We start from the raw sequence: 71306 nt of genomic DNA, 5'->3' as shown, positions 1-71306 counted from the left end.
TATACCTTTGCTTTGAGCCTTTTGTTTTTCTCTTTCTTCTTTTCAAGTTCAAGCATTTGATCATCACCATGCCATCAACATCATCATGATCTTCGCCATTGCTTCATCACTTGGAGTAGTGCTACCTATCTCATAATCACTTTGATAAACTAGGTTAGCACTTAGGGTTTCATCAATTAACCAAAACCAAACTAGAGCTTTTAATCTCCTCCTTTTTGGTAATTGATGACAACCCTTATACAAAGATATGAATTAAGATTTAATTGAATCCACATTGCTTGCCCAAGCATATTTACCATGTGTAAAAGAATATGGACAAGTTTCATGAACTCTAAATGGTAGCAATTTCCCCCCCTACATATGTGCTAAGAGTTTGGTTTGTAGCTTGCCATATGCTTAGATAGGAAATATAGGAGACAATTTCTACCGTATGATGCTAAGGTATAAGAGATGGACCTTTGAAGCGTGATACCAATCGGAGTGCACCAATATACTATCCTTAGCACCATTAGTAACTATACATACACAAAAACTAGAATACCCTATGAGATCAACATTACAAGCAAGGGTCTAGTTTCCATAAAATGAACATAAGTCTAGTTACTTTAGCCTATACATGCTAGTTTTTCATTTCACCATTCAAGTATATAACTAGCATACACCACACAAGCATGGATATTGAAATTTAGAACTTGTGCCATGCAAGCAAATATATGAAATAAATATTTAAATGCAACATACAAGTTTATGAGCTTACTCCCCCTACTTGTGTGCATTTTTTTATGATCCCCTTACAATGTCAATGTTTCATTTGTTTGCTCCTTCTATCTTACTATCTTTGTGAATTTCTCCCCCTTTGTCAACAATTAGCACAAAAGGTGAGCTCAAATTATAGATAGGTTGGGGTGAAACCATGTAAAATGAGGATCATTTTCTTAATTTAGTTCAATCTAGATTACTTGCAAAAGATATTTAACTCGGTTTGATCTAAGGACAAGCTTCTTCACATCTCCAAATAAGGGTTATCTTGTACCATGTTGAGTTAAACACTTGTAGCTTATTTTCTAGATCAAATACTAGGTTTACATGCCCATAAACATGTCATATGCTACCACTAGATCATTTCAAACATACAAGCAATAGTGGTACCATACAGGCATCAAATTCATTTGATTTTAATGAATGAGCCTAGGACATGATAGGAATGACTAGATGCACTAAACAAGTCCTTAGCAATGGATGGATGACATGTCAATCAACTTTACCTTGCTTTGCTCAAAGGAGAGGCATGTCATATAATGGGGGGTGCATCAACACATATTGGAGAAGTCAAGTATGTTCAATTCATTCCTTAGATTGCAAAACATCTTTTCATCAAGTAGCTTGGTGAAGACATCGGCAAGTTAATCTTCAGTGCCCACTCTCTCAATGCAAATGTCCCCTTTTTGTTGGTGATCTCTTATGAAATGATAGCGGACATCAATATGCTTTGTTCTTGAATGTTGAACCGGGTTGTTGGTGAGCTTTATGGCACTCTCATTGTCATATAGCAATGGCACTTGCTTGAATTTAATTCCAAAGTCACTCAAAGTAGCCTTTATCCAAAGTAATTGAGCACAACAACTACCGGCCGAAATGTACTCTGCTTTGGCGGTTGAAAGTGCTACACTATTTTGCTTCTTTGATGACCAAGACATAAGTGATCTTCCCAATAGTTAACATGTGCCCGATGTTTTCTTTCTCTCAACTTTGCATCCTGCATAATCAGAGTCCGAATATCCAATCAACTTAAACCTTGCTCCTTTGGGATACCACAATCCAATATTTTGTGTATGCTTCAAGTACCTTAATATTCTTTTTGTTGCTTTTGAATGACTTTCTCTTGGTGAGGCTTGGAATCTAGCACACATGCATACACTAAATATCACATCCGGCCTTGATGCGGTCACATAGAGTAGGCTTTCAATTATAGACTGATACATCTTTTGATCCACCATGTTGCCACTAGCATCACTATCCAAGCTTCCACTTGTCCCCATTGGTGTACTAATAGCTTTACTATCATCCATTTCAAACTTCTTGAGCATGTCCTTGATATACTTGCCTTGACTCACAAATGTGCCATTCTTCATTTGCTTGATTTGAAGACCAAGAAAGTAGCGAAGCTCTCTAATCATGGACATCTCAAACTCACTTGCCATCATCTTGCCAAACTCCTCACAAAAATCTTGATTTATTGACCCAAAAATGATATCATCAACATAGATTTGCATTACAAACAAGTCATTTCCAAGCTTCTTGGTGAAAAGAGTGGTGTCAACCTTTCCCATCTTGAATCCCTTAGAGAGTAGAAAATCTCTCAATCTCTCATACCATGCTCTAGGTGCTTGTTTTAATCCATACAAAGCCTTTCTCAACTTGTAAACATGGCTAGGTTTCTTCTCATCTTCAAAACCGGGAGGTTGCTCAACATACACAAGCTCATTGATGTACCCATTGAGAAATGCACTCTTTATATCCATTTGGTATAACTTGATGTTGTGGGCACAAGCATAGGCTAACAAGATCCTAATTGCTTCCAATCTTGCAATCGGGGTATATGTTTCTCTAAAGTCAAGACCTTCAACTTGAGCGTAACCTTAAGCTGCTAATCTTGCTTTGTTCCTTATTACTATCCCATCTTGATCTTGCTTGTTTCAAAAGACCCACTTGGTTCTAATCACATTAAGATCCTTAGGCCTCTCAACTAACTCCCATACTTGGTTTCTTGTGAAGTTGTTTAGCTCTTTATGCATAGCATTGATCCAATCAACATTCTTCAAAGCTTCATTTATCTTCTTAGGTTTAATGGATGACACAAATAAGAAATGCTCACAAAATGAAGCCAATCTTGATCTAGTTTGCACACCTCTTAAAATATCATCAATGATAGTGTCCAAGGGATAATCTCTTGTAACATTGGTTGGTTGAAGCACTTACACTTGATTGCTTGCATTTGATAGATCACTTGGTTGAGATGATAAACTAGCCACTTGTTGTTGATCTCGCACTTTGTCATCACTAGTTCTTGCTTGAACTTGATTATGAGAACCACTAGCTTGCACATTTAAGTTAGAGAGCACTTGATTCTTGTCATCTTCAACATCAATAACCTCTCTAGGCCTTATATCACCAATGTCCATGTTCTTCATTGCATTGACCAATTGAGTGCCTCTTACATCATTTAGATTCTCATCTTCCTCTTGGGAACCATTTGTTTCATCAAACTCCACATCATGAACCTCCTCAAGAGTACCACTAGCCAAATTTCAAACTCTATAAGCCTTGCTAGTAGTGGAATAACCAAGCAAGAAACCTTCATCACATTTCTTTTCAAACTTGCTCAATCTAGTGCCTTTCTTCAATATATAGCATTTACAACCAAAAACCCGAAAATATGCTATGTTGGGCTTTCTTCCATTCAAAAGCTCATAAGGTGTCTTCTCTATCATGGGATGACAATAGAGTCGGTTGCTATAATAGCAAGCCATGTTGATTGCTTCGGCCCAAAATGAATGACTCACATTGTACTCACTCAACATTGATCTTGCCATGTCAATCAAAGTTCTATTCTTCCTTTCAACTAAGCCATTTGATTGAGGAGTGTACTTGGCCAAGAATTGATGTCTAATTCTAAATTCATCACACAACTTATCAATTCTAGTGTTCTTGAATTCACTACTATTATCACTTCTAACTTTCTTGATGGTTGTTTTAAACTCATTGTGAATGCCCTTGACAAATGATTTGAATGTTGCAAACACATCACTCTTGTCAACATGAAAAAATACCCATGTGTATCTAGTGAAATCATCCATAATCACAAATCCATATTTGTTTCCACTAATGCTTATGTATGTGGTTGGTCCAAACAAGTCCATGTGCATCAACTCAAATGCCTTAGATGTGCTCATCATGCTCTTCTTAGGATGTGTGTTACCAACTTGTTTTCCGGCTTGACATGCACTACATAGCTTATCCTTCTCAAATGTGACATCTTTCAAACCTTTAACTAAGTCATGCTTAATCAACTTATTTAATTATTTCATTCCAATATGACCAAGCTTTCTATGCCATAACCAACCCATGCTAGACTTAGTGATCAAACATGTTGTCAATTGAGCTTCTCTAGCATTGAAATCAACCAAGTATAGATTTTCATATCTAAATCCTTTGAATATCAAGTTAGAGCCATCTACACTTATAATCTCTACATCATCCACACCAAATATGCACTTGAAACCAAGATCACACAATTGAGCTACCGACAAAATGTTGAAGTTCAAGCTTTCTACTAGTAGCACATTGGAAATGCTCAAGTCATTAGATATTGCAATCTTACCAAGCCCTTTGACCTTGCCTTTGCCATTGTCACCAAATGTGACACTATCAATCCCATTGCTCTTGTTTTCATTGATTGAATTGAACATTCTTTGATCACCGGTTATGTATTGTGTGCACCCACTATCAAGCACCCAATGCCTTCCTCTGACTTTGTAATTGACCTACAAAAGAGGATCAATTCTTTTTAGGTACCCAAACTTGCTTGGGTCCTTAAAGGTTAGTTACCAAAGTCTTTAGTACCCAAATAGCCTTCTTCTTTGGGCCCACAATTGGTGTACCAATGAACTTAGCCTTTACACCATTGGCACCCTTAACAAGCATGTAACAAGAATCAATTTTAATTGAGGATACAATAGGTAGCTTGTTCTTGTTAATTTTGCAATATTGCTCTACATGCCCAACTTGCTTGCATCTATTACAAAACCAACCATTGACCTTCACAAAGTTAACTTTGAGAGTGACAAAGGCCGCCTTGCCTTTCTTGAGGGTATAGCCTAATCCCTCTTTGTTGAGAGAAAACCTTTGGCTACCCAAGCACTTTAGCAAGCGAGCATCTCCACCATAGGCATTGCCTAAGGCACGAGTGAGCTCATTCATGACCTTCTTGAGGGTATCATTTTCCATCATTAGTGAGGCATCACAAGTGAGACCATCACTCAAAGGTGAAGTAGAAGTAGCAGTGCTACAAGAAGTGTTAGCGGGAGCAACTACAATGGGCTTATAAAAAGATTCATCAATAAGATCACATGTTAGTCTCACATCCTATGATACAATCACTTGCTCCTTCTTGGCTTCCTCTTTGACTTGCTCAATGAGAGAGGAGTGAGCTTTCTCGAGCTTAAAATGAGCTTTACCAAGCTTCTCATGGGCTTCCATTAGCCTCTCATGAGTGACATTGAGCTCATCAAGGGATTGCTCAAGAAATTTGACTTTCTTATTCAATTCCTTGCACTCCTTTCTCTTCATCTTAAAGCAAGTATGCACTTACTCACACATGTCCATAAGCTCCTCCTTGGAGTACTCCTCATCATCATCATCACTCCTGCAAGCATCACTTTCACATTCATCATCATCACTTACATCATATTTTACCTTGGTGGGTTTAGCCATGAGGCATGTCAAAGGAGTGTCGAAGATGGAGGGCTTGTTGTTGATGGCGATGCTTGCTAGTGCTTTCTTGATAGATTTCTTGCCATCATTACTAGAGTCATCACTATCCGAAGAGCCATCACTATCCCAAGTGACCACATAGCCTCCACCCTTCTTCTTCTTTTGAAAGGTCATTCTCTTCTCCTTCTTCTCCTTCTTTTCTTTCTTATCCTTCTTGTGCTTCTTCTTCTCATCCTCATTATTATCACTATTGTAGGGACAATTTGCTACAACGTGATCAGGACTCTTGCAATTGTAGCATCTTCTCATATATTCTTTGCTTTTGGTGTGATCTCTTCTCTTTGTTGCATCATAGCCCTTCTTCTTCATGAATTTTCCCATCTTGCGTACAAAGAGGGCCATAGCTTCATCATCAATATCACTAAGAACATCATCATCACTTGATTCTTTCTTGGACTTGCCCTTGTTCTTGGATGATGATGAGCTAGCCTTGAATGCTATACTCTTCTTCTTCTTTTCTTCTTCTTCCTTCTTGTCATCCTTGTCATCCCCCTCCCTTTCCACATAGTATGTCTCTTGGGTGATAACATCACCTAGTATTAGTTAGGGGTAATCTCCTTCAATCCTCCTCTTATGATAAGCAATCTCAACATCTCAAATCTTAGAGGTAAGCACATCAAGAACCGATGAGAGACATCATCATCCTTGATCTTCTCTCCCAAGGCCTTCAAGTCATTTACAATCACTTGCAACCGATGGAATATTTCTAGAATGCTCTCATCTTCCTTCATCTTGAAGCTTGTCAACTTATCCTTGAGAATGTACAACTTAGCACTCTTCACCACCGGTGTGCCCTCATATGTTTCCTCCAATCTCCTTCACACCTTATTTGCTCTTTCACAATCCTTTATTTGCTCAAACACCTTGAAATCAATGACATTGTATATGGTGTTGAGAGCCATTTTATTGCATTGCTTGTTGGTCTTGTCTTGGTTGGTGAGGTCATTGGGATCAATGATAGCATAGTCATTCTCGATCACCTCCCATACTTGATCATTGATTGAACCAAGATACATCCTCATCTTTCTCTTCCAATAATCATAGCATGTGCCATCAAAGAACGATGATTTGCCCCCCACATGGTTGAACACAACTTGAGTCATAATTTGACACCTAGGTTGTTAAGCCTTCAATCAAATGGTGACCATGGCTCTAATACCACTTGAAAGGTCCTAATATGGCTAGAAGGGGGGGGGTGAATAGCCTATTTAAAAATCTACAAATCAACTAGAGCAATTTGATTAGTATGACAAATAGCGAAATACAAACTTGCTCTAGCTCTACAAGGGTTGCAAGCCACCTATCCAACAATTCTAGTTGTAATGAGTACTAGGCACACAACTTGCAATGTTATTACTCACTAAGAGCTCTCAATCTTGCTACTCTAAAGACCTCCACTAGATAAACTTAAAATAACAAAGCAAGCTCTCAATTCTAATTATACTAAAGAGCTTGCCACAACTAGTTTGCAAGAATATAAATGAGTGAGTAGGGTGATTATACCACCGTGTAGAGGAGTGAACCAATCACAAGATGAACACTAAATCAATGACCAGGAGAATACCAAAGGGCTAATTTTTCTCCTGAGGTTCATGTGCTTGCCGGCACGCAAGTCCCCATTGTGTCGACCAACACTTGGTGGTTCGACAGCTAAGAGGTGTTGCATGAACCTCATCCACACAATTGGACATCGTAAGAACCTACCCACAAGTGAGGTAACTTAATAACACGAGCAATCCACTAGAGTTACCTTTCGGCTCTCTGTTGGGGAAGGCACAAGACCCTCACAATCACCACGATCGGAGCTGAAGACAATCACCAACCTCCACTCAACGATCCTCGCTGCTCCAAGCCATCTAGGTGGCAGCAACCACCAAGAGTAACAAGTGAATCCCATAGCAAAACATGAATACCAAGTGCCTCTAGATGCAATTACTCAAGCAATGCACTTGGATTCTCTCTCAATCTCACAATGATGATGAAACAATGATGGAGATGAGTGGGAGGGCTTTGGCTAAGCTCACAAGGTTGATATGTCAATACAAATGGCCAAGAGAGTGAGCTTGAGCCAGCCATGGGGTTTAAATAGAAGCCCCCACGAAATAGAGTCGTTGTACCTCTTCACTGGGCACAACACGGGGTGACCGGATGCTCCGATTAGTTCGATCGGACGTAGGACCCCAGCATCCGATCGCTCGATGCTTGCCACGTGTCATCGGCTTCAAACGCCGATCGCCCGATCTCAACGGTCAAGTGATGACCGGACGCGTCAGTTAGAAAGTGATCGGACACAGGACCCCAGCGTTCGGTCATTTTTAGTAAGGTTCCAAACACGAAATTTCACGACCGGACGCGTCCGGTCATGCTCGACCGGACTCACCTAGCGTCCGGTCACTCAACATTTCCTCTGTGCGCCTCATGTCAGCGTACGTCAGCACTTACCAGACGCACCCTGCCAGCATCCGGTCAGTTTATACGCCAGAATGTACAACTTAGCACTCTTCACCACCGGTGTGCCCTCATATGTTTCCTCCAATCTCCTTCACACCTCATTTGCTCTTTCACAATCCTTGATTTGCTCAAACACCTTGAAATCAATGACATTGTATATGGTGTTGAGAGCCATTGTATTGCATTGCTTGTTGGTCTTGTCTTGGTTGGTGGGGTCATTGGGATCAATGATAGCATAGTCATTCTCGATCACCTCCCATACTTGATCATTGATTGAACCAAGATACATCCTCATCTTTCTCTTCCAATAATCATAGCATGTGCCATCAAAGAACGATGGTTTGCCCCCCACATGGTTGAACACAACTTGAGTCATAATTTGACACCTAGGTTGTTAAGCCTTCAATCAAACGGTGACCATGGCTCTAATACCACTTGAAAGGTCCTAATATGGCTAGAAGGGGGGGTGAATAGCCTATTTAAAAATCTACAAATCAACTAGAGCAATTTGATTAGTATGACAAATAGCGAAATACAAACTTGCTCTAGCTCTACAAGGGTTGCAAGCCACCTATCCAACAATTCTAGTTGTAATGAGTACTAGGCACACAACTTGCAATGTTATTACTCACTAAGAGCTCTCAATCTTGCTACTCTAAAGAGCTCCACTAGATAAACTTAAAATAACAAAGCAAGCTCTCAATTCTAATTATACTAAAGAGCTTGCCACAACTAGTTTGCAAGAATATAAATGAGTGAGTAGGGTGATTATACCACCATGTAGAGGAGTGAACCAATCACAAGATGAACACTAAATCAATGACCAGGAGAATACCAAAGGGCTAATTTTTCTCCCGAGGTTCACGTGCTTGCCGGCACGCTAGTCCCCATTGTGTTGACCAACACTTGGTGGTTCGACGGCTAAGAGGTGTTGCATGAACCTCATCCACACAATTGGACACCGCAAGAACCTACCCACAAGTGAGGTAACTTAATAACACGAGCAATCCACTAGAGTTACCTTTTGGCTCTCTGTTGGGGAAGGCACAAGACCCTCACAATCACCACGATCGGAGCCGGAGACAATCACCAACCTCCACTCAACGATCCTCGCTACTCCAAGCCATCTAGGTGGCGGCAACCACCAAGAGTAACAAGTGAATCCCGCAGCAAAACATGAATACCAAGTGCCTCTAGATGCAATTACTCAAGCAATGCACTTGGATTCTCTCTCAATCTCACAATGATGATGAAACAATGATGGAGATGAGTGGGAGGGCTTTGGCTAAGCTCACAAGGTTGATATGTCAATACAAATGGCCAAGAGAGTGAGCTTGAGCCAGCCATGGGGCTTAAATAGAAGCCCCCACGAAATAGAGTCATTGTACCTCTTCACTGGGCACAACACGGGGTGACCGGATGCTCCGATTAGTTCGACCGGACGTAGGACCCCAGCATCCGATCGCTCGATGCTTGCCACGTGTCATCGGCTTCAAACACCGATCGCCCGATCTCAACGGTCAAGTGATGACCGGACGCGTCAGTTAGAAAGTGATCGGACGTAGGACCCCAGCGTTTGGTCATTTTTAGTAAGGTTCCAAACATGAAATTTCATGACCGGACGCGTCCGGTCATGCTCGACCGGACTCACCTGGCGTCCGGTCACTCAACATTTCCTCTGTGCGCCTCACGTCAGCGTACGTCAGCACTTACCGGACGCACCCTGCCAGCATCCGGTCAGTTTATATGCCAGCGTCCAATCACAAGACTGAGACCATGTGCTTACTGTTGTCACTGACCGAACTCTAAACCCAGCGTCTGATCATTGCACCACCAGCGTCCGGTCACTCCGTGAACCCCTATCTTTTTTGTATAGGGCGCCGGTGAAGTTTCTAACCCTTGCTCAAATGTGACAACCACCAAGTATATCACCTTGTGCACATGTGTTAGCATATTTTCACAAGCATTTTCAAGGGTGTTAGCACTCCACTAGATCCTAAATGCATATGCAATGAGTTAGAGCATCTAGTGGCACTTTGATAACCGCATTTCAATACGAGTTTCACCCCTCTTAATAGTATGGCTATCTAACCTAAATGTGATCACACTCGCTAAGTGTCTTGATCACTAAAATAAAATGGCTCCAACTATTTATACCTTTGCCTTGAGCCTTTTGTTTTTCTCTTTCTTCTTTTCAAGTTCAAGCATTTGATCATCACCATGCCATCAACATCATCATGATCTTCGTCATTGCTTTATCACTTGGAGTAGTGCTACCTATCTCATAATCACTTTGATAAACTAGGTTAGCACTTAGGGTTTCATCAATTAACCAAAACCAAACTAGAGCTTTCAACATTCTTATGTATTCAATGACTAAAATCGGTTTCATTTTTTGTGATGGAGTCACTCCGTTCGGGGAAGCTTGTCCCTTTCGTTCCTTAGTTTTACCTTAGCATAATTTTGTTTTTATTCTTTCTTTTTATACATGCCCGTTTATCTCATAGGCTGCAACCTTAGGAGCCCGGGTGTGGCCCACGAGGCTCAGCTGCTCGTAACCGTAGGTAGAGGTAGGGTGCAATTGGTGGGAATATTTTAAAGCAAAGCTATGTAAGGCAATCTAAAGAAATGAACTACCCTTTTAGTTAGGTAGGAAGGAGTTTCACCATATGATAATAAATGAAAAAGAGAGGTAGTAGTGCACCCTCATGGAGCTCCTGAGCGACCCGGGCCGAAAATGTTTGGGTCGAGGCGCTTTTATAGGAGCAAATGTTAAGTAAACAATGGTAAGACTAAATTTTAGGGGAAGAAACAACATAGCTGTTCCAAGCACTGGTGAGAACATTATCGTTGTCGTCCTTCAGTCGGTAGGCATTTGGTCGAATAACCTCGTCCTTTAGTCGTCTGGATCCTTGCCCGCAACGCCCCCTTTCTTGGCCGCTGCTTCTTCGCTTTTTTTCTTCCTTTGGCCCACTGACCTATCGTAGAAGGCAGTTGAGGAGCTCATAGTCCTTGTAGAGGTGTTTGATAGGGTAGACGTAGTTGGTGCATGAGCTCTCCATGAGCTCGTGGAAGTGGCCCGGAAGGTCCTGCTAGGGCTACTTGCTCGTGTGATCAGCCATGGTGACCAACATGGAGTTGGCTAGTTAGCGACGATCTTTTCTATTCTTTTTCTCCCTCTACGTAGAGGGGCCCTTGTCCTGATCCTGGCGCTTGGCCTTGCCTTTGCCTTGGCCTCCGTTGGAGCGCTGTGGGAGCGGTGCTCTCTAGATGCGTCAGACAAAGACCCATGGTCCTAGGCCACCCGGGCTGGGACTCCGGGTGCTGATGACGCTGTGAGCAAATTGGTTTAGCCCAAGCCGCTCATGTATAGGTGGTCGGTGCGAAGCGGTCGCTAAGTCAAGATGAGGTAGAGGCGTGGCCTCCTGTGCCGTGCTTGGCGGCTATAGCGGTGAGCGGGTGAAGTGATTTGTCTGGTGCGTCCCCACTCCCCTAGTGGGGAGAGAGTCCATGAGTCGGTGTCGCGATATGGAGCTCTCTGCCTATTGAACAGTTGCGGTCTCTACTAGTGCCTGGAGGTTTCGGTGGATCGCCTATTCCTAGAGGTCATTTGGCTTGGGAAGGCCGCGCAGAAGCATTGCCACCACGACGATGTTCTGATTGGCCCGAGCAAACTATGGGGGATTGTTCCCCCTGTCCATGGTGTTGCACTGGACTCGACGGGCGTGACCCCAGGCGCCGCTCGTCGGTTTATGCGCATGGGGCATAGTGTGGTGCACCGAGCGAGCTGGCGCAGTCAGCGGCTAGTTCAGCCACTATTGTCATAGCTCCTTACCGTGCTCCTATACGAGCTCAGGGGTCTTTGTACGAGGGTCCAAAGGGGTGTGAGTCTGCAAGGACTCTGTTACCACCGGCGACTGTCTTGGAGCGTTCACCATAGCGCACTCCTAGGACGGACGGTGGCTAGGCGACATGTCGCCGATGCTAGAGCCGTCACTCTCAACATCGTCCTCCATGAGGTTGAGAAAATAGGTGGGAGCATAGCTCACCATCCCCACAAATTCAGATGTGAGAAGGGGCGGCGACAGCATCCTTCGGAGCCCCTAGGCGTACGCATCCGCGGGAGACGCAAGGCCATAGGGGAACCGGACGTATGGCGGTCGCGACGGGGACAATGGGGTCCCTCCAGATAATCAGTGGAAGATAGAGAATAGTAAGTAAATAACAACATGTACATTACTCACAACGGGTTTGAGCAGAGAGTTTGCTCGAAATAAAGCGTAGATGCCTCATCGTTGAAGTCCTAGAGCTGATGGAGGGTGCCCCTCCGACGGGCGCCAGAACGAGTGCCTTCTCACGGAGGTGTAGTACGCCGAGCCGGTCGGCGATGAAGTCTAGGCTTCCAAAGAGGAAGGCCTAGGACGGCTCAAAGACAGGTGGAACCCACATCCCAATAGGTGGGAGTGCGGAAAACTCTAGTGAGCCAAAGCGAGTCGTATCGCTTGAGCCCGCCATGGCGAAGGTGGCAAAAAGGTGGGCCATCCGATGGCCAAAAAGTGTTGAACGTACAGCGTCTTCCCCACGGACGGCGCCAACTGTCGATGCAGAAAGTGACGAACAAGTAAATATTTATAGTTTTGCCGTATGTTGTGATCAGAGATGGCCTAGCACTCAATGACATAGGGTTTATACTGGTTCAGGCAACGTGCCCTACATCTAGTTTGAGTCAGTCGGTGACTTTATTCCTGAGCCTAGGTGCTCGAAGTTTGCAGTGGGGTTACGGACGAGAAGGAAAAAGATGGGGGGTACAAGAGGTCCGGTCGGACTCCAGTCGAAAAGGCCAAGAGTGACAGGAGCCCCGCTATGAGCTAAATGTTCAAGCGTGTGCTTGTGGTTTGAACCTGGTGGTTCTGTGGTTGTGTACTAGTGAACTTGATCGATCTAAATGAATCTAAATCAACCCTCCCTGTTGGAAGAGAGCGCATCCCCTTTTATAGATGAAGGGGATAGCCTTACAAGTGAGTGGGAAGGAGTACGTTTGTTGCTAAGTCTTGCTTCTCACGCCGACGGGTACAAGATGATGGTAGGTGCCCACAACATTGTTAGATGTCAGATGCATGTGGGAGGTTGTGTTGTCTTCTTCGGGTATGGCAGACGTCGGTGCCTGTCACACTGTTGATACCTAGAGGCATGTAAGGGGTTTTACCATGTTCGCCTGGTACGGTAAATGCCGGCACCCACAACACTGTCGATGCCCAGAGGCATGTGGGGGAAGCCTTACCGTATGGGAGTTAATGGCGCCCACAATACTGTAGGAGAAAATATCGGTGCCTACAACACTGCTTGGGTTCTAACGTGCCAGGAAGGTCGCAGAGTACTGTTTCCGTAGGTGTATAGGGTATGGACCCTGGTATTGCGGTTTGACTTGTGTGCCCTGCCTTACTTTCTCCATCCGTTCCCTGGTCCTTACCGAGCGGGCATCCCCGGTCGGTTAGTCCTAGTTGGCTCTGAATGGGCCAATTGGAAAAGAGCAATGAGCAGGGGTTTGGTGCATCCCCAGTCGGAGACGTGGGTCGAAGTCAGAAGTGATGCTTTGGCCAGGCCTTCCGGTCGGAGAGGCTGTCCGGAGGTGAGCTGGAGACCGAAGTGAGCACTCCGGTCGGAGAGGTGGGCTGAAGTCAGAAAACGGGCGTCGTTCCTCCTCGGCCAGACCTTCCGGTCGGCGATCGGATCGCCCTTCTGGCCTGTTATTTAGATACTTGGGCTGGCCCATGAGTTGTGCGTTGTCTGCTTAGGCCAAGCCTTTGTTGGGAAGCCGGTCCGCGAGGGACCATGGATTTATGAACCCGATAGAGCCGGACAGGGTTATCTCAACCTTCTCGTTCGATCCTGACCTTAAGCCGTTCCCATAGAATCTTCATCGAGGGGAGGCCATCGGGCCACCTGAGTTGCTCTCCGGAACGACTCAGGCATTTGCCAGGAGGCGGGTTAAGGAAAAGTAGAGTGCCACATGAGGGCTATGCCGACCCCGTCACGAACGACAGATCCGGATTCCATTCGGACATACCCGTTAGCAAGCTCACCGAAGCTCGTTACTCGAGCCATCGAGGCAAGTGGCATCAGCTCAACCCCTCTGGTTGCGGAAACCACGGATGGGGTGATGCAGGAAATCATGCGACCGACCCCTAGTGGCTCGGGGGCTCGAGCCGGCAGGTCCCGACTTAGGAACCCGACTTACCGCACAGGTTGCGGTCGGAACGGACACGGGCGAACACCCCGACCGGAAGAGACACAAGAGTCCGTAGCCCTAAAAACGAGTACCAAGATGCTCAGCCTCCGACCGACGCCCCAGTCGGCCGTAGGCTCGGGGGCTACACCCACCGGGTGCGCTCGCGCGCACCCGACGAAAAATGGATTACCAGCGAGTCTCCTCCTCAAGGCTGGGCGCCAATATCCCTCTGGCACACCTCCACGGCCTTCGTCAGTCCTCCCCATGGAGGTTGGGCGCCCGTATTCACTTAGCCCGCCTCCACGGCACAATGGGCTTAGGAATAAAGCCACCAACCGACCTCAACTGGACGTAGGGCCTATTGCCTGAACCATTATAAATCATGTGTCATTAAGTGTTAGGTCACATCCGATCACAACGCACGGTAAAACTATAAATATTTACTTATTGACTGAACCAGTATAAATCCTGTGTCGTTGGCTGTATTCGAACTCATATTTGACTAAGAAAATGTACTCAAACTTTAAAGTGTTCACTCTGTTATTGTTCTCCTATGTGGCTATGTATAAGATACATTTTCGATGTTGGCATTAGAGTTTGTTGTTAAGCAAAAATTGGAGAATGTGGTCTGCCAATATGTCAAAGTCAACCTCACTTTCAGAGTTAGTTCAGTAGTCTAAGTGATGATTTTTTTTATTCAAAATTTGAAACCCTTTTGGACCAAAATTTGTTTCGAACTTTTTGTTCCCCTAAGAAGTAAATAACTTGTCCATCACTAAAACCAAAATTTTAAGTTTGTTTTGGACGTTTTTAAATCCGATTTCACGTTAGAACCTAATTTTGAGCATGTGCTTTGTTAAGGAACTTTGGATTTCACTTGAGCATATATGCTAGGAAATTACATGAAAAAATCCATTATCTAAACCAAGAACTTATATGGATTTTTTGAATTAGCTTTGGTGCTAAATAACTTAACCGCAAACTCAAATATAATACCGAGAAAATTTTGATCAAAACTACAAACACTATGATGCTAGATAGAAGCAAAATGAGTCACACTTGATGTTTTAGTATCTACTCAAAAGATCACAAGATTTCGAGATCTTTAGGTTCTTTATTTTGGATCGATAGGAAAAATAGCTTAAGTGAAACCTTAAATATAACATTTTATGAAGAATTTTAATTTTAGAACTATAAAATACCAATTCCAAACAAAATAGGTTGTCTTTAATTTTTTATAGTATCTATATAAATAAAAAATTATAGAATCTTCGGAGGTCTTTAGTTTCTTTATTTTTGATCGACAAGAAAAGGTGTAAAATATCGAGTGATTCACACCAGAGATAACGTGACTCCAGCTCCATGCTGGTGGGCTACATGGAAAGTTCTGTGACGATGTGCGTGTGTGCAATGAATCATACCAATACATGTGGCGTGACCGTAATCGCGAGTCGATTTGATGGACTAAAATGGCTAGTGGACATGTTATATATTATTAAATATTAGTATTTCTTGGTTGAAATATAAGTTAATTCCTTGTTAACCCTTGCGTTTAGATACAATGGCCCTGTTCGGCTTACCCCATATTCGGCTGGTTCGGCTTCTTTTTTCAGTCGGAACAGTATTTTTCTCTCACAACAATTCAGCCGAAACAGTATTTTTCAGCCAATTTCAGCCAAGTTTCAGACCAGCCAATGTAAGACTAATTTTAAGTGGCTAATTAGCCCCTCATTAAACAAGTTCTTATCCTGAATTTCTATCCGGTAGTTCAAATCCGACGTCATTTCCCAAGACTGGCCCTACCCTGCCGACACTGGACGAATGGCACGAACGTGTTCTCTCTGCATGATTCAAGGGAGGTAGACAGCGAGGCCCAGTTATTTGTCTCGCATGAAGCGATGCGGACACGCTAAGCATCCGATGCGGACGCCACGCAGCGGGCAGAGGTGATCAACAAGGAGAGCGTTAATTCCGTTGGGAAGGAAAACCTCAAGACTCTTCTTCGTCCACGACAACCCACGTTGTCCCTGTCCCTGCTGCGCGAGGCGGCGAGACGAGTGGCCAACTGGCCATGCGTTGTCAGCGTGCTGTGTGTAGAGGCCAGTGCGCGACGGAGTAACGCCTTGATTTGACTGGCAGATGAACGATGGATGCGTTACGGTCCATGGGAACGGGAAATGCAAGCAGAGCAGAGGCAGACACAGCAACGGTCCAAGGGAACGGGAAATCACACCACAGGTACCCCTGGCCCGCACGTCAGCGTCACGAACCACGCGTGAACGGGCCAGTGCGCGCTAGTTTAGTGACCTTAATTATAGCATTTGCGCCCCACGGATTATTGTTAACCCCACCTTGGATCGCGGCCGCCGTGCGCGTGAGTAGCGACGTGCCGACAGGCGAAGCGCCCGAGCCAATCCTCTGATCCTCCCCTCCCCCAACCCCAAAGGCCCAAACCCATTCGATTCCTCCGCCCCGCCGGCCGAATCAAATTTCTCCGCCGCCGCCCGGAGCGCCGACCCCCCCGAGCGTTCCATGGACTCGCCTTCCGCATCGAGGTAGTATTAGCAAGCCTCGCCGCGCCGCGCCGCACTGCCCCGCCCCGACGTACGCCTGCGGCCTGCCTCGCTGGTTCGTCTCGGTTCCCCACCCTCAGCGTTTGGTGTGATCCGGGTTTCTCCGTCGTTCGGGTCTCGACCTCTGATGGGTCGATGGGGTTACCAAGCCTGTGGTTTGTATGTTAAGCGGTGCAATTCATTTGTTTATTTTGGTTTTCAGAGGCACTATGATTTGATTCTTAAGTCAGTGGATCAACCATATTTAGCCAGGATAAGCATGATCAAATGTATGGGCTACCACTGCTTCGTTGTCCATTCAAACGATTTTTTCCCTTAGTAGTACGAATTTTCTGTTTGAGGAGTGCATGACCTGTAATAATTCTTAAATTCACAACCCACATAAAAGAATATTGTAATCCTGATTCATGTTTCCGTTCCTTCAGCTGGACTTTATTTTTTTTTCTTTCTGAAACCTACTCGCATTTTGTTTGAGCCTAAAAGTACTTCTTTCAGTTATATTGATTTTTCGCCTGAACACACACTCATATCTTTGTTCCCCCAGACCAACACTCTTGATTTGATCCAATCTAAAATCTCCCCCAAAAGCAAAGATTAAAGCACCAACCAACCCGCAAGCAAGGGCAACTATTAAAGACGCCGTGTGCCACCCTTAATTTTCTTTTGCTCCACTTTTCGTATCCACTTTTTGTCTACTCAACTAATATTTAATAGCATACAGTAACGTGGTGCCACTACACATTATTCTAAAACCCAGCATGATCGGCTTGAAAGTTACAAGTATTATTCTTGGCCCAAGGTCCTTATTATAGTTGTGTTATCGAACCAATTGGCATTAATTGTGCACTTGTGCATGCTCTGTTGTTATCGTTTTATTACCAGCTACCTGCCTGTCGCTTTTACTAAATTTTTAAACACTTTAGATGCTATTCTTTTGTGACGTGGTCAAAAGCATTACCTTTGTAGGTTAGTGAGAACCTTAATTGATGGGTCCCTCGAGTTTCTAATGTGGGAAATTGCCTTTTCATGCTGAGGATAATTCATATAAATGTTTTTGACTAAGGATTTATGATCTTGGTGTTGATTTATTGTTGTGCAGTAAATTGAATAGGATCTTTGTGGTTTGTGCTAGTGCCTAGAAGGTCAGGCCACTCTAGTTGTTTCCTGGCAATTTAGCAGAGTGATTTTTTTTTTTGGTTTATAGTTTTTCCGTGAGTTCAAATTTTGATTGATTATATCCCTTTTTATGTTCGTTTTGCAACTTTTGGTTGAAAGCTGGCATTTGGTCTGAAGGTTTTGGAAGGAACCCAAGATGGGTGTAATCAGCACAGTGCTTGGTTTCTCTGGGTTTGGCTTTGGGTTCTCGGCTGGCATTGTTATTGGTTACTTCCTCTTCATCTACGTACAGCCAACCGATGTCAAGGTGGGTACTTTCCTTTTGCTCTTCTGTCTTTCTTACTGTATATAATTTCTCTTCACTGCTGTATAACGAATAGTTGGATTGTTGACAACTGTTTTGCTAATATGTTTCCAAATTATTTTTTGAGTGATCTGTAGACAACTTGAGATCCTGAAGTTAAGACAACAAATACGAGCTGGCCATTGTTGAATACATTTACTTTTTCTGTTGTGTATCACATTATTATTACAGTCTGATCAGCGTTGACATAAGCCACGAGTATTATGTTGTTTAGTTGTGATGTATGCTATAGACCTCTACATATGCGTCTGCAATTTGCCTTTCATACTGATTGAGCACTCTTGGGGCAAGGGGGCGGGGGTTACCATGGTGTTTCTGTTTACCTCCTAACTTAATGTGTTGCTTGGTGATGGGCGGGGGTTACCATGGTGTTTCTGTTTACCTCCTAACTTAATGTGTTGCTTGGTGATGGCACATGTTGCACACACCCAGGTAAGGGCCATTTCATGAAGGAAATGCAGACCTGGAGAAACATATGACTCTTTACTTCTTTGCGCGGTGTTTAGTTTAGAGTGTTTTCTTTATATTTTGCAGTTTGGTTTACGTAATACTTGCAAGGATTTAAGTCAAGTGGTTTAATATGCTGAATGCAATATGCCATCTGTTTTTTTCACGGAATGATTTTCTTTCTCCCTACTTTTCTGTCAGGATGTCAAGGTTCGCCCGCTTGTGGAATATGATTCAAAATCCTTGGAGGGCATCCTTCCTGAAATTCCTTTGTGGGTCAAGAATCCTGACTATGATAGAGTATGCTCCTTCGATGAACTAGCCAGAAACTATCTTAATCGTATTAGTGATTTTAGATTCTCATTTTCTTCCTTGTCTCTAGATTGACTGGCTGAACAGGTTCTTGGAGTTGATGTGGCCTTATCTTAACAAGGTACTCTTATCTTGTCATTTGCTCTGAGACAGCACAAGATCATTATCTCTGGTTGACACTGAATTTGCCATGCTTTGTGTTTTGTTTTTATCCTGTAGGCTATCTGCAGAACTGCACAGGATATCGCGAAGCCAATTATTGCTGAGAATACTGCAAAGTATAAGATAGACTCCGTTGAGTTTGAAACACTTACTTTGGGTAGCTTACCACCCACCTTTCAAGGTCAGCAGTGTTGCATTCTTATGTTTCCCTTAAGCATGCACATGTATTTCACATGGTTTTTAGGCCTTACTTTGAACTATAATATTTATTAGATGCCACATATTGTACATGACTTCACTGCAAGCAGTCATGCGTCTTTTATGTTGCTTCCATCTTTTTTCCTGGTATCTTGAGTTACCATTTATAGGCTCGTGAGTAGTCAAATCAACCCTGATTGGTAAAATAGCTGTGGCCATAGTTGTTAAAATCGTGATTCTATGGCTTGATTTTATGACTTTGCGTTGTTAGTTTATCAACTTGATGCTACGATTATGCAAGTAGAATCTACGATCTCATGGTTCTAATTGTTATGATCTTATGATTTGCAATCCTACCATTGGAATTCCAATCCGATTCAAGATTATGATTTTAACAACCTTAATTGTGGCTCAAAACTTTTTATTACTGATGATATGAGATGTGGTCATGTGGAGCCACTGATACAACTGTGTTCTAGATGCGCTGCTATATATTGAGCATATTGAGTTTAGGATTGAATGTTTCATTCCTTAGTGATAAGTCATAATCACCAGTTCACCACACCTTTTGCTTGGCTATGTACAACTGGTGAAGTTATACATATACTTTCCCATGTATAACATAGCGAACTCTGTACACAAGCTTATGTTAAGTTTGCCTATATGTGATGCTAATTTTAAAATGCTGTTGCAAATATGTATTTTGAAGCAATCCATGCTTTTTCCTCCCAGGGATGAAAGCCTATGTCACAGAGGAGCAAGAGCTGATGATGGAACCATCTCTTAAATGGGCTGCAAACCCAAATATTACTGTTGTTGTAAAAGCCTACGGTTTGAAAGCTACTATCCAGGTATGAAATATTTGGTCATAAGCTGGATTTGTAATTGCTATTCACTTAATCATTTGTTGAGTTGAGTCGAGCCAACTGAAATATGCTTTTTTGAGTTATTTCAGATTGTGGATCTACAAGTCTTTGCATCACCTCGTATTACTCTGAAGCCATTGGTGCCTACATTTCCCTGCTTTGCAAAAATCCTTGTCTCGCTCATGGAGAAGGTATGGCAACTGATTATTCGTTTGAATTATTCTGGTGTTCTCTTGAATAATCCTGGTCCACCATTTGTTTGCTAATTGTGATTGGTTTTGCAGCCACATGTTGACTTTGGGCTAAAACTTCTTGGAGCAGATGTAATGGCTATTCCTGGTCTTTACAGATTTGTTCAGGTATTTGTGACTATTGTTTCAAACATTCTCATGTGAGCTAAATGTTAAAGTTCCATTAAGCTTTCTGAACATACTAATGGTTTTTGTTGCACTGTCATTAATAGTTTCGTTTTAAAAAGAAATGATGAATATATTATTATTTCCCTCTCATTTTGTTCATTTATTCCTGACTCCTGTTTCAAACATTCTCATATGGAAGTTTGTTCATATTCTACACTTTGTTGTGAGCAATGTTGAAGTTCCATTATGTTTTCTGAACATAGTAAATGGTTTTTGTGGCACTGTCATGAATGGTTTCATTTTGAAAAGAAATTATGAATAGATTATTATTTCCCTTTTAATTGTCGCACCATACTTTCAATATGATTGTCTGGCCTGTTCCTGTTATTGACCTGCATTTCTTTAAACACATGCATATTTGTGTACCGAAAGCAGCATTTCTATACTTTGATGGTTGGTCACCTGGATTTAAACTTTAAGTGTTATTCTTCTGTAGTGTCTAGTTTGCTCTTTACAGTGGATGTGACGTATGGTATCTAATTCACTCGTTTCAGTACAGTTAACTCATTTTTGTAATGATACCTTTCCTGCATTTACAGGAGACCATCAAGAAACAAGTAGCAAGCATGTATTTGTGGCCGAAGACGCTAGAAGTACCTATAATGGATCCCTCAAAGTAAATTTTTAGTACCTCTTCTATTTTCGTTATGTACATCAAAACCTGTATCTGATGAGAAAGGAGTAAATGGTTTTCATATTCCCAGAGCATCAAAAAGGCCCGTTGGAATTCTGCTTGTGAAGGTTGTGAGAGCCCAAAATCTGCGGAAGAAGGATCTGCTGGGTAAATCTGACCCATATGTGAAACTTAAGATGTCAGATAATAAACTTCCATCCAAGAAGACAACTGTAAAGCGCAGCAATCTCAATCCAGAGTGGAATGAAGAATTCAAATTTGTTGTGACAGATCCAGAAAACCAGGCTCTTGAAGTTAATGTCTTCGACTGGGAACAGGCATCGCTTCCATTCCTATATTAAATACTGCTGTAGTTTTTTCTGCCAACATAATTACCAAACAATATGCTTTTTTTTTGTTATTTATAGGTTGGGAAACATGAAAAGATGGGAATGAACATGATCCCACTTAGAGAACTCCCACCAGAGGAGACTAAAGTTACTACCCTCAACTTGCTTAAGACCATGGACCCAAATGATGTACAAAATGAGAAGTCTCGTGGTGAGCTTACTCTAGAGCTCACATACAAGCCTTTCAAGGAAGAAGATATGGAGAAAGAAGATACAGAGGGTGCTGATGTGATAGAGAAAGCTCCAGATGGTACTCCAGCTGGTGGTGGCTTGCTTAATGTTATTGTTCATGAAGCCCAAGATCTTGAGGGGAAGCACCATACAAACCCATATGCAAAAATAATTTTCAAAGGCGAGGAGAAGAAAACAAAGGTATTATGGAAACAAATTATTTTTGTATCTTCATGGAATGGCCATGAGATATCTATCTCTTTATTTACTCTTCATCCCCTGCACTAGGTCATCAAGAAGAATAGGGATCCAAGATGGGAGGATGAATTTGAGTTCGTGTGTGAGGAGCCTCCTGTAAATGATAAACTGCATGTTGAAGTCCTAAGTAAAGCAGGGAAGAAAGGGCTGATACATGGCAAGGTAGAATGGAATTCCTACCCTCCATTTAATTTACTAATCTACTACATCCTCCTGGTTGCCCTGTTACCAGATGATTGAAGAATGGTTGATATTTACTTCTGGCACTACGACTATATATCACTAGTTGTTGCGTTAGCTTTTTTGGAACCTCTGCTTTCCTGTAGCATGTAGAAGCAGAATCCGAAGAGGCAAATATCAAATGTCTTGTATTCTGATACCTGTATTTCTTGGTCCAGGAAACTTTGGGCTACATTGATATTAGCCTCGCAGACGTGATCAGCAACAAGCGGATTAATGAAAAGTACCATCTCATAGACTCAAAAAATGGTCAGATCCAAATCGAGTTGCAGTGGAGAACTTCCTAGACAGGAAAGAGACAGAATGCCTGAATGTAGTACATATGAATGTTCTTATGACCTTATGTTCAGTTTGCGGATATCTGTGATTGAGATTGAGCTCATGTAGATATTTCCTTTGTTTATAGACATCTGCTGTTCAGATCTCTCAGTTGCTCAAATTTCCGAGAACTATGTACTCATGTTATAGACCCTGGAAATGGAACTGAACTTTTTCTTTGACTAATGACAAACCATACAAGTACGCTCAGCATTCTGGCATACTGAGAATTTACAATATGCTCCAAATATGTTTCACTGAAATCTTATACGAGCATTTAGCACGTGCCGAGTGGTATGCCTACCGAAATGGTTCAGTCCTCTAGATGAACTTGCAAAGTTGTCAAGCCCCAATTAGAGTTCACTGACCATATACTAGAAATATAATTTAGGCGCGGGAAAACAACAATTGCCACAAGGGCGGCTCATTTCTGAATTGCAGACTACTGTTATCAGTCACCATCCAAGTCTCAGCTCATGACATAAAGTTCAAACCTTCTGATTGAAAAACCAGAGAACCTGCATCCGAGCAAGAGATTATCTCTACCAAAAAGGAAAAGACGGCCTCAAGTTCAATTACTTGGTGTAAATGAACTTGACGGGATTTTTGCGCCTACTACTTCTATAGTCCCATTGAAACCTGATAACAGCCACACAAAGGTTGCAAGGTATTTTTGTTACTAGAAATCTAGGACTGTATACATTTTATACAGTGAGGCAACATTGCTTCAGGTCAGCAGCCTCTTCACGTCGAGGATCCGGTCTGAGCTTCGCTTGAAGTTGTACACCGACTCAAATGCCTCCATGCAGACGCTGGCAAAGCCCGTCATCGCCTGGAAAACGTTAGGGAAGCCAGTCTGCAGGTTATTCAAGGTCATTGCTCTTGTGACCCCAATGCTCTTCTCATACTTGCTCTTCTCCTCATCGGCGCGGCTCCTCAGAGCCTCAACCTTTGCCCGCTTGTCAGCTACTGGTGATTTTCGTGACATTTCTCTGTAACCTTCAGCACCAATATATGACCCATATTTTGACTCTAGGGATCTCAGCTCCTCTGCCTTCTTCTCAAATTCTTTGAATGCAGACTCTGACCTCTTCTTCTGCTTCTGTTCCTCAGCTTGTTGAATGACAACAGCATGGATCACTGTTAGGAGAGTCTTAATCCCTTCCGAGGCCACCTTATCTGGGATTCGGTCGATGGCTAGCTGCCATTCCTCACACAAGCTATAAATATCTGAGTTCTGAGCTTTAGTCAGTGGGTCGTGATGGCAGAACAGTGATAAGCGAAGCCAGCCGGTCAGTGAGTAGACATAGTCTCTCTGGGATTTCACCAGACTACAGAAGGCCGAATACCACCTGTCAACCTCTATCTCAAGCTCAAGAGCTGCTTGCCGGTGGACATTGGAAGTTGGGTTAGTATTCCGAGCATTGTTGAGGTACTCCAGCTGCTGCACGATGTGGGTCTGAACTTGATGACACTCGTACATACCCCTCCACATGCTCATCAAGCTGCATTTCACAAAAACAAGCACACATGAGAATGGCAAAAACAAAAAAAAAAATCAAACTTCTCAAGAAAGGAGAGCTACAGCCTGAGTTCAATGGATTGGACATATTTACTGTATCAAAAGATTTGCTGATATTTATTGGGAAGCTAGTTGGAGGTGAGAACTAGTTGCAAACAATCAACACCCCCTTTAAGGTTCTAACATCACCGATACCCAGGCTGATCAGGTAATGGTGCCTGACAGCCTGGGATCAATGGTCAGAAGATTCAGTCAGAACAGTCAAAACTCCAAGACCCCACTAGCTCAGCAATACTTTTAAAGGTTTGTTCAAATCAATAAAAGGTACCTTGCACAGTGACAAAGCTACTTTTACAAAGCCAAAAAGAAAAACGGCAATATGGTGTGAGGCAGTGGCTAATGAACAATCGTCATTACTATTTTTCGATAGCGCTAGTAGCTTACACTTGAGCATGGGTAGAAGGACGTACTACTGTTTCTGATTGGTAGCTTACACTTGAGCATGGGTAGAAGGTCGTACACCATGGACCATATGTCCCACCTTACTCTCATGCTCAAATGCAATGCAAAGTGACAGGTACAAGTGGAGTACTACTACTAGATGCAGTCGGGAAGGATGATGAAAGGAGATTGTACTAACCCAGCAACCAGCTCAAGCAGCTGGGGAAATAACTCGGATTCTCTGAGCCTGATTATCTCAGAAGTGGTGGTCTCGATGGACTGGTTGGCAACCAGCATCTTGGACTCTAGGCTCTCAATCTCCATCTTGTTCTTCTCCATCTTCAAGTAATCCACACCCTTCACCTCTTGCTTCCTCAACAGACTGACCTTCTTATCATGCTCCTGCTTATACCCCTCATAACTCTGTTTGCAGTTAAAAAGAAAAAAAGTCATAATCCTACCAAAAGGCACACAAAGATGATACCTTTAAAGTTGTATATAAAGCTACAATAACATGATTGCTTAACAGATGTGAACATGTGATCAGAGTAGCACAAATCTATCTTCATCATGACAAAGAAAATAGGCAATCAGAATTCAGAACTCATCTGATCAAGTATGGATAGCAAAATGGTTATCAACAAAATACAGTTGAACATGAAATCAAATCTTCACAGCCCCGTTCAGATTCAGCCAAACATGTTTGTACAGTAAGGATAAAATAAACCATGAAGGTGATTTACTGATCTTTCTACTTGGAAGAATCCAAAAGCATGCTGGGTTTCATCTTTGAAGAAGCTCCTGACAGGGGAGAGAAATAAAATACCGACAATGCAAGCAACACCCACGTGCATTGCGCACTACACGTCATTGTGTCCACAGCCTTTCTTGTTTCTTCAGTCAAAACCAATTGCCACCACGGCTGAATCATTGTTAGCAGCAACAGAACAAAAGGACCCCCCTCAAAAGCACTTCGCCACTCACTCACTCACGCAGTCACACACTCACACTCCTTTAGATCTGAAGAATCAACCAGTATGTTTCGATCATTCTGTATGTTCATGCTAATACTAAATGAGAAAGAAAAGGTTAAATCCACTGTCACTACTAAAGTTAAAGAGCAAAGAAGGAACTACTCTTACCTTGACCTCAAGAAACAGCTTCTTCTCCCATGCGTAGAGCTTCTCCACGGTGGATGAATGACTGAGCATTCCACCGCCTCCGCCATTGCCGTCTCCTCTCCCAAACCTTGTGAACCCATTGTTACCTTTCCCATACCCTCCTCCTCCGCCCCAGGTCCATCCCATGGGCTTCAAGCTCTTGCTGTAACTCAGTACCTTCCCTGCAGCAGAAGTAGAGAAAAGGATTCGTCGGCAATAAGCAAAATGTGGTGAAGAAGAAACAATCTATTGAACAGTTTAACTGATTTGTTGAAGAAAAGGGCATGCCTGGTAGGCTGCTGTTGGTGGTGGGCTCGGGGGGCTCGCAGACGGGGGCCTCGAGTAGTGCAGCAACGCGGGCGCCGGCGTCGGCTGCCTTGAGGAAGTACTCATCGAGCTCGGTGGCGATCTCCGCGAGGTCCTTCTTCCCGGCGCCGCCGCGGGGTACCGCGACGACGGTGAGCTCGCTGGGAGTGGTGGAGGTGGTGGTAGCGGTGACGATGGAAGGGGGCGCGGCCACCGCTGCAGCGGTCGTGACGACGGGCGGCGCGGCGGCGATGGGCGCGTCGACGACGGTGGTGGCGGCGTCGTCCCAGTCGGCGTCCTCGGTGGCGGAGCGGGAGGAGGAGGGCACGAAGGGGTCCCAGAAGTCCCAGCTGGACGGCATTGGCGGCGGCGGCGGAGGGGGCAAGATCGCGGACGCGGAGATCGAGGAGGAATTTGTCGTCCAGGACCTGGTGGTCGGGGAGGGGCTGAGCGGCGGCGGTGGCGGCGGGGGAGGCGGCGGCGGGGACGGCGGCGGCCCGTGGTGGTGGTGGGCCGCGGAGGAATGGGGGTGCGGGTGGTCGGACTCGGCGCTGGCGAAGTGCAGCAGCGAGGCGCCGGTGGCCCGGAGCGCGCGCAGGTAGAGCGCGTGCGCCGCGGCCATGTCCCGCCGCGCCTGCACCAGGTGCTTGGTGTACCGCCGGCGCGCCTTGCACCGCGACACCGCCTCCAGCCGCTCCAGCCGCGACTGGCAGCAGCCCATCGCCGCTCCGGTTCCGGCGCTCTCTGATCACCACCACAGCACACCACACCACACCAGCTCTACCTCCAATCCTCCCCTCGCTTCCCCAAACCCAGCAGTCCAGCACAGCACGGCAACGCAGGTAGTAACCGTTGAGGCGACCAGACCAGAGCAGGAGGCTACTGCTGGAGCACTAGTACCCGACCTCTCTCTCCTCTGCCTTCTCTCTTCTTCACATCTCACGCAGTCCTCGCTCCTTTTACCGGCTTGCCATTTCTGCGGCTGGAGCACTAGAGTAGAAGAGTGAGAAGTGAGGGCCGAGGGATCCTTTGTACGCGTGCTGCCTGTGACGACAGGTGTGTGTGCAGCAGCCCTGCACGGCAGTACCGCACCGGTGAGGTGGTCCACCAGAAGTAACCGATCGAATGCGGTGCGGCCCGAGTAAAAACAGCGAGGCATGAGGTTTCGGGCAGCGTGCGGCGCGACCTTGGTCTTTCTCGGGCTCCCCAAAATCCCTGAACCACCCCTGCCTTTGCACGCGCCCGTCGCCCAGACCGGGTGCAGCGTGGGAAAATCCACGGCTCCAACGGTCGCGGGGCTTCGGTCGTGTGTGCGGCCGGGGGCCGGTTTCGGCTCGGCGTTTGGGTGTGGAGCGGACCCGGCTGCGTGCCGTGCCGCTCCGCCTCAGCGGCTGGCGGGCGTGGAGGGAGGCCGCGGCTTTTTGGTGGGCCGCACCGCAGGCAGTGGCGTTCTGGGTCTCGGTTTTGCTGTTTTTGAGCCGCGGCACGCGTCTTTTGCAGAAAGCACTTCGAAAGGGACGGGGCCGTGGTGGTCTGTTGCCGTTGGAGGAGGCTGGGAGCGGACTGAGAGAATGCCCTGCCCGATCGCGATTGGCAGTTCCTTGCGGTGGGTGCGCTCAGCAGAGGCGGCGCGCTCCGGGGTGGCGACGGCTTTTGATGATTGACCGCCACCGTTGCGATTTCAACCTGGGGGGACGCGCTGCTGATATGGCCCCGTTTAGTTGGCTGGCAAAGTTGGGGCCGCCGGAATTTGCTTTCGCTGTAGTGCACTGTAACATTCATTTGTATTTGGTAATAATTGTCCTATTATTGACTAATTAGGCTCAAAACGTTCGTCTCGCAAAGTACAACCAAACTGTGCAATTAGTTTTTGATTTCGTTAACATTTAGTACTCCATACATGTACCGCAAGTTTGATGTGACGGGGAATCTTCTTTTTATATGGTGTCAAAATTTGGATTTTGGGAAACTAACCAAGGGCATGGTTCGGGTTCGGCCGGACGGCCTCTGCGCTACAGACATTTGAGCAATCCTAGGTTTGTCAAGTTTCGAGGCGTGGAACATGAGAATTTTCTTCCTTATTTTTGTATTTTTATGTGAAATTATTGCACAATTTCTGCGAAATTTCTATATTCCAAAACAGTCTCTCAGTCCACGGCTGAAAGCTTGCTATACCAAACATGAAACCAACGAACGTTAAGAGCACTATCATTTTACATAACATGAGACATGGTATAGACGTAGACGCTTACTCACCTCCTATGTAACACACGTACACAATCTATTTCTATAAGTACCTCCAAAAGACTGATCTAGACAATGACATTAAAAAAATAAATTTGTTAAATCCAGATAAATACGAACACTCGTATTAAATTAATAGCAACGCCCCTGTTGATGCTGTCTATTTTCATTTTGTCACCGTAGATACTCGCTTCGCGTGCCGCACTATTGATTCAATTGTTTTTTCTTGACATTTGGTGCAAAATTCTGCAGAGTCTGGCGCAGCTGAACAACGTGCCACTTAACGAGCTCAATGCCGATATTCGGAGAAAGGAAGAGAAGTTGGCTGACATGAAAAAGAAGTTCAAACAAATGGGGCGGGCTGGTGAGTGAGTTGGAGAGCACGGTCTAGAGGCTCCGTCACTTCCTACTAATCTCGATGATGATTCTAAGAAGAAGAGGATAGCCGCCGAAGAGTCCGAGAACTCTCTGCGCATGGATTGCAAAAGGCTTGGGAAAACACGGGACCACGAACATGCGAAGTACAAGTCTTTTTAGAGGTCTATGTTTGAAGAACTCAGGGCCTGCTTGACACAGTGTTGGGTTTGGCTGCACACCGAACTAGATTTGAGGTCGGTGAACGCTGGAATTAACCTTCTTTGGCTGGCTCCATCTCGAGATTTCCCATCTTGACTGAAGTGTTGAGCCTCACGAACAACTTTTCTTATGTGGTTTTTAGTGCACTTTTGCAAAGTGCTGGGGCAAAATGTGACCACATTTCAGGATTTGGCAGTGTGTGAACTCGATTCCTATGATCTATCGTAGTCGTAGCCTATGATGGAGATAGAGTGTCTTCTGAGGGCATCAAATCTGCATGGAAGCTTTATGAAGTCTTGTGGTTGACTAGTGAAAAATAAATCACCGTCCAAAAGGTTGCCTGCATTATTACAGAGGTTGATTCCTTTTTAGAGCCGGTTTGGTTCTATTTAGTCCCTGGACTAAAGTTTAGTCCATACCTATTTGGATCCAGGGACTAAAAGCCGTTAAAGCTACTATACAAAGACCAAAATGCCCTTCTCTCTCACACACACACTCCTTCTGTGCATCAATGAGGGGCAGGGATGTCTGATGATTTGAAGTTTAATCTTCACTATGTTGTCTTGATCATGGTTACATGTTCTGTCTTGTGCTGGTCTAGTTATAGACAAGAACCCAGGAACCTTAGTTACTCACTCATAGTCAGCTATGCATTTGTCTTTTATTTAATTTGTATTCTTCTATTGCTACACTACTATCTGTTATCGTTGATCCCATTAAACTTTAGTAGTTGATTGTGATATAATAAAAAAACTATATTTATCAATACTCTAGCCAGACCTAATTAAGGATAAAAATGCATTTTTTTGGAATACTCTCATGTGAAATACTATAACAATATTCTATGCACTTACAGAATTTACCTACTTGCATAAGGAATATCAAATGCCCCAAATTGGATTGTACACATAGCAAAATATACAAATAACCGAGTAACCATTTTAGAAAAAAGTTTACCACTTGCAATTTACATGGAATCTTTCCAATGCCATTGTTGTCAATTGACACAATGATGGCGTTTTTGGGGATTATGGAGTTTTAAATGACACATGCAAAATTGACCTTTGACACAGAATTTGAAATGAAAGATTTCGGTAAAACCAAGTTATGCTTAAGTCTTAGTATAAGGACTTGTGGTCTTTCAGTCTGTAAAAATGGACCGGTATCCATTTAGATCGTGGGATGACAACCTTAAGCATACTACCATCAAAGCGCTCATGTATCTTGGAAATCACAAATGGGCTTGATATTGCATTAGCAGATACTTTGCTAGCACAAAAACAACATAACTACTACAACACCGCAAGGTGGGATTCAAGGAGGATATTCATAGATATCCATATGGCACTAAAAGATTTTGATCTATAATTACATAAATTAAGACACAACCTAAGTGGTACATCAAGATAATGGCCATTTGATCCCACAACGCCGGGCCCAATACTAATTTCATTGTTGTAGAGTATCCTCACACGAGTCATTGAAATAGACTCTAACAGTTACTTCCACATATCATTTTGGAGCTTCACACGTATGTAATTCCATTGGATCACCAACCATTATCCACGAAGATAGTCTTGGTTGTATTGTCATTGCCCAAAAATATTTTCTCCCCATAAATTGCAACATAGTGGAAAATAAAATATCTTACAAGAGTAATCTTGCGATAACTTCGCAGATTCACCGAGTAAGTCCATACGCATGGAATTGGCATTCCACTTTGAGAGTTGCAAGGTACAAGTGAAGTCCTCAGGTGAACAATAACATGTAACACTTGAGTTAGAAGTTGATTTATTTTAGGACTGAGGAGTATAAGAACATATGTCACACCTGCTATTTTCTTCCAACAGTTTTTGAGAAAAAATATCAATGATATGCATTCCTCATCATATTTTTCCCACTACAAATCACGATGCAATCCGATTGCGCTTGTTCCAGTTTGGTTTGGCTAGTACGTAATAGATAACACTGCAAACCGTTACTGGTCAATGAAATGCAGGTACCGCTCCTCACCTGGCGCTAACTGATACGGCCGCTCCGCTCGATTTGCATTCATGAAAACAAACAATCCACGGTGTCTATTACCTGGAAGCATTCGCACAGTGATAAGGTCCCATTTACATTCCCGTTTGCAATGTTGGAGCCAAACAGCACCTAAGGTTTTTGCGTTTTTTCTTTTAAGGTTTTCTCATGTGAGTTACAATGAGACAATAACTGAAATTATTATATATTTTCTCTCCATGTTTTTTGACAAGGTTTTTGTGCAATCCTACTTGCATGGGTTTCCCAAAAGGTCCAGTCCATTTTCAGGTTGAAGGAGTTTCCGTGGTATATCCTCAATTTTTCCACTTTGTTTTCAGAGATATTAACGGGTTACTGAAGAAGCTACGATCGATTTAGGGGAAAAGTGTTAGAAATCAAATGGACCGGACCTTTTGAGACTGTCTCATACTCTGTTTTAGAGATATGGAGAGGTTGTGGTTTTCAATTCGATGTTTTCGATCACCTTCCAATTCCAATGTTTGAATAAAAAATCTAAATGTTTTTGTTAAAATAGTTAACTTGCTCCGTAATTTCACGGACACAGGAAGAATGCACAGCATACACGATTGCAGTGAAAGTCAAAACAACAGATGAGTCACCGGATAAGCACAAATGAACTTTGTTATTTCAAAAGAAACGAAATTAGAACAAGATGCAGTCCACTTCTATTACAAGGAGAGAGCCTTGTGTCAAAGGAAGTACACGCTTCCTAAAGTGTCAAGCTGAAGAAGCGAACAAAAGAAACTGCTGTTATTTTGGTGTGTTAATAAATTCAATTAAAATCAGCATCAAATTAAAATCGAATTGAATCCCTGATTAATTTAGTTGCCAGACAGGAGCTCCCAGGAGAACAAGCCCTTTCTCCTCTGTATTGCCACCTCAAGCCTGCCTGCTGTGAGTAGGAAAGTGAAGAAAACCAAAACGAATCAGAAATTGTCCACTGTCTGTGTGATGTCCTGGAAGATCCTCAGCCTCTTGCCGATCTTTTCCTTCACCGCTGGGCTCGTGTCGCAGCTCGCCGGCAGCTTGCCGTGGCCGTTTCCTTCAGCAGGTTCGTCGTCGAGCACTGGGCCCAGGACAGCCGCGACGAGGGCCTCGTCGAATGCGCTGTGGTCGGGCAGCTCTGGCCATCTGTCCTCAGCTGAGAGCGACTTCCTCCTGCCGCTGTTCTCGTCGATGCTCTGCTCCTTGTCCACCACTGCTCCTGCCTTGTCCATGCAATTGCCGGACCGTGTCCGCTTCAGGTTGCCCAAGGGATCATGGACAGGAGCTGGCTTCTGCTGCTGCTGCTGAGGCAGCGTGTTGTGTGGCTTCTGCTGCTGCTGAGGCAGCGTGTTATGAGGCTTCGCTGCAAGCGGCGGCACCCGCAGAGAGTAGAAGGGCTGCGCGTCCACACTAAGCATGTTCGCCTGGATCGCCGCCAGCTTCTTGCTGACACTGGCGTTTTCGTCGGCGAAGCGGTCGCGCGGCGCCGGGGCTGGTGCTGGAGCCGGAGCTGGAGCCGGAGGTGGCAGCAAGTGGTCGATGCAAGGCTGCGGCTGCCAGATGCTTGAGGACGACCCCAGCAGCAGCGCATCAAAGAGCCAGTTAGTGTCGAGCTGGTCAGCCCGCGGGCGGCCGATGAGCTTGGTCTCGAGGTCCCGCAGCATCTCCTGCGCGCGCTCGTAGGCCTTGAGATGAGAGTCGGCGCCGCGCAGACCGTCGACTGCTGCGGGGCGTACCTGCTTGAGCACATCCTTGGCCTCGAGCACGCGGCCCCGCTTCATGAGGCAGATGCCGAGATTGCACATCTTGTTGTTGTCCGGCCCGATGAGCAGCGCCCGACGGTACGCCCCCTCCGCCTCCTTGTAGTTCTCCTTCTGCATCAGCGCCCATCCCAGGTTACCCTGCACAGTAACAATGGCAAGATTGATCATCATCAGCGAACAGAGATTGAGCATTTGTGTTGAAGATGGAGGCATGGAGTGATCGAATATTTGAGCTGAAGCTATGGATTCAAGAAATTACGAGAAATGTGTGCACTTACAAGGAGCCTGGTGGCTTCTTGCTCGAGGGTGACCTGGAACTTGCGGCCCTGAGAGCGCGCCGTTTTGGTCCGCTTGCCGTTGAAGGCATGGCCCTGGTGGATCAGCTGCAGCTTGTGCTTGAGCAGCGAGATCTGGTCGTCCAGCCGCCCGCATCTCTGCGCACCAAGACAGCAGCAAGAGCGCACTTAAATTCAGTACCGTCTCAGAGGCATCAATCGAACACATACGTGCACAAAAGGTAATCGACGCGTGGGAGGCGAAGAAGGACGAGCACGAACCTTGTAGAGATCGAGGAGGATGTTGTCGAGGGACTCCTGCGCCTGGTCGGAGCACCGGCTGCGCAGCGACTTGATGGCCTCGATGGCCTCCTCGGCGCGGTTCTGCTGCTTCATCACGATGGCCATGTCCTTGAGCGCGCTGTCGACGCGGTCGCCGGCGTTGATCGCACTCCAGAACAGCGCGATCGCCTTCTCCGGATCCTTGTCCACCAGCTGCACCGCCTCAGAGGAGACCCAAATCAGATCGAATCGAACCCACCCCCGGGAAGAAATAAAAAAACGCACGCGCGCGCGCATACACGTACCTGGACGCGCTTGGCTCGCACGTAGGGCGTGTCGCCGACGGGCACCTTGTGCGCGACGTGGAAGGAGTCGGAGTGGGTCCGCAGCATGGCCGCCGCCGCCGCCGGCTTGATGGGCGAGCAGGGGGCCGACTTGGTCGGCCGGAGGAGCCCCACGGCGGCGGCGTTCCACGGCTCCTGCTGCATCTGCTGCATCATCTTCGCCTTGAAACGAGGCGATTACAGGGAGCAGCAGAGCAATAGGGAGATGACGGGAAAGCGGAGCGGTGGCAGTACGCTGGTAGCAGGAGGCATTGGATTCTGCAGGAGATATATGAATCTGCTTGGGGTCGTCCGACCGTTGGAGAGCTAGCCGTTTGGGCGAACTAGCCGTTGGGATGTCCTGGGCCTCTCCTTCCCCCATTCTGTTCTGACTTCACCTGTTACAGCCCACCAACTCTTTGTGGACCCGGCCCGTCACGTAATGGGGCGTGCCGTTGTTGTCGCGTTGCTTTCCTCTTGGCGCCTGCCTTGCCGGGCGCCGCCACGGCCGGAGCTGGGTTCGGTCGGCGACTCGGCGCGGCCCCGTTATGCGGGTTGCGGCGAACCTTTCTTAATGGTAGGGACGGTGGAGGCTGTGGACGTGTGCTACCAGGTGCTGTTACATCTGTCGCGTGGTGGCGCGCGCGTCCGTGGCGGTGGCCGGCGTGATGGTCGACGAAATGCCGGAGCGCTGCTGAAGGAAAGGCTGCGGCGATGAGTCCAGTTTCTTCATCGTAACCTATACGAAGCCACGATCGGGGGACGATTGGGAAGAAGTCACTGACACCAGGGCGTCAAGCTCACAGCGATGTAAGTGGTCGAAATGCAAATGTGATGCTTACATCTCTCGTTCCATTAGAGGCAATAGGCAAGTACAGTAGTTCTTATGTTGCTTTCGTATATGTTATTAACTTGTCGAGTTGGATGAACTTCAGTTCTCTTTGCAAGTGCACATTATTTTCATCATTCTACTCTTCTAATTGATCCTATATCTTAGTGTTTATAATCTTTCGCCCACTATACAATTAAAGGGCGTACCCAGTGCAGAGAGCTCCCGCTTTGTGCGAGGTCTAGGGAAGGGTGTCAGTGGCAAGCCTTACCCACGCCTGTGCAATGCGAGGAGACCGCGACTCGAACCCGGGACCTTCCGGTCACAGGCGGTAAGACTCTACCGCTTGCACCAGGCCCGTCCTTCTCGCCCACTATACAATTGTTCCCACATAATGCTCTGCTGTAGCTATTTATAAGATGGGATTGTCACTGTTCTGTACACACGTTTATGATATAGTGGTAGTTTGAGAGGCATATATGTGCGAGTCAAATTTCTGAGCAAGTTTCATGTATTATGGTTGTCTTGCAGTTGTATGCCAACATGACTCATTTAATATAGATGACAACTCTGTCTCAATACAATGCTAAATAACCTAGATAGCTTATGGCTATAACCTACAGTCCTTTTTGAAATAGGTTCATTAGCATTCATCATGTAAGTATAGCATGCTGTTTTTTTATTTTAGTTTCTTCATAGGTTTGCATTTTAGTTTCTTCACGAAGGGCAGACCTGGTGCAAGTGGTAGAGTCTTACCGCCTGTGACCGGAAGGTCCCTGGTTCGAGTCGCAGTCTCCTCGCATTGCACAGGCGAGGGTAAGGCTTGCCACTGACACCCTTCCCCAGACCCCGCACAGAGCGGGAGCTCTCTGCACTGGGTACGCCCTTTATAGGTTTGCATTTATTGGTGTAATAGACTTTGCTAATACCACTGTACCTTCATTGAACATTGTTCCAAATAATAAGAAACATATCGATGTTTTTTGTGTTTTCTATATTGCCAATCACCTTATACTTTTTGAAATCTTGTTTACTTTCTTTCTGGATTGATATCTGATAGAAAAGCTCCTGTAAAAAGACTCAGTGACAACACCTCTGACCCCCATGATCACTATTGCCGCTCCTTAGAGAAATTTGAGAGATGCCTTAACCAAAATTTCTGATACAAGGAGGATATTTCAGGTTTATTAAAAGCCTCTCAAAGACAGTGCTAACCGTGTTGAGACTATATATATGGGCATGGGCGCCAGACGGAATGGATTAATCACCCGTTTCTGTGTGAATCATAACAGGGATGATTGGTAAAAGGTACCAACATGATGATGTTCAGTTCACACCATTGTAAGTGGTCCAAATTCAAACCTTAGTGATGCTTGCATCTCTGATTCAATTAGAGATGTAGGTCTGCTTTCCTGTATGCGGTGACATTATGGGTTGAAGAGTGTTTGGGTCCAGACTCCACAGCCATTGTTCTCCCTCAAGTACTGCTTATGCAGAGTTGCAGACCTTATGTTCCCATAGAGATTTGGGTCAACTCAAGTGACCGCCTGTAACCTCCTATTAACATGGTGGGGATATTAGGGAAGCCCAAACGTGAAGAAAGAATTATACTTACCTCTGGCTTGAATTTAGATATAAAGGTTTTAAGATCACCATAGCTGAACCTGAGAAGTTTGTTCATGAATGACATTTGTTAACATGAGCATGACTCTGTTTGTCTATCTTTGTTGGTGATGTATGCAAATTGTTTGATGACAACAATATATCTGGGGATACTTTTAAACAATTATGGTAGTTGGAATATGTCATAACAGAAAACTGATAAGGAAATAATTTGAGCTTCTGCATTCTTGGGGCATTCCGTTGTTCAACCGTTAATCACATATGCATCTGTAGGCAATAATGTGCATTTAATTTTATTTGGACACATTTGTAAAACTAACGAGGAGCTGGTCTAGTGGTAGTTAAAAGAGGGCCAATTACATGGAAATGAATGGTATTAGCTTGCCAAGGGGTCTATCTGATCAAACATTCATACCGATAAATTTGTATGTTGGGTCATATTTCAGTTTCGGTTGGTTGTGATAATCTATCAAGTTCTAAAACTTGATCCTCTTCAGCAGACCAAACAACACATCCAATTAGTAACTCAGTATCAGCCAAGGGTGTTGTATTTACAGAAATTACATCCCCTGGTAAAAGTAGATGTGTCTGTTAGGTTATATTTCAATTTCGGTTGATAATCTATTAAGTTGGCGGAGTTGAACAACTTGATCCTCTTCACTTCCCCAAACAACACCACATCCAAATATCCAATTAGTCAGTAAGACAATAACTCAGTATCAGCCGAAAGTGATGTATTTACAGAAATTACATCCCTTGGTAACCTAAATGTGTATGTTGTGTTATATTTCAATTTTGGTGATCACCTTATCAAGATGGAGTTGTACAACTTGATCCTCTTCAGCAGACCAAATAACACAACATCCAGTTAGCCATTAATTCAGTATCAGCTGAAGGTATTGTATTGCAGAAATTACATCCCCTGGTAAACCAAATATGTTTTTGTTTTAATTTGAAGGTAATTCTTTGAGAAAATTGATGTAGGGTACATAGTGGAATCTTGATTTTTTTTCTTCTTTCTTTGCAGAAATCCACTGGTTCACAGATTCAGACAGAGTCAAAGGAGCATATGAAAGGTTTTTATGTCATCTTTTGGTGGATGTGGACGCACTAAGAAAAGGAGCTCATGGGACAGGGTAAGCATGATATTGTGTTCGATGTAAGCACTACTTCGAAACTTGAGCGTTGAGTCTTATATGGTAGCTATGCACAAAGTGCTTCTAATACGGCAAACCAGAAATGTTAAGTGAACAAGAGCAACAAGCATTTTGAGTCTAGGATGCTAATTAATATAACTACTGCTGAAATACAAAAATATTATCACCTTCACACAACAAATTAAGCCTTTTTAAAATAAACAGATTAAACTTTATTTTTTATTTTTTAGAAAAGGAAAAGAAATAAAACTTTTGAACATGCTAGAATGCCAAATTTTTAGAAGAGCATCTTTTATTTAATGGGTCCAAGTTCATGCAGTTCTTTATCTCTTATGTCTTCATTCCGAATTTCCGATGATGAAGGATTATGTTATTGATTCCCGGTTGAACTCTGATTTGGAATTATATGAATAGGTATAGGACATAGGTTTCTATTTGACCTCATGTTCAATTTATTTGAAGACAAGTCAAAGTCTCTGGTTGTCAGGCAGTGTGCTAGTGTTGAAGGTTTTCTAGTCATCCTAGAATCCGAATGAAAGACTGCAACAGTGACTGTTGAAGCTGGAACAGTACTAATTTGATGATTTTGAGGGCAAACGTTAATCTTGGCAATAAGTTTATAAATTAAAACTCCCAGACCTGGTTCTTGCACTTCGGTATGATTGTTATTTACATAACTTGGGAAGCACCAGTAGGACTTGGTATGAAATTTGAACTCATGGCCAGAAAATGGGAACTGTTAGCTGATGAATTTGGGTTGAGACTAACACCACCCCAAATCCAATAATAGGCAATTGCACTAAACAATGCGAGAGGACTGGTAGGTTGAGAGAAGATTAAGGGTGAAAAGAATGGTGCCTGCAGGGACTTGGGAGCTTTATGCAGGCCTATAAGGGGCATGTAGGCAGGGGCAACAAAGAGTGAGTTGGGACAGACAGAGGAGTTATGGATAGGCGCCATTCGTGCTAGTGCTTTTGCCGTGTCGTGGGGATGGCAATTTTAGCCGTGACTTTCCTGAAGAGACGACAGCAACCCCCTAGACCTACCTCTCTCCTTACCTTCTTTCTCCTCCCCCTAACTAGAAACAGCCCAGCTTGCACAAGGAGGCTTGCACCACAAGTGTGTGGCTGAGAAGTGGAAGGTAGAACTAATGCACATAACCAATACCACATCTCAGCTACAAACCATTTCCCTACCCTCCTCTTGCCTGACTTCATGCTTTCTAGAGCTAGTGCCTACCATTTAACTACCAAAAAGTTATGATGCTAGCGCGTTGTTTGGTGATTGCACTCCTTTTACTTGTCAGATGGTGATTAAGGTACAACCGAAGTGGTTTACTAGCTATAGCTAAGTGCACCAAACAAAAGAGGGACTATTAAAAATGTATCAAATCAGACGGTAACAAACTGACAGGACTAAGCTCGATTTGTAGCTAACTAGCTTGTTGTTGCTTAGAAATAACAATTAAGATCACGTGAATGTTTGTTTTCGCCACAAATTTTCATCATATGCCACAAAAAATCACCACAATTATCTAAGGTTAGGCGCTCAAAATATTTGTCACATCTTAATCAATGTAAAATGACCATCAATACCCTTATTAAATTTGATAATATAGTCACTTCTCTTTGACCAGAGTATTTAATCAGGGTAAGTAGTGGAAATGCTAGAATAACTGTACCATTGACATTCTCGGTGGACAAGTATTGTAAAACATTTTTCGCAGGGTCATGGACAAATATTGGAGAACAGAGTGACAAAACAGTTTGATGTCTAGCTTGCGATTGTTGGATTGTTTGGTTTTGAAATACACCTCTTGTCGTATATGTTGCATTTCCTTTACTGTCAAAAGTTATAAACTGTTCATCTATCTGTTTTTTTGAAACGCACTGTTCATCTAGAATGCTCAGTTTTTCATTGTTTTTTACCTGTATAGACCCATATCCTTATGTCTCAAATCAGCTAGAAATCTAGGTATAAAATCAAGTTATCCTTCCCATCCACAAAAAAAGAACAAAATTTGGAGTTAGATCTGGAGCTATGATCACTCAATGACAACAGGAAAGAAATAAGGGAGGACACCAGAAACAGTGCATATGGAGGACCATTGTGGAGTGTGGAGTCCCAATCATTCTGGCCCCAACCAAAACTAATGGGGTTTGGGATATTTCCTCTCCACCCAACCAACTATATGGTCCATAGTTTGGTAACCATCCCGAAACGAATATATTAGGTAGGCAGATAGTATAATGTAACCCCAGCTGGGTTTTGTCACGGATATGTAAGCTTCTCCTAACAAGTAACAACACCAGCTGGGTTTTTATGGTCCACCTCGCAGAGTTATAATTTCATCTGCTTCCCATTTTCCACACAATCGGCTGCTTTCAGCAGTGCAGAATATGTCCTATTTTTTTGGTTGAAAATTATAAGCATGGATAAATTCGGTATTTGTATTAATAGTCAAACTGATTGTAATTTTGCATCTAGTTAATAAAGCTTGCTTTTACCCCAAAAAAAAAGAGCGATACTGCACTAGAATGCACATGTTTAAGGAGTGGAGAAGGACCTGATCACAGTAGGTGTATTATTAAGGATCACTAATAATGTTCAATTATTATCGCCAAGTTGATTGGCCCTATATAAATACGATATCCATACAATCTGCCTTGTTGCGAAAAGATAAGCGATACAGATGCTGGAGCTGTACGGCCCGTTCGCTGGTCTGAAACTTGGCTAAAAAACACTGTTCCGGCTGAATTGTTGTGAGAGAAAAACACTGTTCGGCTGGTTTGGTGAACAGTAAACCGAGAGGGGAACCAGCCGGCCGACTGGTCTGAACCAGACCAGCGAACCAGTCTGTAGTAATGTGTTTGGTGAATTTTTAATTTATGGTTGACCAAACAGATGAGCTAACCTACTATATGAGAGTACTATATTAAACAAATGTTCCACATGGAAGTAGGTTGATCAGAATGTGACAATATCTATGATTCTGGAAACAACATTGTTCTGGAAAAAGAGACTAAACAATACGGTGGGTGGCCAATAACATCCATTTAAGGGGTGCCAGATGCGAATTTCGAATCACTCTATTTTATTCTGGAATAATTGAATAAACAAGCAAGGAAAGGAAGTCCATGATTAGGGTTCCCTTAGTTTAGGACCCTGTCCTGTGTTTTTTTAGTGCAGGTATCAGCATATGGGTTTGTGGGTACACCAAAAACATTAGCCTTGTTGTTAAACAAAGAGGATGAGGGTGTCAAGATGAGTAGAGCTGGTGAGATCAGTCTGTTTTTTTTTTTAAAGTACATGAATGACGACCCGTATACAGCTACTACTCTGTTTTGGTGTACATTTTTTGAACGTAATGTCTTAGTGTACATCAGAAATCATTTTCATGTCGACATAGTAGTGCCCGAGGATGAAAACTACCTGCATGCACCTGCTGATCTGACCAAACTTCACTCTCTCTTGCAGGAGTTGAGAGCCAGATGACCCACCCACCCATTGCGTGGTGTAATTCTCATGTTTACCTCCTGTGCAGGGCACCTGTGTTTCACGGGGTGAGGACGTGATTTTTTTTTTAATTTTAATACTTTTTAAAAACTAATTTTAAATCTAACACGATCAGTTTTTTTTTTAAGCTAACACTTTTGGCCGCGCCTATTTCCCTGGCGCGGCCAAATGCCTGTGCCACGCTATGTATGGTGGTGCGGCAGCTGGCTGACGTGGCGACGACCGGAATCGCGACCGTTGACGTGGCAAGGCCTGCCGCGTCACCTATCTTGGCGCGGCAGTGCCGCGCCACGGCGCATGGCGCGGCGGTACCTGGACGGTTTACCGCCTCCACCGTGCCTCGTGCTTGGAACTGCGCCACTCGCCGCGGCCACGCGCCATCCACCTATTGCACCCACTACCGAGACCTATACCGCGTTTCAGATGTATGTTTCATGTGTTTTTCCTTTTAACTGTCACCCATATTAACCACCGTAATGACTGGTCTTCAGTTTCCCCTTACACGCCTCTCACATTAATTATAGGTGAATCAATCGATCACAAGCACTCGTGGACTCACGGTGTTGCTCCTAAATAACTCATAGGATATATACGTACGCACTCATCGTGGAAGTTCATCAGATGCTTTCGACTTCTGGCCTCTTCCTCCCTGTCTATCTTTTCAGCTCCATAGAATAGATAGAAATACAACTATAAAGCTACGATCCTGGATTCCTGGTGGATGATCTTCAGGTTGTGGAGATATATAATATGTTCCTCAATTGTTATTTGGTGCTCATCTGTTGTGTAGTATCTTGGGACGTTAGGAAAGCTAATCATGACTGCAGTGCTGCCGTGACACATAGAAACGAATATGAAGCAAATAAATGAAGTTCGTGCGCAAGTTCACAAGCTGCCACATAATATTTTCATTGTTTGACATAACATAACCAAATAATCCCGTAAGTTTCGGACGTCAATATTCGTTTGACCTAACAAACTAAGACCCAGGAGTGTAAGGATCCCTCGGACGTCTCTATCTCTTTGGATTTGTTGGTAACATATTGGGAGTATAGCCAACGTCGGTATGGTCACGTCGACGGTGCGTACGGCTCGTACCTTGTACCTCGTACCTGCAAGTATATGATACGTACGATTACTTATAATTCTTTATGATCGTTAGTTCATGGAGCATACATATTTAAAGAAACTATCTTTGTTAGTACCTGTGAGGCTCCTTGGGTACCAAGGCCTTGTTTAGTTGGCGGAATTGTTTGGGAAATGGTACTGTAGCACATTCGTTATTATTTGGCAATTAATGTCCAATCATAGTCTAATTAGGCTTAAAAGATTCGTCTCGTGAATTTCGTTTAAACTGTGTAATTAGTTTTATTTTTTATTTATATTTAATGCTTCATGCATGCGTCCAAAGATTCGATGTGACGGGGAATCTTAAAAAATTTTGCAAAATTTTGGGAACTAAACAGGTACCAAGCGGGGCATCACCTAGCTGAGACATTGCGATCTCATCCTGCGTCCAATCGTCCTATTGGTCGTGCTGTCTGCGGAAGCCCGGGGGGTCGTCGTCGTCATCGTCGTCCTCGGTTGCAGGGTCCTTCCCAGCGCTATGATATGGTGGTGTACGCATCGTGAAAGTGGCACCTGTCATCGGCTGAGAAGAGCCGGCTGCTGTCCTCAAAAAGACTGAAGACGTGCCACCCGACCGCGCCGGGAGTGGCAGTTCCTCATAAGGAGTGTCCATGCAGCTCAGCTTCTGAGCTAGCTTACTGCAACTCTTCTTCACCTTCTGCATAAATAGATATTAAAGTTAGTGCATTTCCCAAATGCATATACACTAAAGAAATATTTTCAAAACGGATAAATTTATGTTTACCTCCACAAAAGCCACGAGAACGTCTGGCCCCTGCCCTCTAGACTCGTGAAGCCGAAATGCTGCTTCGTTGGACATCCTTGACAATTGTGTCGCCTAGGTACAGAAATATGGTTGGACAGTTTTAGTATACATACTCAATACCAAAAGGATAACAAATTATACCATTCAAGTATCTTACCACGTATCTTTGAAGCGGGGCTCTCTGTAGCTGTGTGTCCTCCTTAGTGATAACGTCGTACACATCTTCGATGACATCTTCCTCCGAGTCCTCGTCAATCGCCTCCTCAGTATATGGGGGCTTGATATGTGTCCTCGTAGACCTATGAAGCCATCGTAGGTACTCGTTGAAGGTGTGCTAGTCGTGTGGAGGACCCGCATGGACCGACTGTCGTACCCTGTTCTGTCACAAATGGATGTGCGCGCTATGTGTCACGCGCCAATCCTTGGTCTTGTATCTCTTTCTACGGTCATACCTGCAACAAAACGATGTTAGTTGTACCATACACACCTCTGAATTGTAGTTTTGTTATTAATCGATAACACACCCGTGCAATCCTTGGTTGGTGGAGTAAAGCGATGGTGGACAACCTATCATTCTTTCAAATTGTCCGCAGACCCTGATGGACAAGTGAATCTCGACCACATGGAAGAAAATAAGAGGGACGTCGCAGCAATACTCGTCTGACTCGTCCCTAGTGACAGGACTGAGATAGTACTGGTGCTCCAGAGCATCCCAAGGACACCAATGCACCTAAAATTTCGTAATTGAGTTAGGTTGTAATATAGTGTAGATCGAACAAGACATAGGTATGATAGTAAAGAGAGCGTAACCTGGTGCTGTATCAGGACGTTGAGACCGTCCGTGTACTCTCTGTACTTGCGCCTCGCATTCCCTCTAACTAACTCTAATTCTGTCTAGATAAACAGAGTTATAGGGAGTGTATCCTGCCTGTTCCATTGCTGCATAGAACACGATAATGAATTAGCCATTAATAAACTCATCATATATAACCATATCGAAGAATATAATGAACCGAAATACTTACCGGTAAACCAGTACTAAGTGGCCTTCCAACGGGCCATCGTTCCCAACACCAAACCTGGAGTAGGTACGAGCAACCTCCAAGGTTCGCATACCCTGAGGTACGACGGTAGGCAACGCATAGCTGTCGATACGTCCATGCTAGGACTGCGCTGTCCCAGATGTACGCTGCTATGTTCTCCCACGGCTGACGTAGTATGTCAAGGAAGATCCAACTAATGGTGTTGCCCGAGGCATCTGAGAAGAGGAAAGCACCAAGAAAGTGCCAGAGCCACACTCGAGCGAACCTGTCGATCTGAGCCTTCTCAGCTTGTGGGTCTAAGTAATCAAAGCGCTCCGTGATCTAGGACGACAAAACACCAGAAGTTTTTCTAAAATTTACCAAAGAACACGAGACCCGATGGCTGCAGGAAAGCAATGCAAGTATTAAATAGGCTTCAATTTCTCACTTATTTTTCTTGGAAGCCTCGTCGTCCGGTGGAAGAAAGCCAATAAACTAAGCCACCAGCTCCCTCCAGTGATCGTTGTCAACTATCCCTGTCACTGGAAGTTCCCCCAACCGAAGGCCAAAAATAGCCTTCACGTCCTGCATGGTTAAGGTCATCTCGCCACAAGGTAGGTGGAACGTGTGGGTCTCAGACATGCACCTGTTATAAGAATAGAATGACTGTTAGTTGCCTCAAATTTGTTACAAGAAAGTTTACGTGCAAAGAATGCACTCGCACCTGTCTACAGCTGCAGTAAGTAGTGCTAGGTCAAGGGGCGGAAGACCGTGGTTGACAACACGGACAAGCTCAAGGAAGCCGGCACGCCGTATGTACGACGCATAACGCTCGTCCCATTGGTGCGCCCCGGTGTGCGTGCGGAGCCTCAAAGTAGGCAAGGCCACCTCTGCGTCGTTGTCACTCAAGATGTGTGCTCGGTGCTAGTCGTCGTACTCCACCTCAAGATGAGGTACAACGGGTGTTGCGTGGGAGGGGACATCCTGTTACAAATTGATAAACAAAGCGTTAGAGTATTCAAATTAACAAAATTCAAATTAATATTATGTAGCATTGCAAAATTTGAACTACTTGTTATGTAATATGAAAGCACATATTTATATTCAAAGTAAAATTAACCGACATATCACGCACTAGTAACATAAACAAGTTCACTAGGAATATAATCATTTGACGAAACTTCGTGAAGCCATCAAAATCGACGTATCACGCACTAGTAAGTACCAACATTTGTAAACTAGTATCTATACCCAAAATCCATAACTAAATAACTAACTATAAACTAAATAATGAATACCTAATCAATCCCTAAACCCAAAATCCTATCCTCAAACCTAAAAACTACCTACGTAAATCACAAATAAATTCACTAACCTAACTATCCTAAATCACTAACTATCATAAATCAATAACAATCATAAAACCATAACTATCCTATATTACTAATTATTCTAAATCACCAATTATTCTAAAACAATAATAATCAAAATAACATGAAATCGAGAGTGAGATACCTTAGGAGCGGGCGGCCTTGACACGCCGGCATTCGTGGCGCGGCCGGCGTGGGCGCTGCGCGGCGGGAGTGGCCAGGCGGGGCGGGCGCGGGCGCGGGCGGGCGGGCGGGCAGGGGTGCGTGCGGACGGGGGGCTCGCTCGCGATATTTATTCGGCTCTGTCGCGCCACGGATCAGAGCGCGGCAGTGCCGCGCCAAGATCGGTGGCGCGGCAGGTCCTGCCCCGTCAGCGGTCAGCGATTCCGGTCGCCGCCACGTCAGCCCTCTGCCGCGCCACCATGCATGGCGCGGCACAGGCATTTAGCCGCGCCAGGGCAATAGGCGCGTCCAAAAGTGTTAGTTTAAAAAAACCCGACCGTGTTAGATTTAAAATTAGTTTTTAAAAAGTGTTAAAATTAAAAAAAAAATGAGGACGTGGGGTGGGGGTGGAGGGCCTGGCAAATCGGCATCAGCGACAGGAAAAGGGCGATGAACCTAATCCATCCATCGCCGTAACCAAAATCAGGAACAGGGGCGGTGGCGGTGCGGTTAGTTAGCTGTTAAACCCAGCGTGGTGGTGGTAGAGAGAGAGAGTTAGGCATCCATCGGTACCCCATCCGTGCATGTCCATCCATCAGCACCCACACCCCACACACACGGTTGGCGCGTGCGTCGCTTACCTCACTTTACACCTACCTGCCGCTGCCGCTGCCGCTGCCGGAGGTTCCGTTACACGGACCACGGCCGTGGCGCTGTGTCCGCGCCCCTGTGGCCTTGTGCTTTGCTTTGTGAATGAAACTGGTAGTAAACCAGTTGGGCAGTGATGACTCGTGGCTTGGAGAGGGAGGCCTACCGCTACCGGCCGGCGGCCTAACCTTTTTGCCACCAACTCAGCCCGGCCTCTAGAAGACCTCCCGCGATCCAGTCAAGTGCCTATAAAATCCAGCCCCGCTTGGGCCTTGGCTCGCACCTCGCACTCGCAGCAGCAGCAACCAACATCCACTCCCGCAACGCAACCCACCCAAGAGGCGAGGAGGGGAAGAAAGCGGCGGCGGCAAAAGGACCAGGAAAGCAGCCAGGGTAGCATCGGTGGTTCGGTGGCCGCCCGTAGCACCTCCATCATGGGGAGGTCGCCGTGCTGCGAGAAGGCACACACCAACAAGGGCGCGTGGACCAAGGAGGAGGACGACCGCCTCGTGGCGTACATCAAGGCGCACGGCGAGGGGTGCTGGCGCTCGCTGCCCAAGGCCGCCGGCCTGCTGCGCTGCGGCAAGAGCTGCCGCCTCCGGTGGATCAACTACCTCCGGCCCGACCTCAAGCGCGGCAACTTCACGGAAGAGGAGGACGAGCTCATCATCAAGCTCCACAGCCTCCTCGGCAACAAGTAGGCCTCCCTCTCCGATACAATACCTCGCCGTCGCCGCCTGCAACATTTACACCATTCATTTGCTAAACTGTGTGTCTGTTCGGTATGGTACAGATGGTCCCTGATCGCTGGAAGGCTGCCGGGCAGGACGGACAACGAGATCAAGAACTACTGGAACACGCACATCCGGAGGAAGCTGCTGAGCAGGGGGATCGACCCGGTGACGCACCGGCCCATCAACGAGCACACGTCCAACATAACCATATCGTTCGAGGCGGCAGCGGCGGCCGCCCGTGACCGTGACGAGAATAAGGGCGCCGTCTTCCGGCTGGAGGAGCACAACAAGGCGGCGACGGCGGCGGCGATCGGCCGCGATCATCAGAACCACCCCGTCGGCGACTGGGGCCAGGGGAAGCCGCTCAAGTGCCCCGACCTCAACCTGGACCTCTGCATCAGCCCGCCGGCGCCGTGCCAGGAGGAGAAGGCCATGGTGATGAAGCCGGTGAAGCGGGAGGCCGGGCTCTGCTTCAGCTGCAGCCTGGGCCTTCCCAGGAGCGCCGACTGCAAGTGCAGCAACTTCCTCGGGCTCAGGACCGCCATGCTCGACTTCAGAAGCCTCGAGATGAAATGAGAGCGCTTCTCTTCTCTCTTTGTAACCTCCCCCCCCTTCTTCGTTTTGTTTTGTCACCTCACCTGGATGATATTTGGTTAGTTTCTTAGGTGAAAATACGTAGTAGTGAGTGAAAGAGAGATAAGGAAAAAAAAAGCGAGGATTTGTGCCCTGGGTCTTCCCTGCTGCTCTCTCTTGTTGCTCCATTTTGTCTCCTCTTTCTTTCTCTGTAATTACCATCACCAACTGATCATGGTTCATGGGCAATAATACTTGCTGCTTACTAGGTCTCTGAAAATTGACAATCCCGTTTCCAGGAGGGCTAGCTAGGTTCAGTGCTCGTGTGGCCGTGTGGTCTCAGGAACAACAAACGCTGGACCATGTGCTGAGGCCTAAGCCAGATCTCACGTCTACCAAACCACTACACCAGCATGTGACCATCGCCTAACCGTGCAGTCCCGATAAAGCGCCTCGTGAGTTAGACCACGCTTTTCCAATCTGACCTGCCTTTTTTTTTTTTTTTGCATCACACACACGACGCACAGCACAAAAAGGATAGGTCGTCATAGGTGTGTGCCTCTTTCTACCGGTATGCACCACTGTGGCACTGTGGTAGTGGCAGCAGCCGCCAGCCAGCAGCGTACACTGTTCGAGTCGCCCTCGAAGAGAGAAAAGGCGGCCGGCGACGCCCGCTTCGTCTTTCCGTGCCGCTGCTGCTTATCCTCACCGATAAAAAGGTGCTTACCACTGCTGGTAATGGAGGAGTAACCAAGCGTAGAAGGCAGGCAGTTTATGGCGCTTGTTAGGTAAGAGGAGCCCGCCCGGCCCGTCGGCCGTCGCGTCCCCCGGAGATGCGAGGGGGCGGGGGCGGGGGCGCGCGGGTGGCGACGGGCGGCAGCCGGCGTGCACGGCCTGCTGTGTGTGGCCTGCGGAAAAAGGCAGCGGGGTTTGGATGGATCCCGCGCAACGCAACTTGCTCGTGCCGTGCGCGCGGCTGTGTGCCCTCGGCTCGGCGTCATGAATGCCATCGGCGGCGGACCGCGGACGGACGTTGGCAGCGGTGACTCGGTTGGGTTGGGTTGGGTTGGTTGGTTGCGGGCAACGAGCCGGGCATGGACCGTGTGTTGGATCCGCTGTTTCGTCATTCTCGCGCGAGATTGCGGCGGTGGGCGACGCGACTCCGCCGGCTGTGGTTGCTTCTGCCCGGTGCCGCGGTGCGGGTGTGGCGTCTGGCGGCAAAAGCGTCGTCCGTGACTTGTAACTGCGTATAACACAGCATCATCTGACGTAGGACGGTACGAGTGTACTGGTTTCCCAAAAACGCACCACGCGTCCACAGAAATTGCAGCCATGCTCGGAAAACTTTGGTCGTCGCTGCCGGTGGCGGCGGCGGCCATAATAAATGATAAAACAAGGTTCTGCTGATATTGATAAAAAACTTAGTGCTAGCTGCTTAGTTACTGGCCTGCTACGATCTAATCTCATGTATATCTGTTAACGTACGATTCATTGGATTGCTACACAGAAAGAAAGAATGGGCACGCATATGCTGACGAGGCCAATGCTTTGTTAAAAAGATCATTATCGCTTTGTTTGGCATCAGGGTAATTTGGAAGCGTGTACGAAGGTCCAAACCCTGACCTATGACGATCCCCGTACATGGACGACGGCTAAATTTTTTTTTCTCACTAGGGATAGCCATTGTAATTTGTAAAGCATCTACTCGTAGTAGTGTCACCATGCTGTTTAGTTACCGCGCAGTTTAGTTTACTAGCTCCCAACCACACACTGCTGTACCGTAAAGCGACACTTTTTTTTGTCAGGTTCTCAGTGTGAGTTTTCGCTCGATCGCACGTCACAGCCCAAACTGATAAACAAAAACATCGGGCTACAGTACACACACGTGCCTTGGTAAAAAAAGAGTTGGAGATTTTGTTTATATCTCCCCCGTCTTATCTTTCGTCGCTAGCATCTAATCGCTATCACTTTCCACCGAAAGCAAACCGCCAATGCCTGCCTAACATAACATTGCGCTAGGTTTTATACGGTTAATGTGGCCGCGGTCATGTTCCTTCTCTTGCACCTGCTACCTGCCAAGCGAAATCGATCAAACAACATAAATCTTACTGTCGATAACATTTTCTTTCTTCTTTTTTTGCAAATCGATTGGCTGATTTCGATAACCTGTAACAATACGGACAGGCATAGGTGCGCAACGATTGGCTCATTTAGATACTAGTACCCTTTCATGCAAGTGCCAACACTGTCAGGGCACTCCCAATGCAGAAACCATCATAGTTTCTATGGACATTAATTGTACTACCACCTAAGCGTTTTGCTGATGTGGCAATGTAGTTATTGAAGAGAGAGAGCAAAAATCATAGAAACCGGGTCTAAGTTAGAAACTATGTCTACACGAGAACCAAGACACGAAGGAATGTCATTGATGGAGAATGTAAAGAGAATGTATGTGATTGGATAAAAAATTGTTCCGTAGAAACTATCCATTGAGGCTATGGTTTCTATATGTAGTGTCTATGAAAATTAATAGGCATAGAAACTACGTATAGTTTCTAGCATTGGGACTGCCTCACACGCTTTATTGTTTCACAGGCAGGATGGGCAGCATCAGCTGCAGTTGGCACACGGCCACGCACAGGTGAGCGAGCACATCATGGTCATGGCGCTGTGGAGTGTGGACCAGACGTACGGGGAGATCGGTCGGGTTAAATGCACGGGCGTGATAGCGCGGAGCAATGGCGGCAGGGGTAGGTGGCCAATCCCCATTTATTAACTGCCGACATGGATGCATCCTCCGGGCTAGCTAGTAGGAGTAGCTAGAGCCTAGAGGGGCAGGGCGGCATGATCCGCCGTTTTGGGTGTTTGGTTTTTAATTCTCGTCACATCGAATATTTAGATACTAATAAAGAGCATTAAATATAGATTAATTATAAAATTAATTACATAGATAGAGGCTAATTTTCGAGACGAATTTTTTAAGTTTAATTAATCTTTCATTAGCATATATTTACTGTAGCGCTACGTTGTCAAATCATTGACTAATTAGGCTTAAAAGATTCGTCTCGTAAATTAGTCACAAGTTATGCAATTAGTTTCATAATTAGTCTATATTTAATACTCCATGCATATGTCTAAACATTCGATACGACAGGAATTTTAGGCGTCCTAGAAACCAAACACCCCGGCTACTGCTAATCAATCGATTATCCTGATCGAGCTAGCTGTTAGGATGGGGACAGACTGTCTTTATGAGGTTAGATTAGTCTAGTTCCGCATTAAACAAGGACTTGTGATGGGCCCTTAGGGCAGTCCCAATGAAAGAAACTAGTAGTTTCTATAACATAGGATATCGCACCAAAAAAGTACTGCTTTCCAACCCATGGTTTCTATGAGTAATAACTATTTTCTCTTTCTCTCTCCCAACTCTATCTTTTCCTCCAATGGGAGTGCGACACGAGCTCCCTAGAAACTGGTGGTTTCTCCCCAATGGCGATTTCATGGTTTCTTAGTGCATTGGGTCAAGAGTAGACCTGGTTTCTTCACGAAGAAACCATTTCTATGATTTTTGCTCTCTTTCTTCATTAATTGTGTTGCCACATCAGCGTTTTGCCTACGTGGCAAGTCATTTAATGAGGATAGAAACCATCATCAATGCACCATTGGGACTGCCCTTAGGGAATTGGTGCCTTCTATAATGTGAAAAGTGTTGCTTTCTTAATAACCACATAATCATCTTGTTTATATAATAATTAGTATGTCTTAATTATTAGTTTCTTATAATGATCACGATTTAAGATAGATGTTAATCTCTTGCTAGTCCATGTTAGTGTAGTTCCTTTCGTGATGACAACCAATCAACTTAATAGTTCAATAATTGAAAGTGCTTTGTAGTACAAACCCTAGTTCTTTGGTGAAGGAAAGTTATACTCAACTTACTTAACTTTGTTTAACTTCTGTTAATGCACTTATATGTCTTTCATTCTGCATCATGGCATGTAGTCCATCATGTTAAGCAAAGCATCATTTATTACGTGTAGCATACGAGAGTGTGAAGGTTCGTGTTGATCAAGTTTTAGAGAAGGTTCATTCATCAGTGGTGTTGGTGCCAAAGTCTCACTTCTGGATCTATCTATGGAATCTAACCTTCTCTACAACACAAGCAAGCCCCGGTGCATAAACCCTTCTCTTAGTATTTACAAATCTTTATTACACTTTAAGTCTTGAGATGTGCATTAAGTAACTAGGAGTTGATCGAATACCGTTGCTGTATGATTACTTTGATATTCAGGTATCCTTAGTTCTACCCTGTTAGTATGAATAAGTTGATATCTCTGATGCTTAGTAATGCTTAGACTTCAGTAAAAGTCGAATGGTGGTTTCATCGTTCGCGAGGAATAGGTTTTACCATGTTCTTTTTAGTTTTGCTGAAGGCTCATGTGAATACCTTGTTAATGATAATGTTAAATTGAGACCGGGCGGACTCTTTGCCTATGTCAAGTTTGAGTCTTGACGTAGTGTCCCGCCTGTATCGATTGAGGACCGTCCGTTGTAGACCTATCGCGGTTGAGACTTTGTAGTACTGGTCACATACTCCGGTAAACCTAATACCTCGGCTATTCCATTATGTGAGGTTAGATTAGTCTAGTTCCTCGTTATAGAAGGCACCAATTCCCTAAGGGCCCATAGGGAGTCTAGTTCCCCATTATTATAGAAGGCACCAATTCGGCAGCTCCCCACCATCACTGAATTGATGGGTTTCCTATATATAACAGTAATTGTTCATGAAACTCCTGTTTGGAAAAAGGTGAATTGGTGCTGGTGCTGGTTTTCGCTGGTTGGTGCTGGTGCTGGTTTGGACTGGCTGGTGCTGGTTTGGACATGCGCATTCAATTAAGGCCTTAGTTCATTTACAGTCGGTGTTTATTGGACTCGAGGCTCCTCCAGTAATGACATTGATCCTCTGATAAGATATGTATATCATTCTCCAAGATGATAGTACAATAATGGCGAATCTCGTAGTACTAAGCAGATCCAAATCAGTGATACACTCTAGTATTCATATACCCACGGCTACTATACATACGTACGGACGAGCAGTTAAAAAATAATAACATAGTAGTTTTGATAACGGGGGAAAACCTAATAATAATATAGTGTTGATACCCAACAAAAGCTATTGGAGGTGAGTAGGGAGTACAACTGTACAAGGCAGCACATGGAGAGAGAGAAAAACAAGAAAATAAAACTACAAGCGACAAGTCGTTTTCCGGTGGCTACCTACCAATACATCACCCCAAGTCGTCGTCAATTTTGGGCAAGTTCTCGGTAGGCTGTCCGCAGATCAAAGCAAACCACACGTTGCCTTGCCTTGCAGTATGTACTCTCGCAGCTATAAAATACGCGTACACATGCACGCGTCATGGTATCTACGGTAGTTGATCAGTATGAAACTATTAAATGGATAGATAAAGATAATAAAGATACGTATATGCATAGCCGTCAGAGTCGCTGTCATGACATAACGGTGAAACAATAATCAAGAGAGAGTGTTGGTATCATCTGCCTTCGTGCCAAGTACTTACTACTCATCATGTTGTTAGTAGGCGATAAACAAATGAATTAACATGCATGACCGACCACTGATTCGAAGGCTTTCACATCACTCCGTATTTCCCTATACCACTAAACGTCCCTGTGATTATCAGCCTGTTCGGGAGGCCGTATCGTATCGTGGATTATTTACTGCTGACTGGTTTGGTGTGAGAGAAAAACACTGTTCCCGGCTGGAAATTTACGATCGTTTACGAGCAAGCGAACATGCTGTATACTACTACATATAGTGTGATGCATGGTTGCTTGCACTGTAGGAGTACATATTTTGGTAGTTGCAGAAATTGAATGGGAGCAAATAATTCTATATGCGGCCGACCTGACCTGTGACTGAGCAAGTGTGTCGATGGTGACACCAGGCCTCCTAAGAGCTCTTCTTCGATGGATCGAGTCCTTTTGTTTGGTGCGTGCCAAACAAACAAAGCTCCCAACTGTTGGAGTACACCATTTGGTTTTATTGCCGTGCTTGGTACTTGGTGTTTGTTGTGCCTGGCCGTTGTTGGAGTTATTCCTCTCCTCCTGTCTTGCCCACAACCTCTTCTGGTGTTAGTTGTACTATGCAAGACGATGATCTATTTGTTCAACTGTTCATCCGTATCGGTTTTATGACTGTTTTTTGGTCGTCAATAATACAACCCCATATGTATATATCTAGCTTGTTTATTTATTCTGATGTGTGGGTGTGGGTGTGGTTGGGGGGGGGGGAGGTGATATATAAGGGTCACAGTCAATTGTGTGTGTATAGAAGAACAACAGGTTTAGCAGGAACGGTATGAGTTGTTGGGCCGCATTTAGTTGCCTGCGGAATCGGCGCCTGATTCTCTGTAGCACTGTAGCGTACGGTAGCGTTTTATTTGTATTTGGTAATAATCATCTAATCGTTAACTAATTAGGTTCAAAACGTTCGTCTCGCAAAGTATAGCCAAACTGTATAATTAGTTTTTAATTTCATCAACATTTAGTACTCCATGTATGTACCACAAGTTTGATGTAACGGAAAATCTTCTTTTTACGTAGTGCTAAAGTTTGGATTTTGATGAACTGGCCTTGGTTGTGATCGAACACCAACCAACAATAATAAGATTATTAAGACGAAGCGACAAGACAAGTGTGGCGGTGTTGCATTTAAAATGCGCAGGGTGGAGCCTTCCAATGGGGAAACCGATAGGGAGGTCTAATCGGATGGGGGCCAGGTCATCTGCCATGGCCTGATGGCCATGGTGGTGATGCAGCTGTTGGCAGAAAGCAAAAGTCCAGGGCTCCAGGTCACATGGCATTTCATCTTCTTCTTGTTTTTTTCCCCATCGGAACGGCGGAACGGGTGGAGAGGGACATTCTCACTGCTCTTTTGTCACAGGGCTAGCACCGTTCCTGTCAGTGAGCTTTTTTTTCTCGAATACCTAAAAGATTTGTGTACCATGATAAATAAGATGAAGAGTTTAACCATAGACACGCTTCTAATGAGTGTCTTAAGAGGTCTTACAGTTGTGACTGGATCTTTCTAGTAGATTGTTTCGAACTTCGATATTACATAAAAGTAAACAACCGAACTAAGAGCAGCGCAGTAACCTACGGAGTTGGACGTCTCTGCTACTGGCCGCGCGGTCCTACTCCGTCATCCGAGAAGAGTCTTCTACCAGTCCTAGCATTGGTCGCCGGGAACCGCACGTCCAGTGCTTCCACTTCGCTCGACGTCAAGTTCCTTGCGAATAAGTCGCCGTATGCTCGCTTGGACGCGGATGAGATTGGAGCTGCCGGCGGTGCAAAGCCCATCCTCTGCATGAGGAGCACCTCGCCCCGCTTGAAGGTCGGAATGTGCGCCAGCAGCTGAGCGGCAATCCGTCTGCTCCGTTTTGGCAGGGGTTGCCTTGTGGTTGCCACCTTCTGCCTTGGTGGGCTGGTGATTAATGGCGATATTCGCTTGAGTTGCACCTCCTCAGTGAACCGTGCGAGACGTGCGGACAGCTTCACGTGGTGTGGGCGTCACGTCGCTAGGGGTGGTGCAACCATCTGCGACGCCAGGTGCTCCCACTCGTGGTGGCGTGAGCTGTAGCGGCCCCTGCACTGGCGAGATTAGAGACAAGTCTGTCATCCACTGAGCAGCCGTCGTCGGGGAACATGTGTCCGCCACTGGTGCTTCAACCTCCTGAGGGGCTGTCGTAGCAGGCAGACACTCAGCTGCTCTCATTGGCCGGCTCACGATGAGCGTGGCGGCAAGCTCCTTCAACATCGGGTCGAACGAGACTACCCATGCAGGAGGTCCCGCGCTCGCACACAACGCCAATGCCAGCGGATCTGGCTAAGGAAGCAAAGTGTAGTAGCAGAAGAAGCGGCGTCATGGCAGGCGTGCCCCTACTGATGTCCCTCCTGTTAGTGAGCTACGAGAGCGTGACAGTGTGGAGGAGAAACAGAAACCTGGATGCATGCAGGGGCGGATCTGCCAGGGGGGCTGCCGGGGCTCAAGCCCCTCCCCCCCCCCCCCCCCCCCCCTACCCTGGCAGCTCCATTGGAGCCTCCCTTAGCCCCCTATGAAATTTTCAGCTATTAATACAGGGAAGAAGGTGCTGGAGTGCTCACGATAGAGGTTGAAGATGAGTTCTCAGCCTCCCTAAATGTATTTTCTAGATCCGTCACTGGATGCATGGACAGACTTGAGCGAAGATGGAGCTGTTTTGTTGCTTGCCAATCATTCAGTCATCCAGCCATTTCGATGTTTCGGGTGGGATCCGGGGACAAGCCCAGCAGGGCATGCGTTGAAAGCTCTGCAGCCCGTTGAAACTTGGACACAGGGCTCCAGTAGAATCTTTCACGCACGTTCACGTTCACGCCGAATTTGTGAGTGAGCAGCAGCTGTAACATGGATGATATTGTTCAGGATGAAGTAGCGGAGTAGGGCCTTGTTTAGATTAGGGTTAGGAATTAGTATTTGGTACGGTATCATTTTTGTTTATATTTGACAATTATTGTTCAATCATGGCCTAACTAGGCTCAAAAGATTCGTCTCGTAATTTACAATCAAATTATATAATTAATTATTTTTTTATCTACATTTAATACTCCATACATATGTTCAAAGATTTGATATGACGAAGAGAGTGAAAAAACTTACAATCTAAACCAGGCCTGATAGTAGAAAAAGTGTTAGTACTCCGTATTTGACTGCCAACGACAGGTTGAGAAATCAGAACAGTGTGACGAGTGACTCGTGAAAACCGATGGATCAGCTCGCCGTTGTTAATTATCCACGCATCAGGCCAGAGCGGCAGAGCCGATCTCGACTGCCGAACTCCAGCGAGGGACTGCAGGAAGTTGCCGCTATCAGAAGACCAGAGCCGATCACGACTCCAAGAGGCGGCAAAAGCTGCCGGTACAGATCTACCTCACGACTGCTACGTCAATATGCATGGTACATCAGTGCTCTCTGCATTGCAGGAAGAAAAGGAGCAAGAAGAAGAAGAAGTGACGCCGGTGGCGGGCCAGGCCACCCGCGGGCTCAGCAAAATATCTACCAGTTGGTGCTCGGCAAAAGTATCTACGGTGCTATTTGGCAAAGAAAAAGTTCGCGCGGCAGCGACCTGTGCTCGGCACCAGTTCGTGCTCGCTTGGCAAAAGCTCACCAAGCGCCACTTACAAATATCTTGTGCATGGCAGCTCACATCAGTGTCCAGTAGCACTAGCAGCATTCTGGATCTAGTAGCCGAAACCACCAGCCATCCACTGATCCACCACGGACATCCCCTTGGCCCTTCCAGAGTGCCGCGCACAGCGCGCGCGTATGTACTGAAGGATCGATCGGGCCCGGGAACGCGATCGAGAATTTTTTCTTATTTTTAATATTTTTTAAACTAATTTTACATCTAACATTGTTTTTCTTCTTCAAAACTAACACTTTTGGCCGCGCCTACTGTCATGGCACGACGAAACGCCTCTGCCATCCTATGCATGGTGGCGCGGCAGGAGGATGACGTGGCGACGACCGGGACTGCTGACCGGTGACGTGGCAGGGTATCCCGCGCCACCGAACTTGGTGCGGCACTGACGCGCCACGGCGCATGGCGCGGCAGGACCTGGACACAGACAGAAGATCGGCTACTGTCGATGAGAATCGGCAGCGACGCGACCATAGACCCCGGCTTCCTCGACCCCTCGTCGGTGAGCTCCGACCATATGCTCTAGTCCGACATGAGGTCGCGTAGCACGGTCGACTACTGCACGTCTAACTAGGGTATCTTCTTCGACGATTTCGTAGCGGCGATGATCAAGCTCGGGAGGATCGGGGTCAAGACGTCGGCCACCGGCGGCGAGATACGTCGAGACTAACGGTTCCCGAACTAGTTGCTAGTTAATCTCGCCGGCAGTGCTGCCGCAACGCATTGAAACGAATATGAAGCAAATAAATGAAGTCCGTGCGCAAGTTAACAAGCTGCCACATAACATTTTTATTGGTTCGACATAACATAACCAACTAAGCCTGCAAGTTTCGGACGATAATATTCGTTCGACCTGACAAATTAAGATCTAGGAGCGTAAGGAACCCTCGGACGTCTCTGTCTCTTCGGATTTGTTGGCAACACATTGGGAGTGTAGCCAATGTCGGTGTGGTCGTCTTGCCGGTGCGTACAGCTCGTACCCTGCAAGTATATGATATGTACGATTACTTATAATATTTATGATCGTTAGTTCATGGAGCCTACGTATTTAAAGAAACTACCTTTGTTACTACCTGTGAGGCTCTTTGGGTACCAAACGGGGCACCACCTAGCTGAGACTTACCGATCTTGTCCTGCGACCAAGGGTCCCACTGGTGGTGCTGTCTGTGGAAGCCTGGAGGGTCGTCATCGTCGTCGTTATCATCGTCCTCACTTACAGGGGCCTTCCCAGCGCTATGATGTGGTGGTATACGCACTGCGAAAGTGGCACCTTTCACCGGTTGAGAAGAGCCGGCTGGTGTCCTTAATGAGCTAGAAGAGGTGCCACCCGACCGCGCCGGGACTGCCGGTTCCACCCATGGAGTGTTGTAGGGTCGAGATGGTGGACTAGAGGGAGGTGAATAGTCTTTTCTAAAATTAATCGCGTCGGCTAACCGAAACAAGTGCGGAATTAAAACTATCGGTCTAGCCAAGACTACACCCCTCTATCTATGTTCTATAGCACCTTTCAAAGATACTAATCAAGCAACAAATGTATCGGGCTAGCTAGAGCTCACCTAACTAATTATAGGAGCAAGGTCACACAAACCTATGCCACTAGTACTTTAAGCAACAAGAGAGCTCCTACACATGTTAGTAAGCAAAAGCACAAAGCCAACTAAGCTCACTAGTAATGCTAAATAACAAGGCAACGAATACCAAATTAGAGAGCGTAAATACTTAGCTACACAAACTAAGCAAAGTGACTAACAAGGTTACACAAACCTAATTAGCCACGCAAGGGAGCTACTTCTATGCTACATAAGCAAAAAGGTAACTAGTAAGCTACATAAGCTAACTAATTACAAGAGCAACTACATAAGCACAATGTATATGAAAGTAATTATAAGCTTGTGTAACGAGGATGCAAACCAACGGGAAGAACAAGGTTGACACGATGATTTTTCTCCCGAGGTTCACGTGCTTGCCAACACGCTACGTCCCCGTTGTGTCGACCACTCACTTGATGGTTCGGCGGCTAATTGGCATCACCCGCCAAACCCGCACATCGGGCACCGCAAGAACCTATCTCGAAAGTGAGGGTAGCTTAATGACACGCTCAACTAGAGTTGCTCTTTGCGGCTCCCACGGGGCGAGCACAATGCCCACACAAAGCTCTTCTCTAGAGCACCGCACAAGCTTCTTGCGGGCTTCGACGGAGACCACCACCAAGCCGTCTAGGAGGTGGCAATCTCCAAGAGTAGCAAGCATCATCGACTTGCAACTTGATCACCTAGTGCCACTCGATGCAACCTCACGATACAATCACACTAGAATCGCTCTCTCACACAATCGGATGATCACTATCAAACATATGTGAGATGGAGGGCTCCTAAGCACTCACAAGCATGGACACAAAGTCTCCCGAGGTGCTCAGCACCAGCCATGGCCAAGGCCACCTTCTATTTATAGCTCCATGGGCTAAACTAGCCGTTACCTCTTCACTGGGCAAACTCGGGATGACCGGACGCTGAACCCTAGCATCCGGTCATGCGATGCACGCCACATGTCCCCTTCTTCAAACGCTGTTCGTGGGATCCCAACGGTCATCTATCGACCGGACGCTGCAGCAACAACTGAACGGACGCAGCAACCCCAGCGTCCGGTCGTTTCTAGTAAGGTACTAGACATGACCGGACGTGTCCGGTCTATCGTGATAGGACGCAACACCTGCGTCCAGTCACTCTCTGCCCTTTCTGCTCTACCTGCATCACCACACGTCACCCTGACCGGACGCACACAGTCAGCGTCCGATCACTTCCAGCGCCAGCGTCCGGTCGATGATCGACGCCTGCACGTTGTCTGCCATTACTGATCGGACACTGGAACCCAGCGTCTGGTCACTGCATGACCAGAGTCCGGTCCACTCTGTGGGACCTCTCTTTTCTGTATAGGGCGCCAGTGGCACCATCGGACTATCCGCACTCTACGGGCGGACACTCCGCCAGTAGAGTTTTGAACCCTTCTCACCTCCGTTCCATCGCTGAGTTGATCCACATCAACTCCAACTTCATCTCCTTTGGAAATGTGCTAACACCATCAAGTGTACACCACTATGTGTATGTGTGTTAGCATTTTCATAATTATTTTTCAAAGGATTAGCCACTCAACTTGCCACGCCACTCAATCCTAGCGATGATGCAAAGTTAGATCACTCGAGTGACACTAGATGACCGATATGCAAATAAGTTTGTCCCTCTTGATAGTACAACCATCTATCCTAAACTCGGTCACAAACTTCTCTACACACCTATGATCGGTGAAATAAAATGCCCTAGGTTATACATTTGCCTTGCATATTCCATTCCATCTCCTCCAATGTCGATGCAACACATGCATCAACATGATCAACAATGATGTGATCCACTTTATATCATCACGTGATTATATTGGTTCATCGATCTTGACTTCACTTGCTTTTCACCGTTGTCTTCATCCATCGGCGCCAAGTCTTGCTTAAGCTTCACTGCCACGCGGTCCATCGCTCTAAAGCCTCCGACTTGCCCTTCATGCTTGCAACTGGTCCATCAAGCCAAGTCTTGTCTTGATCTTCTCCACCTTAATCACATGACTCAATGTTATGTCTCATATGCAATGAGCTCCTTTATCATCACATGTGTGAGCTTTACAACATCTCCAAGCCATTTTCACCTTCATGGCATATGTTGCTCACACATATGTACCTGTGGACTAATCACCTATGTATCTCACATAAATACAATTAGTCCACCTAGGTTATCACTCAATTACCAAAACCACACAAGGACCTTTCAAGTGTCCATGCAGCTCAGCTTCTGAGCTAGCTTCCTGTAGCTCCGCTTCACCTTCTGCATAAATAGACGTTAAAGTTAGTGCATTTCCTAAATGCATATACACTAAAGAAATATTTTTAGAACGAACAAGTTTATGTTTACCTCCACAAAAGCCTCGAGAACGCCTGACCCTTGCCCTCTAGACTCGTGAAGCTGAAACGCTGCTTCGTTGGACATCCTTGACAATTGTGTCGCCTGGGTATAGAAACGCGGTTGGACAGTTTTAGTACACATATTTAATATCAAATGGATAACAAATTGTACCATTCAAGTGTCTTACCACGTATCTTTGAAGCGGGGCTCTCTGTAGCTATGTGTTGGCTCTAGTGGCAACGTCGTACACATCTTCGATCATATCTTCCTCTGAGTCCTCGTCAATCGCCTCCTTAGTGTGCGGGGGCTTGATATGTGTCCTCGTAGACCTATGAAGCCACCGCAGGTACTCGTCGAAGGTGTGCTGGTCGTGTGGGGGACCCACATGGACCGGCTGCTATTCCCTTGTCTGCCACAACTAGATGTACGCGTTGTGTGTCATGCGTCAATCCTTGATCTTGTATCTCTTCCTGTGGTCATACCTGCAACAAAACGATGTTAGTTGTATCACACACACCTCTGAATTGTAGTTTTGTTATTAATCGATAACGCACCCGTACAATTCTTGGTTGGTGGAGTAAAGCGGTGGTGGACAACCTGTCATTCTTCCAAACTGTCTATAGACCCTGATGGGTAAGTGAATCTCGACCACATGGAAGAAAATAAGAGAGACGTTGAAGCGATACTCATTTGACTCATCCCTAGTGATAGGACTCAGATAGTACTTGAGCTCCGGAGCATCCCAAGGACACCAATGCACCTGAACATTTTATAATTGAGTTAGGTTGTGATATAGTGTACATCGAACAAGGCACATGTATGAGAGTAAAGAGAGCGTAACCTGGTGCTGTGTCAGGACGTCGAGACCGTCCGTATACTTCCTGTACTTATGCCTCGCATTCCCTCTAACTAACTCTGCTTCTGTCCAGATATATAGAGCTGTAGGGAGTGTATCCTGCCCGTTCCATTGCTATATTGAACATGATAATGAATTAGCCATTAATAATTTTATCATATGTAACTGCCTCGAAGAATATAGTGAATCGAAGTACTTACCAGTAAACTAGTAGCAAGGGGCCTCTCAACGGGCCATCGTTCTCAACACCAAATCTGGAGTAGGTAGGAGTAAGCCCCAAGGTTCGCATACCCTGAGGTGCAACAGCAGGCAACGCATAGCTATTGATATGTCCATACTAGGACTACGCTACCCCAGCTATACGCCGCTATGTTCTCCCATGGTTGGCGTAGTATGTCAAGGAAGATCCAGCTGATGATGTTGCTCGAGGCGTCTAGGAAGAGGAAAGCACCAAGGAAGTGCTAGAGCCACACTCTAGCGAACCTATCGATCTGAGCCTCCTTAGCCTGTGGGTCCAAGTAATCAAAGCGCTCTATAATCCAGGACGACGAAACACTAGAACTTTTCTTGAAATTCACCAAAGAAAATAAGACCCGATGGCTGCAGAAAAGCAATGCAAGTATTAAATAGGCTTGAATTGCTCACTTATTTTTCTTTAAAACCTCGTCGTCAAGTGGAAGAAAGCAGTGAACTGAGCCACCAGTTTCCTCCAGTGATTGTTGTCAATTATACCCATCACTGGAAGTCCTCCTAACCGAAGGCCAAAGATAGCCTTCACGTCCTGTATGGTCAAGGTTATCTCGCCGCAAGGTAGGTGGAACGTGTGGGTCTCAGGCCTCCACCTATTATAAGAATAGAACGACTGTTAGTTGACTCAAATTTGTAATAAGAATGTTTACGTATAAAGAAGGCACTCGCACCTGTCTGCAGTTGCAGTAAGTAGTGCTGGGTTAAGGGGCGGAAGACCGTAGTTGATAACACGGACAAGCTCGAGGAAGCCGACACGCCGTATATACGACGCATAACGCTTGTCCCACTGGTGCACCCTGGTATACGTGCGGGGCCTCAAAAGAGGTAAGGCCACCTCTGTGTTGGTGTCACTCAAGATGTGTGTTCGGTGCTGGTCGTCGTACTTCACCTCAAGAATGTGATATAACGGGTGCTGCGTGGGAGGGGCCATCCTATTACAAATTAATAAACAAGGGGTTAGAGTATTCAAATTAACAATATTCAAATTAACATTACGTAGCATTGCAAAATTTGAACTACTTGTTATGCAATACAAACACAATATGAAAGCACATGTATATATTCAAAGTAACATTAACAGACATATTAAACAACTTCACTAAGAAAATAAGCATTTGACGAAACTTCGTCAAATCATCCAAATCGACATATCACGCACTACTAAATACCGACACTTGAAAACTAGTATCTATACCCAAAATCCCTAACTAAATAACTAACTATAAACTAAATAATAAATACCTAATCAATCCCTAAACCCAAAATCCTAACTAACAGTAACCTAAACCCTAACTACCTAACCAAACCTTAACTATACTACAACACACAACCTCAAACCTAAAAACTACCTACCTAAATAAGCAAATTCACTAACCTAACTATCCTAAATCACTAACCCGAACTATCCTAAATCACTAACTATTCTAACTATCATAAATCACTAACTATCCTAAATCAATAACAATCATAAAACCCTAACTATCCTAAATCACTAACCTAACTATCCTAAATCACTAACTATCCTAAATCAATAACAATCATAATAACATGAAATTAAGAGGGAGCTACCTTGATATGAGCAGGCGGCCGGCGGCCGTGACGCGCCGACGTTTGTGGCGTGACCGGCGCGGACGCTGTGCGGCGGGAGTGGGCGGGCGCGTGCAGGCGCTGGCGGCGGGGCGCTGCGCGTCGTGTAGGCGGGCGGGCTGGCGTGCGCGGCGGGCGGGCGGGCTCGCTCGCGATATTTATCTGGTCCTGCCGCGCCATGCGCCGTGGCGCGTCACTGCCGCGCCAAGATCGGTGGCGCGGCAGACCTTGCCACGTCACCGGTCAGTAGCCCCGGTCGTCGCCACGTCATTCTCCTGTCGCGCCACCATGCATGGCGCGGCAGGCAATAGGCGCGGCAAAAAGTGTTAGTTTTGAAAAAATGTTCGATTTAAAATTAGTTTATAAAAATGTTAAAAATAAAAAAATCACGATCGATTGGCCATTCGCCCGGGCCGTCAACCACTCCTCAGGCCTATGTGCGCTACGCACAATCACTCCGCACGTTGGCGGCGCTGGTAAATAGTCTCCGTGCCATGCCAGCCCTCAGTGGCGGAGCCACCGCCCGGCCACCCTAGGCGGCCGGCTGGCTGTCGCCGACGTTCGAAAGGATTTTTTTTTATATTAAAGTAGAGCCCTATAATTTTCTAACTAAATATTTTTACAGGATAGAAAATGATCGAGCTCCTAAACGCTTCTGGCTCCGCTAATGCCAGCCCCGCCGTTCTTATCCCTTGCTACATGGAATGGAACGGCCGGGGCCGAGGCCGGAAAACGACCCCTACGTGGTGCGGCCGCCGGCGGGAGCCGAGCGTATCTGCTGTGCCGCTCTCCTTCTCGTGGCCTCGTCACGCGACCCGACCGTAAAGGTGGCGGTGGTCGCTGTTATCCGGGCAGCCCGTGTGTTTTCCACCGTCCCCCGGTAGTTCTCCCTCCGTCCGCGGGGCAAATGATGCGCGACTGACTGCGGCAGCGGCTCCACAGCAGCGACCGGCTGGGAGGGGGGAATCTTGACGAAATCCGCGCGATATTTGCCCCGCTGCCTGCTGCGCACGTAATAACGTGATGTCGTTGTGCAGTTTGTGCTCGTGGAGTTTTCGTAATTCTCTCCATCACCTTATCGAGTACTAGTACATGTAGCGTCTAGCTACGGGATATACCGATTGACAGAAGCTTAGAGCTCTTAAACTTGGCTGAAATTAGCTGAAAAACACTATTTCGACTGAATTGTTGTGAGAGAAAAACACTGTTCCAGCTGAAAAAAGAAGCCGAATAAGTCATTTTTAAGACAAGCGAACGGGGCCTTTGACAACTACTCGTGACAGTGATCCAGCAGACGAGCTTGCTTCGGTTTCAGATTATTTCTGCTGACTTTCACCGCGCTGCGCCTGCGACCTGCGTGCATGTCGATCCGTAGCTCAAGGCCGGTCAGGTCAGAAGAACTACCTACAAGTTGAGTTCAGGAAGAGCATGCATGGCGGCATGGGCATGGATGGCCATGGCCTTTTGCTTGCCGAACTTGCTGGCAAGTGCGGTGTGACCATGACCACCCATATCACAATCGCTGTCCTCTCCAGGTAGGCGATAGCGAAGCGCCATTGGAGGCGCCTAGATTACATTAGGTGGTTGCTACTTGGTACCGCCCGCCGCTTTCCCTTTCTGTCCCTGTCCTGTTTTCCCGAGGCGGTGGGCCCCGCGTGACATGGAGCGCGGCGGTGGTTGGCAGGCTCCGCTGGGTTACCCATGCTGGTGGGGCCGGGCCCCGCCGCTCGCCGAACCGAAGCCGCCCTCCTCGTCCTCGCTCTGATCCGAAACCATGAGCTGAGGCCTTTTCCTGATTTGGCAAAACTGTCAGTCTCTCCCGACTAATCGGCACGGATTTACCTGAACGAAGAGAAAGAGATGATTATTATAGTAACAACAAAAGCTTGGTGCCTATTCGATCCCATGAGAAAAATATAAAAATATAATGGGGCACACCTCCTTTCCCACTACTTCCATACGATCCATCATCCATTCATGGCAGCCTCCCGGTCAACTCTAGTTGGTTGAGCTCCCGGTAATGGTACGACTCTGACGTCCGATGATTTCCGGACGCACGTCAGATAAGGATTGGATACGGTGCCACGCGTCCTCCTCCACTCGTCCCTCACGGCCTTATCCGCTCGCACTGCAGTTCATTCACAGGTACCGCTCCTCCACACGTTCGCTGCCGCTGCCGCTGCTCCTCTCCTCTCCCTCGCCTCCCCCATGGTTCCAGGAGCGCCACGCCGCCCCCAACTGCGCCCCGCAGTGCCACGAGCCGGCGGCGGCGCTCCTCCCTGCCTTCCGTCCGTCCTCCACACACCTCGCTCCCTCCCTAGCCGCCGGCGGCGGCGTCCTCTCCCACTCTGGCGTCCTCCTCCCTCACCACAGCGGCTCCTTCCCCCACACCGACGTCTCCTTCCCCGACGCCGGCATCCTTCTCCCCCACCCCGGCTCCCTCCTCAACACCGGCGTCCTCCCCCACCACGGCGGCTCCTTCCCCGACCCCGGCGTCCTCCTCCCCCACCTTGGCTCCCTCCTCCCCACCCCGACGGCGCCCCTCCCCGACACCGGCGTCCTCCCCCACAAGGAGCTCATGACGCCCTCAGATCTGGCGGCCATGGCGTTCCCCGTGCAAGCCCTATCTCCCCCTATATGTTGCAATTGTATCTTTCAGTTGTTTCAGACGCTTCAGAGGTATGTTGCAGTTGAAACGTAAGGATGTTGCACAAGTAGATCTGGGGATATTTTGCCCATGTTGCATTTGTTTCAAAGGTTTGTTGAAAGCACTGTTTCAAAATGTTTCACTTGTTTCTAGACGATGTTGCAATCGTTCTGATCTGGATGTTTTCATATGCTTTGCACAAATGTTGCAATAATACTTCCGAAATGTTTCAGTTGCTTCAATCCCATGTTGCAGTAGTTGTTCCATGTTGTTGCAAGTATTTTTTATTCGAGCGTTGTTTCATATGCTTGACACCAGTGTTGCAATAATATGTTCCAAATGTTTCAGCTCCTTTAACCTATTGTTGCAGCAGTTTGTTCCGTGTTGTTGCAATAATATGTTCATGGTGTTTCAACTGCTTCAGCCTAATGTTGCAGCAGTTTGTTCCGTATTGTTGCAATAATATGTTCATGGTGTTTCAGCTGCTTCAACCTAATGTTGCAGTAGTTGTTTCCGTGTTGTTGTAATAATATGTTCATGGTGTTCCAGCTGCTTCAGCCTAATGTTGCAGTAGTTGTTCCATGTTGTTGCACATATTTTATTCCAGCTTTCTATGTTGTTCGGCCAGAGAGGGGCGAGCCGGGGCGCTAGTTCGGTGGGGGCCTAGCGGGCGGAGGTGCTGGGGCTAGCGGACGCGGGGTGCTGTATCCATGGGGCGCGCTGGGCATGCAGCGTGCTTGTCGCGGGCGTGGGACGGACGCGACGGACTGCGGGGCTATCTGGGGGCGTGCGAATGGGGGTCGGGGGCATGCTGAGGGCATGCGGACTGAGAAGGTTCGCCCATGAAACTAGGAAGGGGCACGTGCTGGGGGAGTACGTCCATGGAGCCGTCCGATGGATCAGGTATCATGGGACGTTCCGGCGCCAGCCCTCCCCTCGGGCTCAACGTGTGGAGACCTGAGATCAGTGGTCTCTTTTTCAGATTGCTTTATCCGCTAATTGGCCAGGCTAAGAATGTTGTGTGTGTGTGTGATGTCACGCAGTCCGGTGGCCAAAAGGTGCGTGCCAAGGTATCCAATCGGTGCTGGTATCTGCTCATGAGTTTCTAGAAAAGTGGCAGCAGGGTTAAATCGTGCATGGTGAGTAGGTGGTCATAGCGCGAGAGGGGGAGCCGGTGCCGGTGCCGGTCATGTCGATATGATAGTGTAAGGCCCTAGTGCCCAGCGGATAGCTACGTCCCAACCTCGCCAACAGGCACAACAGTGCAAGCAGGGGTATGTTCCTCCTCTGTCCTGCACATGTGCTAATCCAGTCCCTAACAACCAATAAAGGTCCCATGATGAGAGCTTTTGTGGAACGCAGGGGTGTTTCAGAGGATATATAGGGTTTTCTTTTTTGACAAGGCAGAAGAAATAGTTCAGTTCATGTCCCTGTAGAGACATCAGGAGATATTCATCCTACGTTGCAAACAGGGTTGTAACTGTCTGTTATTTTTCCTTTCAATCTAATCAGGAGTCAACCCCTACTCATCTGTATATATATTGCCTTAAAATTCGTCTAGACATCATCGCTGAGACGCACTAAGATTTACCATGGTTCTTCACCGCAACATTTTTTTTAACACTCTTTATAAACTAATTTTAAATCTAACATTGTTTTTTCCCTTCAACACTAACATTTTTGGCCGCGCCTATTGCCATGGCGCGACGAAAAGTCTGTGTTGCGCCATGCATGGTGGCACGACGGGTGGCTGACGTGGCGACGATCGTAAATGCTGACCGGTGACGTGGCAGGGCCTGCCGCGCCACGGAGCATTGCGCGGCAGGACCAGATAAATATCGCGAGCGAGCCCGCATGCCGCGCAGCGCCCCGCCGCCAGCGCCCGCCCGCGCCCAGACGACCGCGCCCGCCGCGCCCTCACATGCCCGCCGCGCCCGCCCACTCCTGCCGCGCAGCGCCCGCACCGGCCGCGCCACGAACGCCGGCGCATCACGGTCGCCCGCTCATATCAAGGTATCTCCCTCTCGATTTCATGTTATTATGATTGTTATTGATTTAGGATAGTTAGTGATTTAGGATAGTTATGTTAGTGATTTAGGATAGTTAGGGTTTTATGATTGTTAGTGATTTAGGATAGTTAATGATTTAGTATAGTTAGTGATTTAGGATAGTTAGGTTAGTGATTTAGGATAGTTAGGGTTTTATGATTGTTATTGATTTAGGATAGTTAGTGATTTAGTATAGTTAGTGATTTACGATAGTTAGGGTTAGTGATTTAGGATAGTTAGTGTCGGTGCAGAAAGTGACCAACTAGTAAATATTTGTAGTTTTGCTGTACGTTGTGATCGGAGGTGGCCTAGCACTCAATGACACAGGATTTATATTGGTTCAGGCAATGTGCCCTACGTCCAGTCGGGGTCGGTCGGTGACTTTATTCCTGAGCCCAGGTGCTCGAAGTCTATAGTGGGGTTACAAACGAGAAGGAGAAATAAGGGGGTGTACAAGAGGTTCGGTTGGCTCCGACCGGAAGGGCTATGGTCGGAACTTGGTGGTCCTGCGGTTGTAAGGTGTTGATGTCGTTCTAGTGAGTCTGAACTTGAAGAAGTCGACCTCCCGTGCACATCTAACATTCTACAGCAACATCGATAGTATTGGGGGGCGTCAACCATTATCCAGTTTTCCTCAGCGTAGGCAACAAGGCTTAGAAACATCCGTACTCTCTCCCCCTCACCTGTAAAGCCCTCCCCTTCATCTATAAAAGGGGATGCGCTCCCTTCAACAAAGGGAGGTCGACTTCTTCAAGCTCAGACTCACTAGATCGACATCAACACCTGTTGATGCAAAAGTGAATCTGCAAACACAAAGGGCTAATACCCGAATCGATATCCAAAGCGTGCCAGTCGATTTGACCTGCTAATCGACAAGGATGAAGATACGAACACTTTGGTCCTGACAACAGCGATACGCCCGGAAGTCACGGCCAAGAGGTGCTCACGCGGAACTCAAGAATCGCCGAAGGTCGTACTGAAACGATGCAGCTCGCCGAATCAATGAGAACTCGTAAAAAAGGAAAAATATGCAAATTGACGAAGTCGCCGAAAAGTAAGTAGATGCGAATAGGAGTAAAAATTGGTTTTGATATTGATTGATGTTATTCTCTATTACATTGCCCCTTACTCCATATTTATACCCTGATCTAAAGAGACACAACCAAACACAACTAGGACACCAATCCCATATCTAAGGAACACGTGACTCTTACATGAATCATACCCTAACAAATATAGAAAAGGAAATCAACTCCTATCTATTTCCCTGTCCGCCTCAATTACGATGGAAACCTCACCGTCCTCTTTCCCATCGGCATACTCCCTATTTCATCGGCAGTAGTCTTCAAGTCTTCCTTCATCGGCATACTCCCTGTTTCATCGGCAGTAGTCTTCAAGCCTCCCTTCATCGGCATACTCCATGTTTCATCGGCAGTAGTCCTCAAGCCTCCCTTCATCGGCATCGACAATAATACCTCCAACCTCATCGGCAACGCCCGAGTCCAAATCAACCTTTCCATCGACCATCACCAGCTATCGGCAACCATCTTTTCAAACTGGCTTTCATCAGCTATCAAAGTATTCAATAACTTTCCCCTTGCCGATTAGTCCACTCCGATTATTTTGACACGTGCAAAAAACGGTGTCAACACATGCCCCCCAATTTCGGAGTATAAAACCATTAATGCTCCGAAATTTACTCCAGATAACGCTTGCCTTTGCCCGATTACCGTAACTCATTCTCCAAGCCAAAACTTGATTTGTTATCAAATCCAATCAAATCTAATCTTGATTCACGCACTTCAGTAAATATCGCACAATCGCCAACCACTCTTGCCTTGATTATGGTTAAGATACCAAAACAATAACCCATCGGCAAGATCTTAACATGATAATGCTGCCATTTTCAGAATTAAAATATCATGTATCGATATCCCTTCCAAGTCATGATTACTTGTTATCAACTCATCTGTACAATCCCCTGATTATCGCGCGAACAGTTACCATATCCCTCTGAACCGCCTTGACCTATATGCGCGCGACATAGAGATAAGTCCAAAATACCCTTATTCTGGGCGGCTTATAAATAGATTTCTCCGGAACCCTCATTTTCTATCTTCAGCCTCCAATCCTTGGCATTCTCTCTCTCCGGCGGCGACTCCGACGAACAACCGCGCGACCTCAACCAACAAGAACCCTTCTCCGGCGCTAACTTCAAGTTTCCGGCTCGTACCTCCACCTTCCTCAAGACAATGGCCATCAACTTCGACGTCCCCGCGGTTCGCTCCACTTCCATTACCTTTTACTTTGATCTTTTTGCAAATTCATTCAGTTGGTGATTTTTCCTTTCTTCTGTCTTCTGGATTCCATAACCTTAGGAACTGCGCAACAAATTAATTATCCCAACCGATCAGCCGCACGTCCAATGCCTTGGACCAATGGGCAACCCAGATCCAACCGATCTGATCAATGCAGAGGTTAACAGAATCCCCTTTAGAGCCCAAAATTTCTCTCTGAATTTGTGGAAAGACACATTCCGATCTTGGCCCAAAACCACCAAAGGGTGGAAAGATTGGTACTTGAGGGTTAATAGATCGATGCAAGTATACTGGGCAGAACGAAGGTTAGACCAATGCATCAGGCTCTCTATTGCCGATATGCAGAAAAATGAATCAATGATAATTGCAGCTGCTTATTTCTGGTCAGACACGACCAATACTTTTATGTTTGGACATGGCCCAGCTACTCCTACCTCTTGCCGATGTCCACATGCTTACTGGCTTGGACATCTCAACTGCCGATGAAGGCTCCATCTATGGTAGAAAGTCTGAATATAGGGTAATACCCGCAACATCGGCGGTTGGACAGGATATATTCAAGAATACCAGAAAACCGGGACACTTAGCCAGAGGGAACATGCCACATTCCTGAATATGTGGTTAGAAAAATTTATCTTCTGTGGTCGATCAGTAGGACCAACCAACGCCTTCCTCCCTGCAGCTGAACTTTTGGCTAATGGCGTAAGGTTTCCTCTTGGCCGATACCTTCTGAGCTCCACTTATCATCTTCTTCATCAAGTGTCTCAGAAACTTTTGCTTGGCGAACCCATCGGCAACCTGGGAGGCCCGTGGTGGTTTATCAACATGTGGCTGAATGCCCATATGCACAAACGTTTGCAATGGGACTTTTTCGCTCAACAATTCCCACGAGAAATTGCTGAAGACTATGTGCTCGGGGATGATGAATCGGCAACACGCTCACCCCTCAATTTTGGTGAAGCCATAATTGTCCTTCCTGGAACAGAAGCCAACGAAGACCAAATCGGCAGATTCTTTCAAAGCTTCTACAATGGTCTTTCTCGTGATCATAGGGCCTGGGTGCCTTATATCGACGAAGAAAACAGATTCCCCCTTCTTTTCAACTTTGCCGATGACACTCTGAATCAAGATAATGAGCTCATGATGGCTATCATCACTCCCAGGGCAATTCCAGTAAACACATTCGGCAGCGGGAAAAACACCAACATTACATATGAATTTTACAACCCATCGGCAGTATCCCGCC

At 46.0% G+C, this 71306-nt stretch overlaps 4 protein-coding genes and 1 long non-coding RNA gene across 5 annotated transcripts; 3 read left to right on the top strand and 2 right to left on the bottom strand.

The window, feature by feature from the left end:
- The first annotated feature begins 16568 nt into the window (after positions 1-16568).
- On the top strand, positions 16569-22937 carry LOC136542210 (synaptotagmin-1-like). The gene is made up of 13 exons (XM_066534538.1): positions 16569-16861; positions 18100-18229; positions 18935-19033; positions 19116-19166; positions 19265-19388; positions 20138-20256; positions 20361-20462; positions 20556-20630; positions 21230-21306; positions 21395-21641; positions 21732-22085; positions 22173-22304; positions 22541-22937. The coding sequence occupies exons 2-13, from the start codon at positions 18119-18121 to the stop codon at positions 22667-22669; spliced, it is 1620 nt and encodes a 539-aa protein (XP_066390635.1). The 5' UTR covers positions 16569-16861; positions 18100-18118; the 3' UTR covers positions 22670-22937.
- A 154-nt stretch (positions 22938-23091) lies between these two features.
- LOC136542208 (protein ALTERED PHOSPHATE STARVATION RESPONSE 1-like) lies at positions 23092-27217 on the bottom strand. The gene is made up of 4 exons (XM_066534537.1): positions 26112-27217; positions 25806-26005; positions 24863-25086; positions 23092-24205 (listed from the first exon to the last, which is right to left on the bottom strand). Exons 1-4 carry the CDS (start codon positions 26848-26850, stop codon positions 23428-23430), a joined length of 1941 nt encoding a protein of 646 aa, XP_066390634.1. The 5' UTR covers positions 26851-27217; the 3' UTR covers positions 23092-23427.
- Positions 27218-31629: 4412 nt separating this feature from the next.
- LOC136546662 (protein POLLENLESS 3-LIKE 2-like) lies at positions 31630-33867 on the bottom strand. The gene is made up of 4 exons (XM_066538627.1): positions 33603-33867; positions 33298-33510; positions 33019-33174; positions 31630-32878 (listed from the first exon to the last, which is right to left on the bottom strand). Exons 1-4 carry the CDS (start codon positions 33795-33797, stop codon positions 31919-31921), a joined length of 1524 nt encoding a protein of 507 aa, XP_066394724.1. The 5' UTR covers positions 33798-33867; the 3' UTR covers positions 31630-31918.
- A 426-nt stretch (positions 33868-34293) lies between these two features.
- On the top strand, positions 34294-40787 carry LOC136546663 (uncharacterized). Its single transcript, XR_010781413.1, has 3 exons — positions 34294-34430; positions 37100-37208; positions 40707-40787. It is a non-coding gene; the product is annotated as an uncharacterized lncRNA (long non-coding RNA).
- Positions 40788-46119: 5332 nt separating this feature from the next.
- Positions 46120-47427, top strand: LOC136546661 (MYB31 transcription factor31-like). Its single transcript, XM_066538626.1, has 2 exons — positions 46120-46538; positions 46635-47427. Exons 1-2 carry the CDS (start codon positions 46276-46278, stop codon positions 47149-47151), a joined length of 780 nt encoding a protein of 259 aa, XP_066394723.1. The 5' UTR covers positions 46120-46275; the 3' UTR covers positions 47152-47427.
- Positions 47428-71306: the final 23879 nt, after the last annotated feature.

Source organism: Miscanthus floridulus, chromosome 3 (genome assembly GCF_019320115.1).
Source record: "Miscanthus floridulus cultivar M001 chromosome 3, ASM1932011v1, whole genome shotgun sequence".
NCBI lineage: Eukaryota > Viridiplantae > Streptophyta > Magnoliopsida > Poales > Poaceae > Miscanthus > Miscanthus floridulus.
Note: the sequence above shows the minus strand (reverse complement) of the source record. Positions and strands in the feature narration are given on the sequence as shown.

Coding starts and splice junctions, on each gene's coding strand:
- LOC136546662 (XM_066538627.1), bottom strand. CDS start 33,797: ATGATGCAGCAGATGCAGCAGGAGCCGTGGAACGCCGCCGCCGTGGGG. Junction 33,511..33,602: donor TGCGAGCCAAGCGCGTCCAG/GTACGTGTATGC, acceptor GAGGCGGTGCAG/CTGGTGGACAAGGATCCGGA. Junction 32,879..33,018: donor AAGAAGCCACCAGGCTCCTT/GTAAGTGCACAC, acceptor GTTACTGTGCAG/GGTAACCTGGGATGGGCGCT.
- LOC136542210 (XM_066534538.1), top strand. CDS start 18,119: ATGGGTGTAATCAGCACAGTGCTTGGTTTCTCTGGGTTTGGCTTTGGG. Junction 18,230..18,934: donor TACAGCCAACCGATGTCAAG/GTGGGTACTTTC, acceptor CTTTTCTGTCAG/GATGTCAAGGTTCGCCCGCT. Junction 19,167..19,264: donor TGTGGCCTTATCTTAACAAG/GTACTCTTATCT, acceptor TTTATCCTGTAG/GCTATCTGCAGAACTGCACA.
- LOC136546661 (XM_066538626.1), top strand. CDS start 46,276: ATGGGGAGGTCGCCGTGCTGCGAGAAGGCACACACCAACAAGGGCGCG. Junction 46,539..46,634: donor CACAGCCTCCTCGGCAACAA/GTAGGCCTCCCT, acceptor GGTATGGTACAG/ATGGTCCCTGATCGCTGGAA.
- LOC136542208 (XM_066534537.1), bottom strand. CDS start 26,850: ATGGGCTGCTGCCAGTCGCGGCTGGAGCGGCTGGAGGCGGTGTCGCGG. Junction 25,087..25,805: donor AGCTGTTTCTTGAGGTCAAG/GTAAGAGTAGTT, acceptor AACTGCAAACAG/AGTTATGAGGGGTATAAGCA. Junction 24,206..24,862: donor CTGCTTGAGCTGGTTGCTGG/GTTAGTACAATC, acceptor TGTGAAATGCAG/CTTGATGAGCATGTGGAGGG.